Source organism: Myripristis murdjan, chromosome 14, assembly GCF_902150065.1.
Source record: "Myripristis murdjan chromosome 14, fMyrMur1.1, whole genome shotgun sequence".
NCBI lineage: Eukaryota > Metazoa > Chordata > Actinopteri > Holocentriformes > Holocentridae > Myripristis > Myripristis murdjan.
This window is the reverse complement of record NC_043993.1, coordinates 11135232-11206195: the sequence shown is the minus strand read 5'-3', so window position 1 is coordinate 11206195 and position 70964 is coordinate 11135232. Positions and strand designations below refer to the sequence as shown.

The 70964-nt window shown below is 40.2% G+C and overlaps 5 protein-coding genes across 13 annotated transcripts in view; 2 read left to right on the top strand and 3 right to left on the bottom strand.

Moving 5' to 3' along the window:
• Nucleotides 1-7937, bottom strand: part of slc7a3a (solute carrier family 7 member 3a) — a 19582-nt gene extending 11645 nt beyond the window's left edge. The window contains exon 1 of one of the 3 annotated variants that reach the window (XM_030069580.1): nt 7835-7937. The gene's annotated coding sequence lies outside the window, so the exon portion shown is untranslated. Of the gene's footprint in view, nt 1-6466; nt 6577-7642; nt 7706-7834 lie in introns of those variants that run through there. The other 2 variants (XM_030069582.1, XM_030069583.1) reach the window with 2 other exon arrangements.
• A 6850-nt stretch (nt 7938-14787) lies between these two features.
• snx12 (sorting nexin 12) lies at nt 14788-22898 on the bottom strand. Of its 4 annotated transcripts, none has more exons than XM_030069588.1 (6): nt 22498-22898; nt 20465-20560; nt 19808-19932; nt 18819-18909; nt 18243-18253; nt 14788-17092 (listed from the first exon to the last, which is right to left on the bottom strand). In XM_030069588.1, the coding sequence occupies exons 1-5, from the start codon at nt 22660-22662 to the stop codon at nt 18248-18250; spliced, it is 483 nt and encodes a 160-aa protein (XP_029925448.1). In that variant the 5' UTR covers nt 22663-22898; the 3' UTR covers nt 14788-17092; nt 18243-18247. The 4 variants fall into 4 exon arrangements, with proteins under 4 accessions (XP_029925448.1, XP_029925449.1, XP_029925447.1 ...); XM_030069589.1 differs by having other exon boundaries at nt 14788-15673; XM_030069587.1 differs by having other exon boundaries at nt 14788-15668.
• A 187-nt stretch (nt 22899-23085) lies between these two features.
• Nucleotides 23086-30785, bottom strand: LOC115371943 (cytokine receptor common subunit gamma-like). Its single transcript, XM_030069585.1, has 8 exons — nt 30626-30785; nt 29799-29889; nt 29452-29627; nt 28424-28560; nt 28043-28211; nt 27232-27331; nt 26875-26950; nt 23086-24899 (listed from the first exon to the last, which is right to left on the bottom strand). The coding sequence occupies exons 1-8, from the start codon at nt 30684-30686 to the stop codon at nt 24642-24644; spliced, it is 1068 nt and encodes a 355-aa protein (XP_029925445.1). The 5' UTR covers nt 30687-30785; the 3' UTR covers nt 23086-24641.
• A 7250-nt stretch (nt 30786-38035) lies between these two features.
• LOC115371128 (sodium/hydrogen exchanger 6-like) lies at nt 38036-51686 on the top strand. Of its 2 annotated transcripts, XM_030068289.1 has the most exons (17): nt 38036-38429; nt 38855-39054; nt 39589-39666; nt 39985-40061; nt 40312-40424; nt 40787-40892; nt 41582-41722; nt 42764-42905; nt 43208-43313; nt 43482-43570; nt 43759-43872; nt 44919-45030; nt 45940-46093; nt 46229-46259; nt 46368-46453; nt 47255-47360; nt 47950-51686. In XM_030068289.1, exons 1-17 carry the CDS (start codon nt 38153-38155, stop codon nt 48271-48273), a joined length of 2256 nt encoding a protein of 751 aa, XP_029924149.1. In that variant the 5' UTR covers nt 38036-38152; the 3' UTR covers nt 48274-51686. The 2 variants fall into 2 exon arrangements, with proteins under 2 accessions (XP_029924149.1, XP_029924150.1); XM_030068290.1 differs by lacking the exon at nt 41582-41722 and having other exon boundaries at nt 38153-38429; nt 47950-48273.
• A 1913-nt stretch (nt 51687-53599) lies between these two features.
• LOC115371130 (four and a half LIM domains protein 1-like) lies at nt 53600-68493 on the top strand. 3 transcript variants are annotated; one of them, XM_030068292.1, is made up of 6 exons: nt 53600-53669; nt 64418-64596; nt 64931-65105; nt 65310-65479; nt 66043-66229; nt 67063-68493. In XM_030068292.1, exons 2-6 carry the CDS (start codon nt 64441-64443, stop codon nt 67215-67217), a joined length of 843 nt encoding a protein of 280 aa, XP_029924152.1. In that variant the 5' UTR covers nt 53600-53669; nt 64418-64440; the 3' UTR covers nt 67218-68493. The 3 variants fall into 3 exon arrangements, with proteins under 3 accessions (XP_029924152.1, XP_029924153.1, XP_029924151.1); XM_030068293.1 differs by lacking the exon at nt 53600-53669 and adding an exon at nt 55968-55990; XM_030068291.1 differs by lacking the exon at nt 53600-53669 and adding an exon at nt 59019-59145.
• The last annotated feature ends 2471 nt before the right edge of the window (nt 68494-70964 follow it).

Genomic DNA, 70964 nt, shown 5'->3' with positions numbered 1-70964 from the left:
AGAGAAGCCTGGGAAAGCCAGAGGGTGCAAAGGGATGATATGACTGTAGCCAGCTTGCTAATGTCAACAAGGAGGAGGAGGGAAGCGATAGCCACCAGGTTGATAAGGTGAACCAGCCACACTGGGAGAATGCATCTGCTACACACACAAAAAAAGATAAAATGACTAATGAAAAGATACTCCTGCACTACAATCTTTCACAGCTCATCCAATGACCTCGAAATTATCATCCATGAAGGCCAAGGGTGGGTGCACATGATTCTGTGAACCACACAGACAACATGAGTGGCATTAAATCAGCACCAGCAAATCCTCTATCTGGATGCACAGAAAAGCTCTGATACAGTCAATTAGGGATGAATAATTCATCAAAATATTAATTATTAAATTGAAATACTGAAATCACAGGACCTGCTTTTCTTTTGGGATAAAGTCAAAAACGTGAGAAAATACCATACCATCAAAGTAATAGTGTGCTATAGGAATGACCTGGCCTATAAATCATATCCTTCAGATGTTAGACAGCATGTTTATTTTGGCAAGTATCAGATCATTGTGAATCATACCACAATTGAAATAAAATTAATGCAAAATGATTTGTTTGCCATATCAACCAGGCTTATAAAAATGAATATTTTCTTATATGACAATATTAGCTCTTCTGCTGATGCTGAGTTTTGACAGAAGGGGTGAAATTTGTTGATGCAAGTTACTGTGGTGACATATCTGATAGTCAGAAACATCCTCAGGTTAAGATTCAACACAAACTGTACACACTGCAACCAATCTCCACTCCACTTATTATGGGCTTTATTTTCTTAACTCAGATGTTGCAACACTCTTATTACATGCACTTGAAACTGAAATAAACTTAAACTCATGAAGGAAGGATTCACATTTACAACACAATGGCACTCTTACAGTTGATTAATATGAACCTTCCAAATCTGTGATGAGTGAATTTATTCACAAAGACGTGAAAAATATTTCGTTAGAAGTGTTACAGTAGCAGAAGAAGAGCCATCTCCAAGGACAGCAGTAACAATATCTACGTCAGTGGCAATCTGTCGGTCAAGTCCCGGACAGATGAACGATAACGATGACACTATGTTCAGTGAAACAGACACAAACACACGCATGGAAGGACATGTTCTACAACAAGAGTCACAAGGACACATGCCTCGCTCTAGTGTGTTGATGGTCAGATTCCTAAATGGATGGACGCACGCACACACAGGCCTGACGTCAATTACCAAAAGTGCACAGTGTCATATAGCTGTAGTAAATTCAGGTGCGGTGATATGAGCATGCACAATGTCAAACAAATGTTGCAAGAGGTCAGGAGCACCTTGCCCCAGGTCGATGATCTCTCTGGTATGCTGCAGTCACCTAATGTGTGCACACAAACAGGTATGTGCTGTTTAACATTTAAGTTGTGCAAAAACAGCGACACAGCAGTATTGCGATATTATCAATCAAGTCTCTCTCCCATAGATATATGTTGTTTGTACACTTCATTTTCATGTTATGATGCAACATTTTACTATGCTGTGTTGAATAAATGCATTGTGCCAATTCTATTATGATAAACTGGAACCAGAATTTTCAATTAAATGGTTTTGAGTCACTTTGTTACCCTCTAAACAGCGCAATATGTTGTATAGATTATTCTACCCAGGTGTTATACAGTAGGTTGAATTGTAAACTCTATACATTTTCATTCAAATCTGTAGAGAACTGCATGGTACTGTACATTACAGTACCATGCCAGCACCCAACCCTCTTTTAAATGATTTATAATTACTTAATTTTACATAGATCAATTTTCCCATTCTACCAGACCACAAGCTGTGAGGAAAGAAAGTAAGCCTGATTCCTGAACAGGTTGGGCTGGTGGGTTGAACCAACGAGCCTAACTTATACTAACTTATTTTGCATGTCAATAACTATGCCACATTAGACAACAAAAAAATCCCTTTCCTTCCTTTGATTTCATTTGCGCTGTGATTTTTGGAGATGTAGACTAGAGACAGGCTCTTTTTGAAATTTTACTGGTATGGGGCCACACAAGGTTTAAGGTCAGGATTAGGGGGTGGAACAACCGGTCAAAGGTCAAAGGCAACAAGGCCCCATGATGCGTATCTGAAGCTGTTGCTGCAGCGACACTTGAGCCCCGGTGTGCCGGCTGAGGACATTTCAGACCTATCAGTCACGACGCTGGCCAGGCAGCAGAGAGAACAACTGAAAGACTGACCTGACAGGCCGAGCCAACTGTGCCGCCGTGTCTGGGCCTGCGTGCATGTCAGAAATGAACAAAAATACCATTTAAAATTCACTAAATACCTGTGACCTTGAGGATGAGCGTGCAAAAACTACCTCCTGCAATTAGAAATATCCTTTTTATGTTTTACCCTGTCTCCCTGTTCATGTTTTTCTGTTGAGTTGTTACATATGCACAAGTGAATGTGACTATTGTTCCCTCGGGACACTAGGCGATTGGTGGGAGCCAAAGTAATCTTTCAAGTGTGTTCTCGGTGAAAAAATGTAACCGATTTGTTTTTTCAAAGCCAGAAAACAAACAAGTACACAGCCTGAAGCAAGTGAAAATGCAACATGTAGCCAGAGTAGACAAAAGTATTTGGAGCCACTAGTGGAGATTTTTTTCACAAAGCACAGAATAGAACTGTGTGGCCATTTCTCCTTTATCCGTTTATTAGTAACAGTAAAGAAAGGTAGGAGAGGCGGGGAAGAGAGGAAATGACATGAGCAAATGGACTGGGCTTGGATTTGAACCCAGGCCACTGCAGTAAGGACTCAGCCTGGACAAGTGGTATGCACTTTACCATGTGAGTTACCAGGGCGCCCATAAAACGTAATAGTGACAAATGATGATCACAATTTCCCACAACACAAGGTGAAGTTGTCAAATGTCTTGTTCTCTAGTTCTCGTAAAGAACTAGAGAAACAAGAAATGACTCACATTTGTGAAGCTGGAATTGGAGAATTTGGAAATTTTCTTATTAAAAATGACTAAAAATTAATCGTTTATCAGACAAGTCGGATTATTTAGGCTAATAGTTGGCAAGTAATCAATTGTTCGACTAGTCGCTGCAGCTTTAGCACAGAATACACTGACTCGTGTTGTCATAAGATTTCAGTACAATGACAGCATTCTATTAATACCATTAAAACAATATATCCTGCACTATCAAAGTCCCTCTCGTTTCCCATTTTCAAAAGAGAATATCCTGCCAAGTACAGTTAAGTGTTGCGAGAAAAAACAAACACTGTCAAACAATGAAATTAAAAAAAGCAACAGAGAGAAACCGACAACTGCAATAATAAACATTCGGTCCTCTGAAGAGTGATGGGAAACGGGTACAGAGTGGATATGCCGCTGCTCCCTACTTGGTGTGACATTCCAGCGGTATTTATCACTCGCATACCAGGAACTGAGATCTGAGGGTGTAAATGTTGTGTCAATAAACATTCACTACCACACTACTGTGCCCAGCCAACTCTGATCTCCTCAGGGGTTGGCCTGACATCGTACATACCTTAAGGTAAGTGGGACAAAAGGGTTTAATTCAAACCAGGCAACATTAGACTGTACAACACCTATAGCTGCAGAAAGACCAGACTGATTCATTCGGGGACGTTTCCTTTCACAGTAAAAGTAAGCATTTTTTTCTGGTGTCTCCGGTGCACGTTGTGGTGCAGTGTCTACCTCAAGGTCACACAGAAGTGGACACATAAGTGGTGTCTGACCTAACTTTAGGGTGGTCTCATTAAATGCGATGCTACAGCCTCATTAAACCCATCTGATTGCCCATTGTAGTAGAACCTGCGTCACCTCCGCCGCCAGCAAACAGGCTAATCTTTTCCTTGTGGTTTTCACGAGGCAGCCTGTGTCTAAGTGGGGCAGCTTTACGCCAAGTTGCAAAAGGAGGCGTCAATGTGGTTAAAGTGTAATACTCAGTTTGCCGTCTGCAAACTCTAACCTCACCGGCGTACACACCCACCAAGAGTAGAACAGCCTGCTGGCCTCCTCGTCCAGACCCTGTCACTTTCCATTCCACGTTGCGAATACACAGATGACATTCATTCATGACTCTAACTATCAACAATGCAAAAAATGTTTCCAGTGAGTCCCCATTTTTCCTTAATCCATCATCAATTTGTTCTAGTGAGTGATTCTAGTGTGTAAGCTCCCAAGCTGCAAGACAGGTTTTAACTATGCTTCCAGGCAAAAGCACTGTATATTCAAATTCCCAAAAAAGGGACAAAGCCAGAAGACACTTAAAATTTACCTCAGGGTTTCTAAGGGGGGAAAATCCACACCACACCTACCTCATTTGGAGGCCTGTGACCAGCGGCACTTTACGCTGGGCCAACAGTGCTTTGGTTACAACAGGTTGCAGGGCTAATGGTCCTGTTACTTGACTCAGGATTGCTGGTGCCGCCGCAGACTTTAAGCGGATTAGAACTAAGAAACCTGCTAACCTCATTATAGCCTGTTGCTGCTGCTGCTCCACGCTCTATCCATCTAAACAACGCACGGCTTTGTTTTGACTGGCACTGTCAACAACAACAACAACATGGCCCTCTGTTCACATGACTGCTTTACTTTTGTTTTATTGAACAAGAAATGTTAAATAATACAAAACAGATACACAACTCCTTCATCAACTCCCAAGCCAAGCTAGTAGGTGAACACAATCAAAAAAATTAAAAAAGGGTATTTTCTCTAATTATTCAAAGAATTCGAAGCAAACATCGAAATCTGACTCTAGTATGGACCGGTCTAGTCTTGTGTTTTGTGATGCATCATTCTTTAATATTACCTAACATGGCTATAAACCTGTGAGGCATTTTGGAAGAAGAATGTAGTATGTCATGCAGTCTGTGACTAAGGAGGATTTAAAAATTCTTGGACTTGGAAACGTGGACTTTTCCCAGGCTCCTCGCCTCACAGGCTTAATGCGAAAAGTTTCAGGGGCGTCCACAGAAACCTCAGTGTAGCACCAAGGCTTATGAACACAATACGACCAGCTAGTCCACTTAAACGGGACATATAAAACCTCAGCAGGAAGCAGTACGACAAGGTATACCCTAAGCTCTGGAGTTTTGAGAAGAGGGGCCCCTCTGACCTAAATGCCCATCCAGCATTAACACCGAAATGAAAACAGAAAGTCGAAGCCAGAGAGAAAAACTTGCAACAAAAAAATGCCACGCAAACATAATTGTATGATACTAAAAATAAAAACTTAAAGCTTTTTCTCTGTACAACAAACAGGTGTGTGAGAAGGAATGAGTGTGCATGTATGTGTAGGAAGGGAGTGGGGGGGTGGAGGGTGGGGGCATCATGGACATCATGTACAGTCCCCTGCAGGGCTAATCCAAGTTTAAAAAAAGAGAGAGAGCAAACGTGGACTCGCATAACCCAGAAGGCACACATGATGGCAAGCTGTACGGAGCCAGTGAGCTATACTCAACACGTCACAAACAATGGCTTTCCAGCTGTTTGAAGTTAGGGAACAGTGTGTCTTTTGAGCCTAAAATGTACTGAAGACTGTGTGTGTGTACACTGTATGTGCATATGGAAGTGGTGTGCTTTTGTTAACCTGTGTGGGTGAGTACATGTGGACAGACTGACCGCTGGGATTGAACTGAGCGACCCTTTAAGTCAACTGGCCGGGAGCCACTGTGACCACCACAAACTGCCCTCCCTGTTCAATGGAATGTGACAAACTAATAATTCAGTCACTCTGCCATAAGCAATACTAGCACTATTAATTTAGCCACTCATCAGCACCAAATCTTTGACACAAAATACTCACCCAAATTTGCTTTAGGTTTGAGACTCTTTGCTATGTTAATGGGATATTAACATGATTTAATTGCGGCTGATTCCAAAACTTGATCATGATCAGCTGCATGTACTGATGACACTGAACCCTGCAGATCCATCCTATTTTGAAACACACTGTGTTAGGGTTAACTTCTCTTCTTTTGACCAAACATAGTGTCTATTACACTATGATATTTGCTCAACAGGTTAAAAAAAAAAAAAAAAAAAAAACATTAGGCCCTCTCATCTAGTTGCTCTACCTCCCTCTCAAAGGACCAAAATGTTCTAGAAACAACTGTCAAGGGATGGGATGATGACATTTAAGTATGTTAACTTTGTTTCATAACACACCTGGAAACATGCCTCCACACAGCTGCTTTAGACATCAGTTAGTACCTTAGGCATTTTGAAGTTGCTCTTTTGGTAGAACCTAATAAGACCTACATGTCTTGAAGCGGTTAGGGCTTTGGCCTGGGCAGCACTGAAATGCCAGTCTAGTTTAGGAAGTGACCAGAGCAGATACAAGGACCCCTGGGGGATCTTGGGTGGCATCGTTTGGGACGTGACATGTGGCATTTGAGTGAGCAGTGACTCCATCTAATGTAATGCCGATACCTGGCAAGCCGGACAGTCTGGGATCGTGTTACACATCCCGGCGGTGGCCTTCTCTCACTTGTGTCCTCACAATAATTTTACTCCATGCTTGATCACATCGTACGGAGTGGCTGTCATTGCTGGCTGATGCAACACATGCAAAGGGGGACATAATTAAAGCAGATAGCATGCTACACAATCCCGAGCTAATGTTTCGAAACAATGACTCACTTTGATGCCTCTCGCCGGAGCAGATGTGGTAAAGCCGGGCTATCACACAAAAATATTACCTATTTATCGACACGTTTGCTGGCCATCAAGCACTGGAAGATGCAACCACCCAACTGGCAGAAGTCGGCGTCCCTCTGCCAGTAAATTGCTCATCAGCTAGCTACGTGGCTCAGGCGGCTCCTGCGTGGTGCGGCTGCTGCCTTCAAGATCTTACGGAATTGCCATGACAGGGCGGTAAATAGGGAAAGTGGTCACTTTCTGCCACACAACATGCAAAGATGGGACACTTGAAGGGCGAAGACAACTTGTGAACCGTTTTACAACTATAAGGATAAAATATATATGTAAATATGTATATATGCTATAATATTAGTGTTTGACGTTCAGTTTGTTTAATAAAACAAATAGGTGCATACACTTTCAACTCGTCAGCAGCTGCGGCAACAACTAGCTCCATCCCGCTTGATTTATATAATAAAACTACCAAACTAACTGCTTTTGTCTCGAGTCTGCTGGGTTAATAACTCACAAACGCACGGAGTAACGCTTGAATAATGGTAAATCCGACTTTAGGCGGAGCCCTGAAGAACTCAGATCATCCCAAGCCTCGATAGCAACATGACGCTACTAGCGGGTGTGCTTATGCTAGCCGACCAGCACCAAAACAATGAATGGAAAAGTCGAACATGAGCCACGGAAACGTGGTGACTTGTGCGATTAAAATTACATGACACCTTAGTCGCTATTTTCTTTCGCTACTTTCCTCAAGTGTGGCACATTTCCACTATCATTTGTGCCCTTTTTTCCGAATACATTACGGATGTATCAGCTAATTACGCGCTCAAATGTCAATTAAGCCGCCATGTGAGACCTTAAGTGTTTCAAGCCGCATAATTGTACAACGCTTTATCAGAAAGGCGCCACTTTTTTAAAAAAGTAATTCCACTTCAAAAATCAGTAACTTACATTTTCCGAAATTGCGTGTCTTTATATCTGACAACACACGACGGAAGATTGCGTCAGTCCGCCTCGGCAAGGTGAGTACTACTAGTACTACACTACCGGAAGCCGGGTTCATCTCTTAAAAATACGTTCCCATTTACAACAAGACAGGGGTGACCACGGCTCCCAGTCCTGGTGAAACACTAAGCCCGTTACCTGTTATGTCGTCTTCAAGTTGTGTTCAATGGTCCGGCGACGAAAAGAGACAACCGCTGATTCCGCAGTAGATGATGAAATATCCCGCTCGGGTGTGAGTGTGTGGTTTTGATCGCACTGAACGGGAGGGGCGGAGTGTATAAACAAACCATGACGGGGCTTCAGGGGTGGAGCTCGTCATTCATGAATGGAGGCGTTTGAATGCACAGGACGGGCTTTTCCTGCTCCGCCCTTCTCTTCTGTGAAGCATATCTATTTAATAAGTTTCAAGCAAACAGAGGGGAAAGGTGGAGGAAGATGTCAGGGAGTAAATGTGAACGAGCGTAATTATGTACGTGCTCGTGTGTGTGTGTGTGTGTGTGTGTGTGTGTGTGTGTGTGTGTGTGTGTGTGTGTGTGTGTGTGTGTGTGATCATGCCCATATTTGGACACATGCAGCGTCAGTCTCCTCCCCTCCTCAACTATCTATAGGCCCTGGCTCTATTGGCTCCCCATTATATCCGTTGCTACTTTGTTAAACGGATCCAACGAAAAAAAAAATCTTTTAAACATGCATCTACATGCTGGAGTTCCCTGGGAAGAAGCCACTATGGATGGTGAAAGGGAGATCAAATTACCCAGAGTAGAAAGTTTAGTAACATTTCCCTTAGACCCTTTTAAATCAGCTGGACAGCCTTTAAAGATAATGGTTGTATTGGAAGAGCAACAAACCGCTTGGCAAATTTACTGAAATACCTCTACAACACATTCTATAGATAAATAAACAAACAAACAAACAAGCAACTAAATGAGGCACCAGCAGCCTGAAAAAAGGAGATGGATGCATCCAGACCACTGAACCTGTTAATGTATCAGTGAAATGAAAAACGTGACTTTTCAAGGTTAAAATAAACTTCATTATCCCCAAAGAGGAAGTTCATGCAGTCAAGTGCTTTTACAACAAGACACTTTAACATGAGGGAAAAAATAAACAAGACAGCACACATATAAAACATTATACACTCTATAAAAGTGCAATATTGACTTATAATAGCATAAACACCCCGTGGTTGCTTCTAGCTATTCTTGCCATTTATGAGCTACTGTGAAGATAAATGACCTGCTAAACCTTGTAGCTCTGAGCTTATACTGCACAGCTCGCTTTTCCCTGCACAACAGTTTTCCCTGTTATCATAGACAATTTCCCAATTATTTACACACACACACACACACACACACACACACACACACACACACACACACACACATACACACATATATACATAGACAATTCATTTTTAGTGGTGACACCATCATGTACCAAGAGGCATAAATAAAAATTCCAGCTAATAATACAGCACTTTTTTTTTTTTTTTTTTTAACAACCCTGCCCCTCTGATCTTGCTGTCCAATAAAACTGCCTTTCCTTCCCTAACTGATAGCTCATTGGTTTGCACCAATATCCTCTTCTAACAGGAAATATATCAAATTAAAGATGCAAAAGATTCTCTGAAAATGCTGTTTCATGATGAGATGTTTTGAAGACACTAAATATGAGAATATAAGTTCATGCCAATATCATGTAAAAGTCAGAGTTCATAACTTCTTGTCTTTGTATATACATAGGTAATGTATAAAATATTAAAACAAAAAAACAAATGCATGTATTTTGAATGCTAGTTGTTGATGCTCCCTTTAAGATAGTGAATGACGTGTGCAGTTGAGTCGGCCGGAGAGCTGCGTTAGGCACACGTATAGTATTTCCACCGTGTGTCAGAATGTATTTTCAACCTTTTTTTCAGTAAAGATTTTAAAACCGGATTGCATCTCCTGTCATTCGCATCAGACTGAAGTCGGTTTGTGTCTTTTTGGTACTCGGCGTGCCACTACAGACACCATAAAGGTCATCACTGTGAACTGCTGGCTCCTGTGCAGTTTGCATGCAGGAGGAATGAGAGCATGGAAGATCATAAACGGCTATACTCTATCTAACTATATCTGTAACCGTGTGGAGGAGGATAGTGGTCATGTAGGCCCACAGATTTTGTTAATTTCCAATCAGCATTCAGTGTCACACAGCCTCAGGTATTGGGTGAGGATTTGGTTATGTGGCTATTGGACTTTCTTTTCAGCATTGCACTGCTCTCCTCAAAGCTGCATTTTCTCACTATTACTCTTTATTTTGTATACTTGTGGTTGCAGAAGTGTACAGTCCAACCTTGTGATATATGAAGATTAGAATTAGAATTTGATTCATGATTCACTGATTAGTGATGCTATTCAATTCGATTTTTCTTTTTCGGAACAATTCAGTTTGAGTTTAGGTTGGTAAACTGATTTGAGATTATTTGATTCTATAGTCTTAGCAAAAATGTATCCATTAAGCAACATGTGCAGTAACACTGTTGTTTTTCTTCTGAAATGACAAAAAAAAAAAAAAAAAAAAAATCCTTTTTTTTTTTTTTTTTCTTGCAGGGGAGTTTTCTTGTTTTTTGTTTGTGTAAAGCAGTCTAACGGCTGGGGGTGCTGCGTGGGCCAGGCCATGTAGGACAGGTAGTGTTACAGTTTCTCCTGTTATTGTGTGTCATGTGTTTGCTTCCGTTCTCTCGTGTCTTTGTTTTGTCACCTCACTCTGATTCATTGTTGACCAGCCAGATCTACGTAGGCTCATTTTCTTTGTAAAATCCCTTGAGACATGTGTGTGACCAAGGACTATGAAAATAAATCAACTTTAACATCATGTTTTGTTTTGTTTTGTTTTTTAGGATCACTGTAGTAGAGACTAAGCATATGTTGACTGATTTCAGAAGAAATCACAGGGTTTTTCTCAGGCTGTCATTGATGGTTCCAAAACCTTTTGAGCATATTTTGGGACAGTTATTGGCAGTAGCTTGAAATGGGATAAAACACTTAAGTTTGTTTATTTATAACCTTTAATCAGTTTTTACAGTCTCAAAGGGCTTTACAGGCTCACCACAGTTAAAAAAAAAAAAAAAATGACAACACACTGATTTGTAAGAAGACTCAATAGAGACTTTTCTTGCTTAGGAAACTTAGCTGATTCAGTGCTGACAAAACTGTGCTGTGTTCTGTTTTCACTTTTACCAGTGTGCTGATTTGGCAACACAGCTGTGAAGAGCAAAGGATGTGTGTACACTTGTGTGCCATGGTGTAAAAAGTCCCTGTGATAGAGGATGGCATCTGCTCTCTTAGATAATCACTCATCACACTTTTCTCAATTTTGACTTCAGCACCTTAGGAAGAAAGTACAGAGCTCTTATGTTTAGGCCAATCATAGCAGTGAATTTGATCAAGATACAGATTTGGAGTCACTTTGAACTGCTGTGTTTTTGTACTTATGTTTTGAATCAAATATTATTATGCAGTATTTTGAATTGACTGTGTATAATGCACTTTTGTTTTCATGAGTCATGTTATTTGATGTCTTTTGCTGCTGTTCATTATGGAAAATACTAATGAAATGTCATGTCTGTTTTTATGAACTGGCTGTTGCACATCAGATGCCTTTTAGGCCACCAGACTTTAACTGCTCTAAAATGAAATGAGTCTCCCCAGCAAAACTTTATTTGGCAATAGGTAGAGTTCAGAAGTTGAGTGACCCCTTGTAACTAGAACAACACCTATCTATAGTATTCACCTTAAAAGTTGTGAATAAACTTACATGCTCAAAATACAGAAAAAACTCAGTTGTCACATTTGTTTGGTCTTTGTTCTGAGAGCCCTGGCAATCGATTGGGAAAAAAAAATCTTTAGTGCATTAAAACCCAAAGCTAGCAGTGGGGCAACGCTGTTTCAACAGTGGTGCTTTAAAGCGATTAGGGATTGGGGCTTTGACAAAAAAAAAAGCTTCACACATTAATACGATAACGTGATTACAGAATTGGTAAAAAATCACTTGTCAACATTGTATGGCATTATGTCTGCAAACACAACAAATGTACTATTTATTTATTTTATTTATTTGCCTATAAAGCCATTACTTTATTTATTTATAAAGCCACTGCTAAAACCAGTGAGCATCGCCAATAGCAGTGAGGCATTTAGGTTTTCCTGCTTAAACTGAACCTTATATAAGTGTAATATGAAGTCTATGGTTTGTAGGTGTATGTGTCTAGTAACAGCTAACTCTGTTGATGCTGAGTAGATAAAACTGGAAAGAGAAATTCATGGAGGGAGGACACTGATTGACATTGAGATCTGTTTAAATCATTGATAGATACAGATGTTTTCATTAATTGAGGATCAAAAATAACCACTGCACTGAAATAACTTTATTAGGAGCAAAACTGTGGATGCAACACCAAAACTCATTGTGCACTCCTAATAAAGTTACAGGAAAGTTATTTCAGTGCACATTGGTTAATTTTGACCTTCAATTAATTTGTCGACCAGCACCTGATTGCAAATGCTGGCTGTGCACAGGGAGATCTGTTCAGTGTCTTTGTTAATGTTTCCCCTCAAAACAGACTCTGCAAGGTAGAGGGCATAAGCATTAAGAGAATGTACAGAATGCAGACGTGGCAATAAAACCGTCTGCAACACATTACATAATGCCAACAGGAAAGTATGTCACTGAAAATGTTGAAGAGCAGTCAGTTCAAAACATACATGGGTACAGATCAAGTATCAAAAACAATACAAAGGGGAGGGTTCACAGACACCAGAGGGCTGTTATAAGTGGGAACTCTCGCATTATGCTTTTTTTTATTATTTTGGACTGATTGTTTTTCATATGCCATGATCTATATTCACAAAAAGGAATTTTTAATTTGAATACTCTCTGTTGCTCTCCCTCTCCCACCCCCTCAGTTCAACAGTACTATAGTAGCCACTCGTCTCACTTTTTGTCCTTGCCCAGCCACAATGCTTTGGGTTGCTCTTTCAATTTACTTCCACTTTATCAAGCTAACCCAACTGGGTGTCTCTGCAAATACAACAAGCATCATGGCTGCACACTGGGCTCCAGTGTTGGAACTGCTAACAAAACAGAAGCTAATCTCTGCCTTGGCCCACTGTGCCCATCCAGTCTGCGTGCTTTCATTACTCCGGACAAGGCCAGCACATCAAAGCTCACTGCTTTTGTGGGTCAGACAACCTTCATTGACAAGGCAAGTCAATGTGGTTTCATCAGCGGACGTGTTTTCCATTTAAAAATTCATAACCTTTTATCCACCTTTTTTATGGATCTGAAGATAAATATAATAGCAGGTGGGCAGAAAGACTGTCAGCTGGGAAATATTCTCTAGCTGAAGATTAATCTTCATAACAGCATTATGACTATATGGTATATTGATATTAAATTGTTTGCTAATATGTGTAAGGGTATTGCAAGCATACAACTGTTTTTTCTCCCTACTCTGCAGACTCTCCTTTTCAAGATAATAAAATGATCAAATTCCCTTTTTCCTATATTTATGTGTTTCCTCCCTGGGAACACTGTAGTTCAGTGCCTCAGAGGGCTTTTTGTGTATATACCCGCACCAATGTAATTCCTATAATTGCCTCATGTGTAAGCCACAATTGTGTCCAATTACAGTCATGTCTGCTTTGGGTCTCCTGCAGGTCAAGATCTGCATCACGGGATGACTATTCTGGGACATCTTTAATCCACCTGCGGCCATCATTCCCCTTTCCCTGCTAATCCCTACACTTCCTAGAGAGGATAGACATCAAGAAAAAGATTAGAAGACTTCCTAATTCACGTTTTATGAAATCAAAGGAGTGAGTGTTGCCATTTAGGTGCCGGATCTTGCATTTTCTAAGAACTCCCTGGCTGTCATGTTGGCAGAATTTTATGTCTTACTGTATTCTGAGGTTGACAACAGTCTCGTATGTAATGTTTAAAATGAAACTAGGGGCTTAACAGAGCACAAATAGTGCTGTTAACAAGCACTGCTCACGCTGATATAATTATTTTTGCCCTGGTACACTGTTGTATGTTGTTTCATGTTTGTCAGAGATGCTGTGTTCTTGGCTATGTCCTTTTACAAAAAAAAAAAAAAGAAAAAGTGTTATAACTCAGCAGCTCATTTGAGATGCTCACCAGGAGTGGAGACTAAACAGGAAAGATGAAAGCATAGCGTTGCATCCAGTGCAAGGCCCATGCAGGAACAATAATATATGAAAAATATTTACTTTTTTGTTAACCAGATATGCTGAGGCAACAAGTCACACACATGGCTCTTATGTTGTAAGACCAACATGCAGGTTTAATATATTACAAATTATAAATCTTGTAATAAAACTGTAAGGTTTATGCACATGAACTGTAATATTCTTCAAAACTACACTGCCAGAAAAAAAAATCATAAGCTTTGACTGTTGTAAGACAAGCTATGAGAAAATGTAACATTCCATTTTAAATCTTATTTCTGAGGGTTTTTTTTTTTTTTTTTAATTTTCCATTTCACTTAAATTAGGTCATCTGTCAGTCTGAGTAAATTCTTTGAACTCCCGTGACTCTATTAGATCCCTCTCAAAGGAAACTTCTGGCACGATACCCCTTAAAACACAGCAAGGCCTACCTGTGACCCCCCATCACGGGCTGTGGATTTTGTGCTCAAAGCATCACTTTGCCTTTTAAGGCTTTTAATGTTTCCATTGATTAACTTTATAATAAAAGCAAAAATGAGAAAACATCCAGAAACAGATATAGTTTTGGATACAAGAAACATGTTTTAAATCATGTCATTACTTTCCCTTGGGGAGCGGGCAGGTCCCAACCCCAACTGAGAACCACTGTTTTATAGAATCTTAACTTGATTCCATTTTGTATTATAGATCTTTTTTTTTTTTCTTTTTAAAAACTGTAAATCTTATTCAAAGCGGTGCATATAGAATTCCCTCAGATTTATAGCCAGTCACCAGCAAGAGCGTGAAGTGCCGCCTGAGTTACAGAGGCTTTTGCCTTGGTTCCTCCTTCTTTGTGAGCTGAAAAGAGACCAGTACACACGATACAGCAGGCAGCAGGGAGTTTAATTGGTCAATACAAACAACAAGGAAGTTCCTCTTCAGCCACAGTGAAACTGCAATGATAACATGTATTAATGTGCTTCACAATAATATTGATAGAAGCAACAAAAACAGCTGAAAAGAAGAGAACAAGCCATATTTCAGATCAATAAAGTAGATGCTGATTACTTTTTGAAACAATGAAATATTGTTCATAATGAACCTCTTGTCACAGTGCTTAGATATGGTTATTTACCTGACTCAACATTCCCAATAGCTGATTTGACAACACACAGCCAGAACTTAGGCATTATGACCCAACTAAGACGGCGAGGTTAAAACAACAAGTGATCGTTAAACAACTGGATAAGAGCATGTCAAGAATGCAAAACTCCTTTTCCTTTTCATGGGAAAATGCTCAGACAAATGGAATGCCATTTTACTGCATGTTTTGGGGGGGATAATGCTACATGTGGCTCAATTTTGGGAGGATATCATGGATATTGGATCTCCACGAGCAAAAGAAAACATTGAAAGCAAGGAATGACACTTTTGAATTTGAACATTCAAACAATTAAGAAGACATAGCAAAGTCATAACAATATAATGTTCAGTGTACAAAAAAAATCTAGCTCTGATAAAATGACAAAGGGTATATGGTACAGGTTTCTTTTCATTGATTAATAAATTCAAATTATGCATGTGGAATGACTAAATAAAGATATACCAAACAATTTATACATTTGATCTCTAATTATGTTTTGCCCAGGTGCAATAATTCTTCTATATCATTGATACTCTTTAGTTCTGACATTTCCACCATCTTTAATATGACATGAAGTAGAAATAAATGTACATGGGGCGGCTCCAGCAGTCTGTATTGTCTTTCCAACAACAGGGAAAGAGGAAGCGAGGTCAAAAAAGAAGAGAGAAAAACAGAGAGGAAGCATGATTAACAGTATTGTATCCCACAATGACTCTGTACTGAACAGCCATCAGAAAAGTCTCAACTAACAGTTCATTTTGTTTCATCTGCAAGATCTTAACATGCTGACTATATCTGATTATTAGAGTTCAATATGCTGCATGTTTATTTTGACTGGGGAATAAATCACTCTGTAGCTGAAGGGGATTATTTACAAACAAACAAAAAAAAAACATGTGAAACCATATGAAATTAAAATAGGTTCTGTTACATAAAATATGTAATAATATACGTATATTGACTGTAGCCTATAACAGTTTTCCGCATTTTTCTCCAGCTTTTCTACCAATAATAAAACTTTAAGACCAATAGCAAATATCAAATTCATTTCTTTGCTTTACAGTTTCCAGATGTGTGTAGGAGCACTGTTTACTTCAGTGCTGCATTCACTCATCTTGTGTCTATGCGCAGGCAGTTACTTGGGCATTAGAGTAAATTTACAGCACAAGACAAGACAAGACGGGGGACCGGGCTGCACGGCTGTGGTCGCACTACCGAAAATCTGTGTGCTCTTGTTTTCCACAGAGAAAAACAAATCAGCATTTGACCTGCAGACGAACTGAAGAGTTGCACTCCAAATACGACAAATCCATTTTTAGAAAACAGTCATCTTTAATTCATCATTCAATACCTCTAACATTTAGCATAGTCTCCAATTTGGAAAAAAAAGATATTTGGGCTTACGTTAAAGTCTCTGAAAAAGTGCTATAATTTGAAATAATAATAATAATGTTAATCGTTTAATATCTTTAACATACAGCATAGATCCCGATTTGACAGAGGCATTTGGGCTTAAGTACTGACTATTGCTGAAACAGTACTATAGTTTATTTTAATTTAATTTCTTTTCAAATGGATATTTTGTTTTGGAATGGCACTCCAGTTTGTTGCTGACACAATCTGGGAGTTCAGATCCAGCTCTCCAGGTTAGTTAGGGTCAATTCCATTTTTAATTTAGATGAGTCAGGAAGTGGAATTTTAATTATTTCCAAAGATGTCAAAACATCCTCTCTTCTACAAATCTTTACAGACACTTGAAGCCAGATGTTCTGCTTTTACTGTGAGGGTACAACAGACTCACTGTCCTGAAATGGAATTGACCCCCATTCTGATAGGCAGGCAGCTAACTCAAATTGTGATGACGGCTAAGTACGACACAGCGCACGGGTCGGTGTGCAGCTTTCATTTTAACATAGTAACACAAATGAACAGGTTTAACCTGAACTGACGGGTGGCCATGCATCATGCTTCACCAGCATCAAGCAAGAGGTGTTTTCTGCCTTTCACCCTGAGCCGTGGCAGTGTCTGGTGGTTTTTTATCACCTGAGATGTTGAAAAAAGCTTAAGTCTTGTTGATAAGATATGCCATGCTGCCACTCATTTTCCATTACTTGCATGTGACTAAAGGAATGCACCTGCTATTTATTTTTATGTGTATGGAAATTTAATTTAACTCCTCACCATGAATCCAATGAAGTGTTTCATGTCAAAATGAGAATTTATCAAGGTTTTGAGGGAAAACAGTAGATCCCCATATATAATGTTGAATATTTATGGTCAGGAGCAAGAGACAATGGCTATGTTTAGCTACAGTATATATCCTAACTTGTTTCATGGCAGAATTTGCTTCACACTGTTTTTCAAAGACTTAGAATTGTCTGTTTTGGCCCAAAATGTCCTTTTCATGAGTGCCATACCTAGCCCACACCTTGAAAAAGCATTTGCAAGAAGTGATTTCAAGGGGAAAAGATCTGAATCAACAGTATCGACGACACAGATGAAGAAGATCAGAGGCACGAGAAATAGTTAACTTTTGTAAGCAAAACTAACAGATGTTACAAAGAAGCGTGCAAGCTTGTCATGCAGCCAATGATTAGTATGATTGATAAGAAGGTATGAATTAGTTTTGACACAAATATTTTAAGGAGTTCTAATCATCGATGATGCATTAATTTGCTGTTAAACAATAGTTCACATAGCTACACTGTAGTAATTGTCTTTCCACTGGTTTGGTATTAGTGTGCTGAAAAACTTCTGCAAGCCACATTTTTTAGAGTGTTGTCTTTATAATCACTTGTACACTATATTACTTCAAGAACTCAAAATGCTTGTGTGTGTGTTAGAAGTGGATGTTGCGTAACTGTCTTGCAGAATATTCCTCTTTTCAATGTCACCATCATATGCAAAATCATTGCAACATAGCCTCTTAATTTTGAAACATTTTGTTCTGTGAAATAACTTGTTAACATATCTGAAAATCAACCAACAAATAGAGTTTTGTCAAATTTTCTGTGTGTAACGGTGGACTGTAATCAGGTCTATGTAATGCATTTCTTCCACACATCTGTACTGATTCACATTTACATTTAGTATCTGTGAACTATCGCCTTTGGTTTTAACAGTGCCCATGCAACCACCTGTGATTTCCATAAAAGCTTATAGAGACAAGATGTCAATAATAAAACAAACTTACTTCATTCATACCTAAAAAAAAAAGAAAAAGAGAATAAACAGGATCAGAGACATTCATTTACTGTATCTCTATAGTACACATTAGTGCCAACACACACATTTAGACATTATTCTACTTTATTCACATTATATTACAATCATGAATATATGACACTCATGGGAGAAAGACCGAATGTATCGTACATTTTTTGTTTTCCTGCAAGTAGTGATTAGAGAGCCAAATCTTCACGATACAATCACAACTACAGAGGGGTGCTTTCCTTATTTTACAGTTATAAAACAAATGCACAAGAGAGGAAGAGTCACAGAGTTGTTTGAAACATTATCAACATGTCCTGATGTATAGAAGAACGTATCCTAACTCCAAGATAAAGTGAATATGACTTTACAATGGTATACACAGAGTGAGAGAGAAAAAGAGAGAGAGAGAAAGAGAAAGAGAGAGGCAGACATGAGAGAGAGACTGGGAGAGGTAAAGACAAGAAGTGAGGGAAGAGAAAGGCAGAAATCAGTCCATTCTACATCCCAGAGTTTAACCCCCACCTCCCCATCTCTCTCAGTAACCCTAGTGTCGTACTTTTCCAGGAATGTAGTTACGGTCAATGCTTTCCTCTTGCAGAAACATGTGAAGACAGCGCTCATTCTGGGCCAAGGGGTGACCTGCAATTCTACAGAGAGACACAACACAGACAGGGAAAAGGAAAATTCACTCTATGTGCATTTTAGAAAGATTTTAACTGCTGCTGCTGTTGCTTTTCATGGATAGTGGCTGAAGAAATGCAATTGTGGATTAGTTAGCCAACTTGGGGCTACTTATCCAGACACAGATTATATTAAGCCTCATCTAGGGATAGACATTTTTGGCAATGTCTAACACTGTTGACTATTTGAAATTACATTTAGGCTGAAGCGTTTTATGTATAGAAACCTTGCAAAGAACATAGTAACAGCTTTAATTTGTCTGAAAATCGTCTGAATTTAACATAAAAGGCCATCCTGAGTTGGCAGCTTCCAACAGTAGATTTAATTTCAATTTTCAATTCAAGCTTTTTTAAAAACATAAATGGCAAGCAAGCCATAATAATGTTAGATTACACTGTGCAAAGTTAAACATTTTTGTGTGGGACAACAGGGCTGGGCGAAACAGACAAAATAAAAAAATATTACGACATTTTTAGCCCCAGTACCTCAATATCAATATTGTGATGATAATGTACACGACTACTTTCACAGAACGTTTACACAATGTAGACTTGCAATAATCAGTCATTAGTGATGCAGATATCATGACCAGGCAGGCAGAGGCAAAAAAACAGAACACCTACAACAGTCTAATAAGTTCAGACAACAGCATCCCTTTACTGTACTACAGCCTTTAAAACCAAGAAAAGACAAAGCTTACCATGACACGATATTACAATATGCAAAATCACAGATGATAACTAGGCTTATATCACAATATTGATATAGTATCGATATATTGCCCAACCCTATGTGAAAAGTTGTTTTACATGGCTTATTTTTACAAAATGTCTATGTCATGACACAGGTATTGAACTGGCAGACCTATTGATGAACTGCTCCAGGCCCACTCGCCGCTCCTCAATGAATGACTCCTCAAAGATACCCTCGTCTCCTCGGAATGGCAGCTGTCTCTTCAGGGCCTTGCCTGGCAGAGGCGGTACTACAATCTGCAGGCATCACGGGTCAAGACAAAAAAGGACATAAAGAAAGGTGATGTCCACAGTGCAAACTCTGTATGTTATTAGATTAGATTGTTTATCGGCCACACAACCAAAGCCAGTGGAATGTCTTGTCAGTGCAGTCTATTCAACTAGCTCTGGTATGCTACATAAATACAACAGCAAACATTCAACATCAAAATTTAACATACAGACATTTCAGTCAAAAACATGTCGGTTAAACATCATGAAACCAGAAATAAAGAGAAATCTCTGACCTAATTTAAGTTTATTTCAACTTATCTTGATTGTTCACTGAGCAGGAGGTCACCAGCAAGACTCAGATTTTCATTTGCTATGTTAGAGAAAGACCACATGATCCTAACAGGCTACTTGCTTTTGGGGAGGGACTCTGTTGGGAATTAAATTTGCAGCTGTGACAATGACATCATCACTTATCATGATCACTGTTAACTACCAGCTTGCACCGACCTGCCTGCAGAAATTATTACCCTGAGACATGGCATTATCTCTCACTTACCTTACTGTCTCTTTCCAGCTCATTCTTTAACCACTCAAAGTCGCTGTATCTTCTTCTCACACAAGAATCCTTCAGCTTGAAAATAGGAAGGTTTGTCTACATGGACAAGGCACAGAAACAACACAGAATATGACATACAGTAAATTAATTTGTTTACACATGGCCTCCGTTGAAAAATATTAGGACCGTCTCACACTACTTTCACCTTAAGCAGACACACTGTCTAGAAAAGAGATCCAGATTTTGTAGAAGTTATTGCTCACTGTGCTACTGATGGATCCCTTGGCTGAGTTTTTACAAGCAATAAAAGAAGAAACATGCCATAACACATTATAAATTTCCTGCTAAACAGGAAATGTAACTTTTTTTTTTTTTTTTTTACAGTGTCTGATAGCTGTTGCTACAGTATCATGGTATGTTGGTTAGAGCTGAAACCAGGGCAAGGAAGGTGAGAGTTTATGTGAGGTAGGCTACCACTAATGAGAGCTCAAATGATAGTCTTGCTGTATTCATCATTCAAGGGACTCTCTACCTGATGACTAGTTGACATGTATGTTTATCAATGGCACAAGAAAAGTGATGATTCAATTCTTCTGTTGTGTGGCCCGCTAAAGTTGTACTTAGCCAGATATAATTACAAGTGATATATCTTCAGTGCAAACTCAAACGAGGGAAAGTTCAACAATCTGTAAATAAAACATATCAGTGCAAAGAAGTCCATTCTTTTACCCACAATATGCATGCATTCACATAACTTACAATATCTTGGGAATTACCACAATACTGTTAACACTCAAGTCATAGTGAAGACTGTAACATAAGCTATGAATTCTAATTTTGTGTATTCAACATTAAGCACCTAACTAATCCTTTCTTCAATTATACATCCATATATTCACTTGTTTGTCTCTTTTTTAACTTAAGAGAGACAGAGAGTGCTTTTCCCATGACTCTCCAATGATTCACTTGTGTGTAATGTGTAGCCAGTCAATGCAGTTGTACTACATTGCATGCCAGTGATAGGAAAACACTTTCAATTCTTCTTTCTTCAAAGGCTCTTTGGTTTGACTCTAGCTGGTTGTGAAACAGCCTGGTATCACCAGACCTAAGACCCTGGATGTGTGAGTCGGACAATTAACAAGCTAGTTTAGCTATACTGACATACTAACAATGAATGATGTACTATATAAACAGCATTCAGCTTGGGCCAAAAATAACTTACAAATGGAAAAGTACTAATTACTGTTGTGCACATCATCCAGCTACAGATCCCAGAGACTGCGGATGTATTTTTGTCATGACAGGTTTACTCTAATAGTTAATTACTAAATGAAAGTATCTGCATTATCTTCCTGTCTCGGGCTGTCTCTAGAGCTAGCTGTCAGTAATTTTCCTTCACCACGCTTTTCAAGAGTAACTTTATAATATGGATTTCAATTCTTCCGTTTCCGCAAAATCGCTAACATTGTTAGCATTTCAAATTTTAACAAAGAGGGGCAGTTACGAGGTGCAAAGTACAGCGCCTGTTATGCATTAACGTTGTATTACTAAAAGTAATGTCATGTTACCGACAGTTCCAAGTTAGAGACAGCGACTTCTGATTTGTTGAAGGTTAAGGTTAAAGCTAACGTGTACATAGCTTAGCTATCAAGGCTAAAAGTTCATTTGAATTGAATTTATATGCAGGCATATAGCTTCAAATGGAAAATTCCGGGTATTTTGACCACTTCACGTTGGTAGATATGGGTATTTAAAGGGAGCTCTAGATGCCAGCCTTGCCAATGACACATAAGAGGCATTAACGTTAGCAAAATACAAGCTAGGTCGCTGAAAACCCCGGCCCTCGATTTTTTATTGACACGCCATCTTGGTGCCCTCCAACCGGCTACCGTCAACGTCACAAGCCCCGTGTGTTAACTTCAGCCAGGATGCTAGCTAGCACACCTAGCAAAACACTGAAATTAACAGCTAGCCTAGCCATGAAAGCTAACGCTGCTAACCAAGTCTTGTGGTGTGCCCCCTGGAAAACCTACCCGCATACGAACTTCATAAGTTGTGTAACGGTTTCGTCCAACTCCGACGGTTTGTGGATCGTAAACGTCAATTTCCAGAAAATTGCTGGGGGGGCCGTAAGCATCCATCAGGTCCTGGGGCTTGGAATTCAACCGGCGAGTGTCGGCCACCGCAGGTTCTGACATTTTGTCGTTTTCTGGACGACCAAGGGCGAAACACCGTCAAACCGACTAAACGTACTAAAAAAGCTTATATCTCATCCGAAGACATCAATTGGTTGCGATAGCTGATCGGTTCAGCTAGCCAAGTATCTGACTTGTAGCTCCGCAAACAGCTATTCTTGCGGGGGCCAGCCGCCGTGCGCCCTACCCTGCTTCTTCTGAAAAATGCGTTGACTCAGTTCCGTAACGTTACAGTGGGACAACTCTTCACTCCCTCTAATGGACAAGCAGCTCACTGGGATGGGGCACACTGAACCAACACATGCACCCACTGAGCCTCTGCAGGTAACATGCCATGTTAGTAAATGTTATCAGTTGCCAGTGACACTGATGGAAATGGACAGTCGTGTTTACTCATCGATATACACTCCAAGTCAGTCTTAGTTGTCAGATGTATTTTTTTTTATTTGGTGTATATCTGAATATAGATTAAAATATGCAAATACAAGTACAACACATCCCACTGAATGAAACACTAAATTCTAAAATAAGAAATGCTGAAAAATCATGTCAATTCTTAAAAAAGAAAAATGAAAAAAGAAAGACTGTCTGCATTACTACTTGCTGCAGGTAGTTTAGCCTATACACATGCTCAAAAAGAAAAAACAAAAACATTCTGAGTTCAACCCTCAGTTGCTAAAATGAATTTCATAGCTTTTCCTCCAAAATGCATAGGCTTACTCCATACAAAACTGGAATGAATCTTCAGTCATCCCACCAAACACTGATTTCTTGCCCTGAAACAAGTGATCAGTGACAGAAGTCATGTGAAATGGTGTATGATTGAACCCCTGAACAGACAAACAATGTGGTATTATTACTGTACTATTATTACTACTAAACACTGTGAATGGTTGTGGTCCTTTGGAAAAAAATTTACAGGTCGGTTTACCTAATTACCATGTAATGATACGGACATTACGACAACCACACACACACACACACACACACACACACACACACACACACACACACATATATACATATACACACACACACACACACAGATAGATAGATCTGTATCAACTTTGGCATACCTGGTCTTGCGATCAATATGTGCCATTTTATTTTATTTTTAATTCAAGGACTGACATACCCTGCTGAAGTGAAGCCAGACTCTGAATTCACTAATTTTAAAAGGCTCTTACAGTGCATTTGCTCTTTATATGCACTTAATACAGTCAAACTTTGTTATACATTATGCCTCATGTTATGCAATACAACACTGCACTGCAAGATATTAGATCCACCATAAATTTCATAAAGTGATGAGGTGCAGTGGTGTGAAATGTTTCTCTCAGATGTTTTACTGCATCACGTATGCCTGCAGTAAATTCAGTGATGAATTCTGACATCTTTAAACACACCCCTAAAACAATTAGTTGCTGAGGGTAGTGATCTTTTGAAAAGTTTGCCAAAACTGTAAGAATTTTAAACAATTGGAATGCTGTCTAGTTATTTTTCTGCGTCCAGAGTCGATTGCTGCTAAATAAACAGAGACTTAAATCAGTAAAATTGCGTGTTACGGAAAAAGAGGGAAACAAAGGATTTAAAGTAAATGAGCTTTGTGTGACAGACATGGTCATATTTGAGGTGAGCTTGAAATAAATAGACGTGTCTCAAAATGAAAACTTTAAAATGCTCAATAAGTACTTGTTACATTCATAGGCTGGACAATGTGCCCTAAGATAACTTTTTGACACAATAATCTGACATTTTAAGGAGACTTTGGATTGCCATGGGTTACCCATGTTTTTTTTTTTTTCTTCCTTAGGTCTTTCATAGTTTGCCCCTTGTAAAGCAATTGACTTAGATTCTCCCAGGGCTACAATGTATCTCAAATACAAATTTGATTTGTTCTTATGAAGGTAACTTACTATAAATCAAGTAGATATTTTGTAATATTTTCTGCTGTGAGATACTGTAGGACAATCAGACCCCTCTTAAACAGCAATCTGCTCTTGGTCAGACAAGACAGGAAGAGTGGAGGTGGAGGAGCAGGATGTAGACAGATCCTCTGATTCGCTTGCTGAGATGGAGCCAGCGAAGTCGGTTTCATCGGTGGTGGTGGAAAAGGTGGAGCTGTCAGAGCTCTCGCTGGCGGACTGAGGAACACGGCTGTACTCGCGGACAGGGCAGGGGCGCTCGTTGAAATTAGCTTTGAAACTCTCTTTCAGGTCTTTGGAAATATGAAGCCAGTCCTGTAAAGAAGAAAAAAAGAGTTAGATGGCTTATTTTGTAGTAACCTCACAGGATCCTACATTGCTATCATGGAATCATGGCTACCACAAGATGTTGTTTGCGACTGATTGAAACCATCCTGATCAATTTTGCACCTTTGCAGCAACACTGGCTATCTGGGCAGGGAGATGGAGTGGCAGTAGTAATGTAATCTTATGAGATTACATTTAAATGTTTCATTTTATGTGATGGCAGTTTCACTTCATCTGAATCTCTCATCTCTCAGTTTCATTTGGAGTTCCCTTTACTGTGTGTCTAAATGTATCAATTGACCACCCCAAGTCTGAAGGATTAATTGCTGAATTTTCTAAATAAATGGGCCTAGACATTGCAAAATCCCAAGGCACAATGCAACCCCATATTCTCCTGCAGTTTTAAAATATTTGTACTCTAAAGGGAATATACAGAGGGGCAGAGAGAGAATTGAATGCCTCTTAACTCCAGCTTCACTATGATCTCTTAAAAGATTGGCTGACCAGATTTAATTTGAAGAAGAATGAAAGACCCAATTTCTTCTCTGTACTAATTGCAATGACCTCTCACAACTGGTGTTAGTATATCACAGCTGACTTAGTGTTTCTGCAAAGCTGGCTGTTGGACATAGCTGAATGTCAAATGATTGTTGAACACAGACAAGTCTGAAGATTTTGCCACTGGCCCTGAGTTTGTCAGGACCCAGATTACTGCATATCCTGGCCCCCCTCAGGACATGTATTAACTTAGGGACTTAGGAGCCATATTTGATTAACCAGAATTGAGATTTAGATTCTATTAGTCACCTTTAAAGTTGTATATGGTCTTGCCCCCAGCTATATCTATCCTGAATATTTTAACATTGGGAATAAATCAATGTAAATCAATAAATGAAATCAAATTCTTAAAAAATTGGGTCGCTCTGCAATCAAATAGGCTTTTGATCAGTTGTGCATAAACATCATAGCTGTTAATATACAGAAGTTCCTATTACAGAGGTCCATATCTCAAATGATGATAATATTCATAATCTGTGTTCTAAGTGATATATGTTCTACCTCCAATATCTAAAATGGTTTCATAATGCTTTTGGCCAATCTGTCCACTGTTGATGGCTGCCACACAAGGCAACTGTGATTTTACTATTCCATATGTGTTTTATGCTTAATTCACTAACACATGTAGCATTAGTATCACTTAAAATAATTGCATGCTATGTGTCTTGTCTTACTCACTGAACTTGGTACATGTTGGTATGCTTAGGAAAGTCTCTGTGCATCTCATTTCTCCCACACAAACCCAAAAGAAACCAAAGACTCAGCACCCTAGCAGAGACTAGTAAATATGAAACCTAGCATATATTCAGGTTTGACAATTGTATATTTGCTTATATTTATCATTACAATCATGTGCCAACTTTTAGTCTATATTCATGCATATTCCATCCTCCATTCTGTGCTAATTCTATGTTCATATGTTTTGTAAGAATTTCTAGACTGAAGAACCAAAACTACATCACACTGTCCTTGTTGCATTTTGCTTGGTCTCAACTGTGATTAAGTGTTGAGTCGTGCTTCTGAAACACATGACCAAGAGACTCAGGTTCATGTGTTCATGACTGTCAAAGTTGTGTGTGTGAGACATTGTTGAAAGGTTCTCAACCAACTGTATTTGTCATTTGTGACCTAATAGGGATTTTGTTTCTGTTCAGCAATAGTTTCAATCGTTCAGAATGTAACCAGGAGGTATGAGTAGTGAATATTTTCTTTGTCTCACTGAATCAGCCTGCACCAAGCAACTTTGACTCTGACTTTTGACACTGGCTTAAAGCTCCTTCCACATCACAAACAGACACTCCTTTATTACTTTAACTGTTCTCTCCACCACACAAGATTAACTCTGAATTCAAGTTTTTTTTTTTTTTTTTCAATCTCATGTGTGTCTTTTGCAAAGGCCTCTCACCTCTACATTGGGATGGATCAAGATGTCATCCAGATTGCCTGGTTTGGGAACAACGGGGATGAGGATGATTCTGAGCCTGTGTGGGAGATAGAAACATGCTCCATATTATATTTGGCCTAGGAATGCCTTGGATAAGTAACAGTGTGAATATCAAGCAGTTTCTCTTATGTTCTTTACCACTTAATTTTTGGGAAATGAAGAACTTTGAAGGATACTAACACTGCTGATGTCAAAGTTATGACATAATCATACTTTTATGATGCTCTGTGGCCATCCATCCCACTATAACAATCACTCGATTGCCAACTCCCAGAATATAACCAAGAATAATGAAACATTTTTCATGAGCCAACCCACCTTTCATGCTGCACCAACAACATGACCAGTATAATTAGGACGAGGACACCCACCACACAGATCACTGGAGCCCACACAGGCAATATTGGTGGATTAATGTCTGTGAGAGAGAGAGAGAGATGTGGATTGACAGTTTCATGGGCCGACAAATAATCTGTGTGCTTCTGCTACATTGTGTAAATGTGTTAGACATATCTATGGTCAAGCTTTAATTTTTTTGAGCAGTGGCTTAATTCAATGTTTTTTGAAAGCGGACAGTGCAATGCCACTAGAGGGTGACAAACTGATGATGATAAACATTTTGTGTCTGAAAACCAGAAAAAGTTCTTTGTTAGGTTTTGTAGGGAGAGGGTCAAGCATGCAGGGCAAATTTTAGACTGCTAACTATTGAAGAGGAAACAAGAGGGTACACAAACAGCCTTGTGAGCTATCGAAGGAGGGGGACAACACCCTGATTGGAAAGTATACCGGTGATCTTGTCTTTATTTAGAGCAATCACACAACTGATTTATGTTTTTCATTAAATCATTTTTCATTGTGATATATTACTTTTTGGTCAGACATAAGAATTGTCTCTCTGCTCTAATAAGCTAGCTTCCTCTATTATAAGTGACTTTGTGGTATCTGTCAATTTCAGGTTACCACAGCTCACGGAGGCTAGAGAGGTGAGAGGGGTGAGGCCTGTGCCAGAGACATGCGAAGGAGGAGACTTCCTGGAAATTTCCACCAATGCTAGCAGAACTTCAACTGGACCCAATACTGTCAGGTAAAACAACAAACTTCTGTTGTGGCCATTTATTTCAGTCTTTACCAGTGCTGTTGGATATGGACCCCCAAAACACAGGCTGACTCCATTCACTCCAGAAATCAGACTCGCCACAGAGATCGGCTATATGGCTCCTCACTTGCAGCTCATAGAGGTTGCTGCTGGAGGGCAAGTTGATGGGGTAATTCTTCTTCCCAGGGCTGAGTTTATAACACTGTGGAGATAATAAATATAAGAAGATGGAGTAGAGAAAAGACAGTGATGTGAAAGTAAAAGCAAAAGAAAAAAGAAAAAAAAAACACATTATAATGCAGTTCATACAGAAAGAAAGAGAGGAGGACAGATTATGTCAAATAAATGACCAGAATTGTGTCTTCGCTCATGGGAAAATTGGACATGCTAGGCTTTCTGCGACTACTTGCCCACCTCCCAGTTCTTGTTGTTGCGTCTGAAGCGAACCTCACTCTCCACACAGCCTCCACCAGCAGTGATGTTCCAGTAGAACCACAGGTTGGAGTCTGTTGCATTCTTGACAGTCAGGTTGGTTGGTGGATTTAGCTTGACTGGAAATCATTCAGGACATTGAATTTTGATGAATACATCGCTGTCATTGCATAACAAGGCAGAAGACCAAGTCACAACTAGGGTTATTATTTTGAAGCCTCAGGATCCAGAGGGACAATAATAATTTTTAATTGCGACTGTAGTTGACAGCTATCAGATATATTTGAAAAACCTCCCTCAATATATCCATTCCAAACATTCATGTTGGTTCAATGTTTGTATGATTCCTTTAGAATGAATGTGAATGCAGCGCTGTTTATCAGCCAGCTTGGGAGTCCTCGACCTTCCCACCAGCATAAGAATTTATGTTGGACTAGATTTATTACATGAGTAGATTGCAACATGTACACCACTTGCTTTGTCTCTTGTGCGGTGAAGGGAATCAAAGTCCCCAAAGATCCATTCCCAAAGAAAGTAGTCAGTTCCCACACACACATCTGCATTGATTTATTTCAAGAAGCTAGTTGAAGTTTCAGTTTCTAAGAGCTTTTCTCAAGACACACCAGCTACCAAGTCACACAGTACATTCCATAACTACATAACACGCCACGGCTGTGTTGCAATTATGTCCATGATAAAAGATATGGGCCAAGTCTATAATCATGTACCACTAACAAGAAATTGATGCATTTGGTAGCATCAAAGATACTTTTTTGAATGTGTATGATGTGGATGTTGTGGTTTGTTTCTTTTTCTTTGTCCAGTTGATGGGCGCACACACACACACACACACACACACACACACACACACACACACACACACACAGAGTCATCTCCACATTATCTCAATGACTATCTAAAAATGTCTAATGCCTTTTGCACTGTGCTCATCATGATGGTCTTTCAAGATTATGACATTCATTTATAAATTAGTAAACAAATAAGCATACCTTTTGATTTGACATTATGACTCTGCTCAAAAGTGTAGTTGCCATACACCAACGATGTCTGAAAAGTAGAGAACCTGAGTCTTAATAGGTCTTGGTAAGCCTTGTTACATCCAACGACAGCGCTGCTCTCCGAGATATAGTTGGGGCACTCACTGAACCCTTTGTCATTGTAGAACCTGAATAGACAAGATATCACAGGTCAGTCATTCGCACACGAAACAACAAAGGCAATCATTTCAATTGTTGATTTAATTGCGCTTTACTTTTAATATGATAAACATGAGTAATCTGCAGCTTCAGCATTGGCATTAGGAGGTCTGGGTTAACACTGTCACCAAGACACTGACTTGCTGTAGAAGGTATAGTTGACGTCTGGAGTCCCTTGCCCGTTCCAGGTACACTGCACATATTCCAGATTCACCAAAATACACCTCACATCTGCCAGAGACACAGCACAGTTCAGACCTACATGCTTTTAGCAGGAAAATACACACAAAACATATATGTTTACAGTACTTTTTACTGTTTTCAGCTTTACTCAACTTTAAAACTAGTTTATGGCAGCCTACTACTTAAACCATGTCAGACTCATAAAAGACACATAAAAAAGTGAGTGATGAGACGATCCACGGCCTACACATAATAGATAATAGATAAGTCAGATCACGGACGCAATGAGGAAATGGTAGCGCTTGTTGACGTCAAAGGGAATTTACGAGCGTTAAAAACAAAAATGGAGATTTTCAAGTAGCCTAATTAAACAAATACGTAGTGTTATAATCTTACAATTTAATCCAGGCTGACTACACAAGTAATGGATTGATTGATAGCCCCACACTGATAGAACCATCAAATTTCAATTTCAAAATCAAAGTTGATAGCCTATTTTGACACTGAAAATGCCCCAAAATGTGAGAGCGCACCCCTCGAGATATTTAACAGTGGCTTATTACAGCACACCTATAACTAACAACTAAGTATAACTATAAATTAATATACAAAAAAAAAAAAAAAAAAAAAAATGATGGCGACGCTTCCCGACAGCCGGGGAAGCCCCAACAAGCTGAGTAGCCTACCTTTGATCTGACATTTGTACAACAAAATGTCTAAATGTTGGCCTTATAATATAACATGTGTAACTTAAAAAGAGGAGCTGCCGACTGGCTTCTCTTACCTGGAGGTTTTCTGGCAAACGCCGCTCCAGTGAGGCAGAGGAGGAACAGTCCCGCCAGCATCGTGGCACACCAGAGATGCGAGGCTTTCACAGTCAACGCGCGGCTGCTGAAGCGTTAGATCACATGTGATGCGTCTGCCTCCTTCTCTGTCTTCTTCTCTCGCTGCTCCTAACTCGGGTTTTGTGGGTTATGTTTCCTGTCAGCGGAAACTGTTCAGCGACTACATAGGGGGAGGTAGGCCACTTGTTTAGCTGGAACTTATTGCGTAATAATAACCCACAGACAAATTGTTAAATTACTGCATTTAACATGCTATAAGTCACACTGACTACCTTGAGTTTAGCCACACTTATATACCTATACTATACCTGTTTGAGTTACTGATTAAGTCAGTATTTAGTGTCTTATACTTCCAGTCTTAAGTGAGGCCAAAGTGAAGTGAAGCCAGTACCTGTGCTGCTGGGTCATCGTTCAAATAATGCGAAACTGAAACAGCTTTTGAGAGCCATTCTTTATTTGACTCCATGTAATGACCATGTTTTAGCCCCTTTGGATAATGTATTGGTCTATTTCAGATTTACCTGAAGTGAATGGATGGCTAACTAAACAAATAAATAAACAAAATACAGTGCATACAGGAATACAATATATTTACCTCAAATGACACAGCATTGACTTTTGGACAGTTATCATGTTTTTACAGTCATTAAAAGTAGGAGGCTAACAAGTTTAACAATTTTGTTGCACTCCCCAACCCCTTCTTTTGTAACTTTTTTTTCCTCTTATAATTTAAACTCTGACCTCAGTGGACAGTTGCTTCATCCCAGGTCTTTCCAGTAAACTGATGCCCTTTGGTGTTTATCATGCAAGAAAAGGTCAGCTCAGCAAGCTGTTCAGTGTTGAGGAGTGGGTTACTGGAATCAAGTGAACAGCTGCTCCTCTTCCCACTGGTTGGCTTTGCAGGGAAGCTTTAAGCATGAAACATTTAGACTTGGCAGACAAATGTGTGGTAAATGCACATAATTTATGATTTTTGGAGTCTACGTGGTTCTCCCACAGGGCAGGATTCATGTGGTTAGTCCACATTTTGGTAGTTGAGTATAAAAGGTCCTTGTTTATTGTTAACAGAGGGACAAAACTGGAAAATATCAACATTAGATGTTAAAAGCACTGAAGCATCAAAGGTAAGATTATGCCCCATGTTTCAGTGCCTCTAGTTGATAGTCGGTCAAAATACAGTCACTCTGGAGTGTTTTTCATCCTGAGTTGATCAGGCATTGGTCAAAAAAATCACAGGAGCAAACTCCCAAGAGAAAATAGACTCTGAGGGAAGTCGAAGACATCCAAAAAGACTGCCAGACTGACACACTCCTGCTGTCAGCTCTGGATATAAACAAAATACATTTACTGCCATTGCTGTGACCAAGAGGCATTTTATGTGAGCTTGTACTTCCTCAGAGAGCAGGTTGGTGGATTACTGGTTTAATTTCTGGTTTTATTGACAGACTTTTACACAGACTACTCAGTGTACTCAGCTCCCCACAAGCATCAGAAACTGTAGTAAATGAGCTATATCTTACTTCAGGTCATACAAATTTTAAGGGTGTTTTAATGGATGTCTCTTGTGTTCCCCCTTAAAAATAAAGAAAAAAAGGGGTTTTTGTGCATTCACTCAACTTCATGATTTGATATAGCTCAACAAAATAAAATGTGAATTTTCTGAAGGGCTCAATCAGACGCACTTGGGCATTTGCTTCCTGTCAGTCTACAACAGAACTGTCATGAGCTGATAGTGACAGAGAGATAATAATGATGCGTGTTTCTCTGCATCATTGTGTGTGTATGTGTGTGTGTGGGTGTAGTTTTAGGGTGGTGAGATACATGGAAAATACATTTAATCAAATGGATCTTTTGGTGATTGAAAATTGTACATATATGTAAAGTCAAAAACCTTTGAAATCAGCCCTCTACCCAAAGTGGAGAAGGTTTAGGTTTGGACTTTCTTATGATTTCTGATTTTCTTATGTTTTATGAACTCAGAAATGTTTCAGTTGTTTCATTGTGCTGTTTTCATAAAGAATAGTTGAAATAACTACACATTTAGTGTTTTACATGACAGAAAAAAAGAAAACTCAGAAACTTCTCAGCGTGTACCACTAAATTGTACTTTGTCCTAAGCTATGTTTTCGGAAGGGGTTGCAAAAAATGTAAGAATTTAAACAGTCGGAATGTAGTCTTGCAGTGGAGGAAGGAGATGATAACGGGCCAGGGTGCAAGAACTGATCACGAGCCCTAGTCTGTAGTGATTAAGGCTAATTAAGCAATTAAGGCTAGTTAATGCAAAACACTGGGGCCCTGTTACCTGCTGGCAGGGGTGCAACAGCACCACCTGTAACCCCAGGATTTCCACCACTGACACCTTGTCTTAAAATGATAATGCTATCTTATTTTTTTATGCATGCAAGTAGTTACCACTTGTTATATGCATACCCTGATGAACGTGCTCTGGAATAACTTTTTGACATAATAGTCTAGCATTTTATGGTAAATGACTATAAATCATGCAAACATTTTGTAATATTTTCTGCTGTGAGGTACTGTATATCAATAGGACAATCAGACGCTTCCTAAACAGCAATCTGCCCTTGCTCAGATGAGACAGGAAGGGTGGAGGTGAAAGAGGAGCACGACGTAGACAGATCCTCTGATTCTCTTGCTGAGATGGAGCCAATGAAGTTGGTTTCATCGGTGGTGGTGGAAGCAGAGGAGCTGCCAGAGCTCTCACCAGCGGACTGAGGACCAGGGCTGTACTCGTGGACAGGGCAGGGGTGCTCACTGAAGTTAGCTTTTTATACCCTCTCTCTGGCCACTAGAAATGTGAGGCCACTCCTTTAAGAGGAAAGTAAAATAAAATTAGAAAGAAATTACAGGAAAACTGAGTAACCTCAAAGGACACTGCCTTGCCATCACTCACTGCTCCATCAAATGCATGGGCGTTTGATCAGTTGTGCACGAACATCACAGTTATTAATATATGGAAACAACTGTACTATATCTCAGATGATCACATCGCCTTGTGTTTTAAGTTGCATTTCTGAGATCTCAAATTGTTTGAGAATGGTTTTGGCTACACTTGGGCTCTGAATGTTACTAACCTCTATGTTGTCGTGTTTCAAGATTTCAGCCAGATTCTTGCCTGGGTTGGGAACAGCAGGGATGAGGATGGTTCTGATCCTATATGGGAGACAGAAACATGTTCTACAGGTGATCACAGACACAACAGCTAAGCCACAATTCCTTGGTTCTCTGCAGCTTTGTAGCACTGTGGTGGAGTGGGTAAAGTCGTGTCATCTACCTGGGTCTTTTAGCACATGCCATTAGTACCAGAATAGCTGGGCCATATGGTTGAAATCAATACTCCGATACTTATGATGATTTTTTATATCAATATACAGTAGCTACCACCAACCAGTGGTCAGCGGCTAGAATACAACTTCCATTTGTGGCAAAATCTTGAGTGGGCAAACCCACCTTTTATGCTGCCCCAAAATCATGACCAGTAGATTTAGGGTGAGGGTACCCACCACATACAGCACTGGTGTCCACACAGACGTAATCGGTGGATTAATGTCTGAAAAAGAGAGAGACAGAGAGAGAGAGATGCACAAGGCAATGCTGCAAATCTCTCTCTCTCGTAACATTGTATATCATTTGCAAAGTATATTTTTGATGTAATTTCTATCTGTCTATGTATCTAGACAGATATTGTTTATGAGTTGTTATGTTTGCATCATTGTCCATTGTGATAAAACTATTGTGATAAGGCTATTCATGCACCTAACACAATTGGTATGACAGGTGCTGTAAGGGACCAAGCAGTAAGGCAATGAGGAAACAGGAGATGTTTCCTTATTTTGACAGCAGCCCTCAGACGAGCTTAAGGTTCGTCTGAAAGCAGCCTGGGCCTCCATAACACCTCAGCAGTGCCACAGGCTGATGGCCTTCATGCCACACTGCACTGATGCAGCCATTTGTGCAAGAGGAGCGTCTGTAGCAAACTTCACTCTCCGCACAACCTTTACCAGCAGTGAGGTTCCAGTAGAATCACAGGTTGGAGTCTGCTGCATTCTTGACAATCAGGTTGGTTGGTGGATTTAGCTTGACTGAATTTCATACCGGACATTAAATTATAGTGAATACAATGCTCTAATAAAGTTACAGGGCAGAATTATTGGGGTAACACCATGAATGCTGTCATTTGTCTCACAACAAGCAGCTAAAAGAAGACTGTTATGACAGTTTGATGAAGAACCTCTTGTGGTTGTGATAATTCAAAACCTATGGAAAACATTTCTCTGTTCTCACTACCTCTGCTCCCTATCTTCATTTACTGTCTAGCTCACTCAACCACCATTTGTCACTCTCTCACTTTGCATACTACTGGGTCACTTTATGCCGCTCTCACATTATTCACTGTCTCTCGACCACTGCTGTTCCCTTCTCTCTCTCCTCTAATATTTTTTTATTGGCTCACGAGTGATAAACTTGGCCTATAGGGGCAGAGACAGAAAAATGTGTGTACTGATAGACAAAGTGGTGTGTGTTTTTGTGTGTGTGTGTGCATGTGAGAGAGAGACCTTTAGTAGTAATTTTGAGTTTAACTATGTACTGTTACTAATGTTTAACTAATTTGTACTGTTTTTGAAACACGGTTTATGTCGAAAGCCAAGTGACGTCTGGCAAAGAGCCAGAAATGTCTCGGGAGCCATAGATTCCACTGGTGGACTACTGATATAACGTGTGTAATAAAGTGACAACAGAGAGAACAAGAAAAAAAACTAAATTTGAGACGCTTTGAGAGTTTGTGGTATATTTTCTTTCCTGTACTGTATTATATTTGAGTCATACAATAATTTAATTTGGAATTTGAAAAGCATTGGACAAAACAGTTCTCTGATGAGTCCCCTCTGTTTAAAGAAATGAAATCAAGTTTTTTCTGTCTCCCTTCTTCATGACATCATGCCCTTGGCTCGCTGCTGGCTGCATTCTGCCTGGCACATATTTGCTGGCATATATTTTCAGGAAAAAAAATGTCTCATGAAACTCACTCAACTGTTCCAAAACAGGCAGAAATTATTATATCTTCAACAATGTTTAAATACTGGTATATAATCTATCTATCTAGATAGATAGATAGATTCTGTGTCAGACTCACAGATCCTCTTCAGACCGACGTCATGAAAATCAATTAAAAATCCACATTTACTCATGGGTGATTCAACCATATTAAACATTTAAGTTCTCCTAATCCAGGCTATGGCAATATTTTCAGATAGCTGAGTGAGGTCTATGCGAGGAAATGGCAGCAGAGAATTTACAAACGTTGATAACAAAATATGGAGATTAAAGTAAATAATGCAATTTGTGCTAACTTCATCTAATAACTGAAATCAGTTTGGTTGCACAAGTGATTGATTACTGATTGCACTGATAAGGCTAGATCAAATTTCAGATATTGTGAAAATCTCCAGAACAAACTTAAAGGAGTGTAGTAAAGTCCCTTGGTTATTGTTTCCTCGAGACATCTCACAGTGTGAGATGATTATGTATTAAAACTGAAATACCTCTTGCCTGTAAATAGAAATTAAACAGCAGCAGAGTTAGAATTAAGATACACACTGGCAGCCAAGACAACCTCTCAACAAGTTGAATTTTGGTCTGAATATCACCACAAAATGTTTATAACAATAATAATTATAACTTAAAAAAGAAGCTGCCAAGAGGTTTTTCTTGTCTGGAGGTCTTCTGGCAAATACTTGTCCAGTAAAGCAGAGAAAGAGATACAATCCAGCTGCCATCTTGGCACACTATGCTTTCACATCAGGCATACCTCAACATTTTAAAACCTCATAGCATTTGTTTCACTGAATGTTTGCTGCTCCTAACTTGAGTATGTGGGTTTTGTTTCCTGTCAGTGGAAACTGTTCAGCATCCATAGGTGTCAAAGGTGTGACTGTGAACAGCACTTTTGATGGTCGCTCTTTTGCTCACCCTACCTTTTTTCCCTCAAGACACGCAATATCACACACATAAAATGTCTGATGGTCTGAAAACCACCTTGAAATAGCCTCTGCAAGGATTTGACGCTATACAAATAAGACTGAACTGAACCGATCTGAATCAAACCAATCGCAATCATCTTGGGTGGCATTATCTTGATAGACTTGCTGAAGGGTTACATTATGTATGTAATTTCTGTCATTTCTGACATTCAGGTGTTTTCTATTCCTGATTTCAGCTAGTTGACTTCAGAACACAATCAAAGAAAGAAAGAAGAAAAATGCATATACTTGAATGAAATGTTTGAAAAAAGTAGGACTGGAGGCAAAATTACAGGTACCTTGATAGAGTCAGCATATTAAAAGTTTGGAAAATATTGATATCGGATGTTAAAAGTTCCCAATTATCAAAAGTAATAGAACATAGAAAGTAGTAATATAGAAAAAGCAGTAATATTTAGTATAGTAATATCGAATTTTAACTTAAGGAAAGATGTATTTACAAAAAACCATCTTAGGAATTTTCTCACATTTTTTGTTCATTAAGTATAAATGTAAGAGGAGATCAAATAAAATGTCAACCTTAAATTCTCCTTACCTTTACAAATAATTGATGATCTTAGGAATTCTTTGCTTTAAACACTGAAGGTAACCTTAAGGGGTGTACTGCAGACTAAATGTTGTGATTTATTTCTATAGGCTGCTATGTGGGATCACATGTAGGTAGACTCAGCTGACTTATCTCCATAGGATGTTTTATGTTTTTCTCTAGTATGGTTTGTCTGACAAAATGTTGTTTTATGGTTTTAAGTGTGTGGCTGTATGTGTCTGTTGACAGTGTCTCACCAAGAAAGGACACCGAACCAGGTCCTTCACTGACTTAAGTTCGAGATTGTGATTGTGTTCAACATCTTATAATTTCCTTCTATGATTGTGGTAAGAACATAAAATAATTCCATCTTAAGTGACCTGTGAGCCTAACGATGTAATTCTTACTCATGTTTATTTAGTTACGGGGCGCAACAACATCTTAATGTCCTAACTCGGAGTTTATTACCCGTTTTCATTTCATACACTCCCAAATCAGTCCACAAGCCCCCATTTGGGAAGATTTTTATTTATTTATTTATTTTGCTGTGCAGTATATTTAGCAGTAAGTTGCACAACGCTGGGAGATAGAGAAGTTAGATCTGCATTTGAAACCTCTAATCTGTCTGAGATCATTTCTAGTGAATCGGCTTCTCTTATGAACACATGTTGTATCACGAGTGGCTGTTACCATAGATAGTATAGATATCTATGGCTGTTACTGTGAAAGACCGGAAGTGCCAATGTTTTGATGCGGCCATAACGGCTACGGAAGAAGCTTCCGTTCGCTTCGTCAGCCGCGATTTGTCGAGGATTAGCTTGTCGTCTACACTGTCAACAAATTCCCCATCCAATGTGATCGTTTGACAGACAGCCACTATGGGATTTACATCAAGACACTTTGGTGGTGTTAAACCGTCGAAGGCGCTGCTGTTCTTGCCTTGTCTGTTTACATTCTTCCTTGTGGGCAGCCAAGGCGAGAGCACTGCCATGGACAATGTTGCAACCGAGCGGCTGGCTGAGGAGAGCCACCGACAAGACAGTGCCAATCTGCTTATATTCATAATGCTCCTGACACTCACCATTTTAACAATATGGCTTTTCAAACACCGACGGTTCAGGTTTCTACACGAAACAGGACTTGCCATGATATATGGTACGGTGACCAAATGTAGCTCCACTGACGATAGCGTTTAGTTGATGCTAGTAAGCTAAGATGCTGCTAGCTTCTCGTTAACGGCTAACTAAACAGTTTACACTCGAGCGTTTTTAGACATGGACAGGCCTTTGAGTCAAAAACAAGCAACCGGTGACCTTTAAGTAGCTAGAAAAAACAGCAACTGAAATACTGTATGTTGTTTAGCTTGAATAGAGCTTGTGTTGTCATAGTAATGCCCCGCCTCCCCGTTTGGGACCTCAGCTAATAAGAGTACCTCAGTGGCAGGTGTTCTGCCCAAACCGTGACCCGATTTTGTTATAAAAACCAGGTCTTGATACAAGGTTGCTTTAGTTGATGCTAACTGTTTTGCCTTCATTATCTCTATCCCTTTTTCTCCCCCCCCTCCTCCACACTCTCTGAAGGTCTCTTGGTGGGTGTGATCCTGCGCTTCGGGGTCCATGTACCCCAGAACATGAGTAATGTGGTCCTGAGCTGTGCTGTCAATGCCAGTCCAGCCACTCTGCTGGTCAACATCAGTGGGAGATACTTTGAGTACACTCTGAAGGGGGAAGTCAGCCGGGGCAAGGGCCACCAAGTGCAGGATGATGAGATGCTGAGAAAGGCAAGCGAATGAATGAATGGGTGGATGGAGGAATGAGTGCAGGGAGCAAATGTTTTCGGCCTGCCTGTAATCGCTTAAGCAGAAACCCCCTACCCTGGACACTAAATCATCACTTGGCAAGGGCCACCTGCTATTTAAAAACCTGCCTTTTGCAAATAAATCAGTAACAGCCACCCTGCTTATCGGCTCAAAATCAATACTCTTGAATACAGTCTTTCACCTTTGCATGTTGTTTTACTTTACTCCTGCTGACCACTAAGTTTGTTTGTTTTTTACCCACCAGTATCCAACAGGCTCCTGTTTGGCTGCCTGTCACCTCTGCAAACTTTGGCACATTTCTTTAAAAAAAAAAAAAAAAAAAAGCATTTTACTACAATTTGGACACTGATTCAAGCTCTCAAATCACACACGTGCCGTAAAAGAAGGTGTGAAATGGGTTTGAGGTTTAAGGTGTTAGGAAGAACTGGACAGTTTAGTACATCCAGATTAGAGTCTGTAACTCTGGTTAACTTACTTATCCTTACTTATCCTCAGGTGACCTTTGACCCAGAGGTATTTTTCAATATTTTGCTGCCGCCCATCATCTTCCATGCTGGCTACAGTTTGAAAAGGGTAAGATAATCAAATAGACATAAGCTAAATGGGTAAAACTGGGTCAGACACAGAGGCATAGGATATATGGCAAATAAACGCCATCAAAAGATAAATAACCATTTAAAAATGTGTGGGCAATTAGAAAAGATACCATACAGTATGTCAAATGAATTAAGTACAAAGAGCTTAAGAGTATATTTTGTATGTTAGCAGATATGTATGAATATCAAAATAATTTGGTTATTGTTACATTAATTTTGCCCAGCCAAACTCGTGTTACTATATAGTCTTATTATAATCACCCAGTAACTACATTTCTCTCCTTATCTGTCTCAGAGACATTTCTTCAGAAACATTGGCTCCATCTTGACTTATGCTTTCATGGGAACAGTTATATCATGCTTTGTTATCGGGTAAGTCAATTTTGCTTGGAACATATGCAAATGATGTAGATGTTTTGGTTTCTTTTGAGTGTGAGCATGTTTGTGTGTGTGTGTGTGTGTGTGTGTGTGTGTGTGTGTGTGTGTGTGTGTGTGTGTGTGTGTGGGTGTGTGGGTGGGGTGGGGTGGTGGGTTAGTGATTGCAGCATTTTCCTCAGTTCTTCATTCAGTTGCACAGAATGACCAAGCAGTGTTAATATTTTAAGTATCTTTCTCCTTCCAGGTTGACCATGTATTGCTTTGTGTCCTTCATGAAGGTTGTGGGTCAGCTAGGGGGAGATTTTTACTTCACTGACTGTCTGTTTTTTGGGGCCATTGTTTCAGCAACAGATCCAGGTAGGCACTCCAGGTAGCCTCTAGTATCCCTTTTTAAACTCACCAGAAGAAGCAATGCAATGTGATATAAGGAGATGATTTCAGCTCATAAAGGCAGAGTTAGTTTAGTTAGAGTTAATAGTTAGAATGTAATCCCACCTGGGCTACCCATACTAAAAAAAGTATGCTTTCATCGTCTGAAAAATCAGGTTCTTTAGGATATGTAACTTCTCTGTATGTAAAAATGTATCTTTGCACCCTACATTTCAGTTCCGTTGATCATTATATCTATGAGTCAGTATGGTATCTTACAGTATGTGTGTGTCATGTGGTCTTCAGCTTCATTGACTGCTGACAGTGAGCAATTCTTCCCTCCCTCTCAGTTACAGTGCTGGCCATCTTCAATGAGCTGAAGGTAGACGTGGACCTTTATGCATTGCTGTTTGGAGAGAGTGTCCTCAACGATGCGGTGGCCATCGTCCTCTCTTCGTAAGCATGCCTGCTAGTGCCCATAACCATGCCCATGTTCTCACAGACACATAAACATTTTCACAGTCGACTTAGCTATTTCCACTCATTTCATTTCAGTAAAACAACAACAGTCGGCGTTCTTAGGGTCCTTGAAAATCCTTGAGACCTTTTGCGAAAAATCAAATCAGGCCACATATTTATTTATTGATTTATTCTAAAATAAATAGATAGCCTTGAAAATATTTGATTTTAAATTTAAATATAAAACCCAAATTCATCAGCATGCTTCAGCACGGCTCTAGCATCCTGGGGAAAACTTTGATGGATATTTCCACTGATGTAATAGCTATATATTTATGTTAAATGAATTGTTTCACCATGATTTCTTCACCCGGAGAGACAAAAAAAATTGAAGCCTCCATGACCTAATGTTTACCTCCAAAACATGCCAGTTTTGAGTCTTTGAATGTCAACAGACTTGAGTGAGTGTGGGAACCATGAATAGTTCAAGACCATGCCTTGTTTGATGTTGCTGAACTGTACTGTGGAACGAGACTAATTGTGACAAATTGAGATATTTGTTTGCACACTGTGTGTATTGACTATTAACAGACATTAATCTTACTAATACCCGTCCCTCTCATTTCACTACTTGCCTCCTCCACCCATCCATGTCATGCATCACCTACCTGTACGTACGTATGCAGTGTTCTCCTGCGGCTGGAGAAGCAGGGCAGGCAGGGGGCTGGAGCTGGACCTGGAGCTGTGCTATCTCCAGAGGACGAAGCTCCAGCCTGGCCTCAGGGAGAGCAGGAGTGGCTAGGAGAGAACCAGACAATGACCCCCCGGTGTGTGGTAGGGTGGGGGGTTTGTATGGTTGTGGTGGCAGAGTTATAGTTAGGTCCTGATAATCTCATTTCATTCCCTGTGAAGTAGATCTTTGAGGTTTATTTGGAATGCAGCCTTGGACCGCCATCCATCATGGGATGATCACTGCCCTTTCCTACACTACCTGCCTTTGCATCCCTTTCACATCCATCCCATTTAACAGTCTGCAGTATTCATTATGTACTGTAGCTCCTGCAAATGACCAGCAAACGCAACCTGAGATGAAAAGTTTGTTGATCTTGGTGTGTAACAGATTCCGAGCTCAAACCAATACTATGCAATTTCAGAAGTCCATATTCTGAGTCAAAATGACAACCTGATAAAAACGTGGCAAAACACACCATGGTTGATTTAGCTTAGATACAGGCAGTGATTGAGAGAGGAAAGGTTTTGTGAAGAGTTAGCATGCAAAGTGGTTACTGCTCTTGATGCCATCTCATGGGATCTCAGATAAAATTTTTGCAGTGCATGTTTAACAGAAGTGCTGGTGATTTGCTTTCGCTGTCTATAGTTTGTGCTACTCTGTGGATGTTGAATTGGATTTGGATGCTGGCTGTATCAACCATGTGGAGTTGAAAGATCCACAATCCAATTTTAATGTGGCATGGCTACCTTCCTCCTTTTTAATGACTGTAAAACCCAACTCCAGACCATACTTTGTGTGTTGAGTCTTTTATTTTTTTATTTTTATTTTTTTTACATAGTTAACCAGTATCTTATACACTCATATGGGATCAAAATGATGACCTCTGATATCAGTTTCAGTGGATTTGGGTTGTTGCAGGTTGGATTTGATGCCTGACTGAATTTTCTTCTCAAGGAAATCAGTTCTTTTGCGTCATCATATAGGCATGTGTTTACTGTTTGGGCTATCTTCCCCCCTATTGATTCTTTCTAATTGTCCGTATCTTTCATGTGTGTTTGTACATGTTTGTGTGTGTGTGTCTGTGTTTTTGTCTGTCGGTATTGCTGTCTGTCTGCCTTCCTGTCTGGCCCACCAGCTCCATCGTGGCCTACCAGCCAGCAGGAGACAACAGCCACAGCTTTGAGGCCATGGCCATGCTGAAATCCTTTGGTGTGTTCCTGGGGGTTTTCAGTGGATCATTTGCTCTTGGAGTGGCTACTGGTGTTATGACTGCTTTCATATCCTGACCTTGTAACATAATAAAATGAAGTAATATAAGGTTTGAAATTATTTTTTGAAGGACATATGCTAAAAAAATATATAACTTAAGAAAATATGCTGGCTATTGGAATGTGATTGCAGCTCTGTGTAACATACAGCAGGGCTTGGAGTATGATATATCACTGATTTTAACTAGGCAGTTTGTTTCATGCCTTATCCACATCACATACCTGTTTTCTGCTATGGCTAATGTGGACCACAGGTTGATTATGCATGTTCCAGTTTTTGTTTTGCACCTTGACTTCCTGTTTTCGTTCACGTGACCAAGTTCACCAAGCTGAGAGACTTCCCCTTGTTGGAAACCGCTCTCTTCTTCCTCATGTCCTGGAGCACCTTCCTGCTGGCCGAGGCCTGCGGGTTCACTGGTACATTGGCACAGGCTTCAAAATTATTTATTTGGATCGTCTATGTAGTTTCAACATGTTTCAGTATTGTTTTTGTTGATGGTTGTCGGTCTTGAGTGTGCTTATTACAGTGCATTATGTTGTGTGAGGCTGCAGTGAGGTGTATTTGTGTCTTATTTGCTCCATCAGGTGTGGTGGCTGTGCTGTTCTGTGGGATCACTCAGGCTCACTACACCTACAACAATCTGTCCCCTGAATCCCAGGACAGGACCAAACAGGTGATATATTTTTCAGTGGGAAGTCCGTGAAATGTTAAATTACTGGTATGCAACATTAGGACAAAGGGATTGGTTCACAACCCATCCATGATGCAAGTTCAAAGTGGCCCCTGTCACATTAAGGTCTCTGAATTTTCATTCAGTTTAAAGACATTGTATGTGTATTTGTTTTCCTCTTCCCTCGTCAGTTGTTTGAGCTGCTGAACTTCCTGGCGGAGAACTTCATCTTCTCCTACATGGGTCTGACTCTCTTCTCCTTTCAGTCACATGTGTTCAACCCTTTGTTCATCGTAGGAGCCTTTGTATCCTTTATTCTGTGTGGTATTAGTCCCTACACAATCAAATCAAGGCTTTCCAGCATGTCTCTGAGATATTCAGTAGTTATCTGTCAAACAGTTTTTTTCCATCTTCCACTTGTCCAGTTGGGAACAGGCTGTTGTAGGCTCTCAGACAAACAATTAATAGTTTAGTGTAGTGGTATATTAAACACAGGAGGTTGCCTCTTGCTCTTGTTGCTATAGCTACTAGACTGTTAACCAGTCAGCATAACATGCCTTAGTTTGTGGCTACATCAGTTTACTGGTGACCTTTTGAGTGTCAACCTCATATTCATTTATCACCTTCCTGCTCATAAATATGCACTAGCACCCAGAATAGTCTAAATTATTAATGTGAAACCCTGAACAACTCCATTGTATTAAGTACAGTTTTCATGTTGGTAATGGTAACACTAGTACTGAATAGCAGTAGTGATAATATTACTACTACATATATACACATATAGACACAACATGGCTTTACAAGTAGATTTCTTGAAAGCCAAACACGGGCATGCAGTCAAAACAATGCAGAAAAAAGGAGATTAAAAAAATCAGAAACACATATGAAAGACAGGTGGTTTAGAAGAAAAATTAGAACATGAGAAACGAGAAGAGAGAAAAAAGATAAGAGAAGCACAGCTATCTTTGGAAATAAACTCACACATACTTTCTAATAAAGTATGTGTGAGAATAGAGGGCAACTGAGAAACAAAGATCTGAAACATCATCTCCTCTGACTGCCTTGGGTGTTGAGCACCTGCTACCAAATGTAAGATCACCCTTGAAAAACAAAAGGGGGTTTCAGGCTGTTACCTATGATTCAAAGAGAAAGGACAAACAATAATGACAGTCATAACAAGTGAGCAAGTGGCCTTCACAAAAAAATGCAAATTATACTGACTGGGAACTGGTGTGTGTGTGTGTGTGTGTGTGTGTGTGTGCGTGCGTGTGTGTGTTTTTCAGTCTAACTAACGGGTGCTTTATTTCTGCTTAGTATGTTGTTTCCTTGACCTTACTGCAACGTGTAGGTGGCAGTTTTCCTGGGCAGGGCAGCGAACATCTACCCTCTGTCCTTCCTGCTTAATCTGGGCCGCAAGAACAAGATTGGGTCCAACTTCCAGCATGTCATGATGTTTGCAGGTACTGAGCCGGCTCGCTTGTCAGCCAAGTGCTCTCTGTTGTCACATCAGGCTAATGTGTTATCACTTTTGTTTCCTTATGCATTTCATAGTCCAGATAAGGAGTCCTTAAAATATCTCAGTCCAGATCCAGTTTGGATAAAATCACTCTGACCGCAGGACCTTGCCTTATTGAAATATAAAGCCATCTGTGTCACATGAGGTCTTCTCAGAAACAGGCCTCTCGTTGAAAAAACACTGGCCTAGATAAGCGCAGTAAGCCACTCTGCTTTAGACCAGCACTCCTACACAGATATTGTGACAGATAGCAACTGACATTTACTGTTGAAACAGGATTAAGAATACAGCTCATCTAAATGCCTCAGCACATAATCTTTTTTTGTTCTATATGAATATACTAAAGTCAGATAGTGGAGTCAGATTCTCTCTGAAAACCTCGTACTATGTAGTGATTTTGAGCTGCTTTTGTTTTTTTGTGACTTTTTTGTTTTTTTAAGATTTCCTGAATGTGGTCAAACCAACTTAAAAACATCAGCACTGTTGCATCATGTGCAGATAAAGAGTGCTGTGGAGATTGATGCCTTTACTGCCCCCTTCTGGAAGATTTTATGCCATGCTAAAAGTACCTTTAATAGCATGCGGAGTAAGCGAACCATAGCAATTAATTGCAGGCTAAGCTTACAGAATTAAGGTGAAATACAGTCTGACTTAAAATCTGATCCTGTACTATACCATCCATGTCTCATTGTTTTGTAAACTGCACTTGAAGCTTGATGTTGAGGTGATGTGAGATTTTTCTTGAGTCTAGCCTACATGGTAATCATCCCTCACTCTCTGTCACCCTCCCCCACACTTTCTCATTCTCTCTTTCTCATTCTCCCACGTCTCCTTTCCTCCCTCTCCTCTTCAGGTCTGCGTGGAGCCATGACCTTTGCCCTTTCTATCCGAGATACAGCAACTTATGCACGTCAGATGATGTTTTCAACCACCCTCCTGATTGTCTTCTTCACTGTCTGGATCTGTGGAGGTGGCACCATGCCCATGCTGTCCTTCATGAGCATATCGTAAGGCTGTGAATCTTAGTGTGTGTGTGTGTGTGTGTGTGTGTGTGTGTGTGTGTGTGTGTGAGTGTGTGTCTTTCAACATGTGAGGGACCACTTCTGTTTTCAAAATAACACTTGCTTCCTTTTCTCCTCCAGCGTGGGTGTGGACTCTGATCAAGAAAGCTCTGTAAGTCAGTCACTGAGGATTCCCTTGTCTTTATTTCCTAAAAAATATGTAAAATTCATGAACTAGAACATGGCAAATGTAAATTGATCGTTCTGTGTTACAAAACAGGTGACAATGGTGGATGGGTCGCAGCGCAGGAACACCAAACGTGAGAGCGCCTGGCCCTTCAGGATCTGGTACAACTTTGATCACAAGTATCCTTTGTACTGTGCAAGGCATTTTCTAAGATGACATCTCCATCCAGCCCTGTCGGAGTGAAAACGCTGTGTTTACTCCTGTAGTAGTACCTGTGTATTTGCGCTGACTGCAGTCAGGTTCGGAAGAGTATGGAAAGTGTATCTGCCTGGTTTTAACACCAGAGGGCTCTCTTTACAAAATATACAGAAGATGCAGAGATATCAACATTATTCTTTATCACTATTTCAGGGTACACATACATGTGTGCTCCATTTGACAATAAAAGTGTTTTTTGATTCCAGCCATTTCAGGTTGTTCTGAAATAATCTCTTTGGTTACAAACAAATAAACCAAGAGTTTTTGTGTCTTTGTTTAGCTTCAGTTCTCAGTGTTTTATAACCAGTGTGATGCTGTGGTTTAGACTGTTGGTGATAAGCATTTTCTGCTATATGCAAGCATTAAAAATTCCAGATGTTTTAGATTTGTAGTAGGCTGTATGTTTGTTTATGCAAAGTGCTGGTAAAATGTTTATTTTTCAGAAACAAAAACAGCATTTTAGGTGCTATGGAAGACTGCAGGGTGGCTTTCATGCAGCTCATACAGCTTTGAATTGCTTCAGCATGCACTGTCTGAAATAAAACAGGTGAAAGGAACAAAGATTGCTCACCAGTTGCCTGGCTAACACAAGAGTATGCATGGCAGTCAAACCCTTTTAAGTTTTCTTAGTCAGAGTTGGAACTGATCTTCGACCAATGGGACTGCTTGATTGATATGTTGTTTAAAATGTAATGAGTCCTTAACAGATGCTTGTTCTCCAGCTACTTGAAGCCTCTCTTGACCCACAGTGGCCCACCTCTCACTGCAACTCTGCCTGCTTGTTGTGGACTGCTGGCACGATGCCTCACCAGCCCACAGGCGTATGAGGTATGGGCATACAGTATACTCCTCAAAGGAACAGTGCACCCAAATTAGAAAAAAAACATATTTCCCACTTAGCCCTAGTGCAGTTTACCCATCCAGATAGTTTTTCTGTGATTTGGCAAGGTTTCCAGTCTCCTGTATCCCAGCACCTGGGCCGATAGATATAGTTTGCTAATGTTCTTCGGCATGAAATTGCCAACAATGGCACTTTTCATTCCCCAAGGCTTTGACTTATGCCAGGGGTCTGTGCCATTGTTTAAAAAGCTTTTGATGTTGAGATTTTGTCATGTAAATTTTTGACATTTTGACAAATACCCTTCCACTCCATGTATTGGGGTGATTGTGGCAGACTGGAAACCTTGTCAAACCACACAGAAAGTATGTGAATAGATAGGTTGCACATGGAGTAAGTTGAAAAATATACTTCTTTGTATTTTGAGTGAACTATTCCTTTAAATGAAAAAGCCCATCAGTTAACATTTCACTCTTTATAGGAGCTTTTCCATTGTAACGCTATCTCTCTTTATGTCTCACATGCGCTCCCTTTCCCCCTTTTCCTTTTTTTCTCTCTTTTCCTGCCTCCCTCCACCAGAATGAAGGTCAGCTACATGATGATGACTCTGACTTCATCCTGAACGATGCTAACGTGAGCTCGATGTATGCTGACGTCACTGTCAGCACGGATGCATCCGGTTCCCGCACCATCAACCGCAAGCGCTCCTCCACTGGTGGCACCGGGGGCGGCCCACCTGATGACGGTCTGGATCAGGAGCTCACTCTGGGTGAACATGAACTGGTGATCAGGGGCACTCGACTGGTTCTGCCCATGGATGACCCGGTGGAACCCCCAACTACCGTCACCCTGCCCCCGCCACCCTCCCCACCACACTCTGATCCGCACAGACACAGATTGTAGGGAGGCTCGCACTGTCAGAGGGCAATTTCTCATTTCAACCTCAAAAATTACAAGTCATTGAATTTACCTGCACTGGATATTACCAAGTAAAACTGAAACTGTCAGATGACCTGGCTACTTTAACTCGGCCCTCAAGTTGAAATGATGAACTGCTTACACAGTGTAAGTCATGTGGAACCCAGACTGATGATACTGCCTCGCTGGGTAACACGAATTAGAAATGGTCTCAAATATGTGATGAACGTGAGGTGCACTTGATTAAACTCATCTGACAGGTGGATAGTTTTATGTTTAAATGTGAATACACGAAATATAAAGTAAGGTACCCTATATCAAGTGCGCCTCAAGTTTGCGTGTCATTTGAAATCATCTGAAATGCGTCTTTTGCTCCTATTTAAGGAGGCTAAGGAGGGCCTGTAGGGTCCGCTCCTAGGTTTGTATTACTGTCATGGTGACTTGTGGCTCTGTGCCAGCGTGTGCTTTTCTCTATGCTCTCAAAAAGCTCACTGCTATGTGAGGCAGGGGCAGTGAAAATTGTTTTTAAATGCAGTTTACCCTTTGCTCTGTGATGGAGTCACTCCTGAAATCAGCTTTAGGACTCATCTGGCCTCCATGAAATATTTGTAAGGTGAACTCATATTGTCTAGCATGTAGTAACAGTTTTCATTGCCTTTTAACATTGCCTTGGTACCATTCAGTGACATTCAGTGTGGTTACGGAGCAGTTTGACCATGATAGTGTCAAATCTGACCGCAGAGCATAGTTGACTTTAGTAGTCTTTCTCTGCATCTTGTCTCATTGCCTCCTTCCCCATGCTCTTTGGTGGCAAAAGGCTCAAAGAGGAGAAACCTTATGAAAGCTTTCATTTTGACTGGGCAACGAAGTGAGGAGGATGGGAGCAACTTGTCCAAGAGAATGACATCTGTGATTCCTCTGGGAACAATACTGAGGGTTTTGAATTTGATGAGAAAAAATTAGATTACCTATATCTGCATTACCAGTGCAGAAAACTGTTTTTACAGCAGTATCCAGGAACCACTTCACCTTTCTAAACTGTATTCATGCCTGCCTCTTCTCTAGTAATTTATTTATTCATTTATTTAAGAAAAATATTTATTTTTGTGTTTATTTATGTTTTCGATTATTTATTTATTCCTTTGTTTATTTTGTTTTGCGGTGTCAGTTTCTTCTGATTATCTTGCCCTATTCAAAAAAGGTGAGGCGGATGATTCAGCCCTCTAGGAAAATAAGTTAATGTGAAAAGATAGATGAAAGATGGAGACTAGAACAAGACTTAACAGTATTTTACATAAAGACCTAGAATAAGTCATGTGCTTACTAGTGAAAGGCTGCACTTTTCGTACGTTCCCTTTCCCTGAAAAAGCACTGAGACCCTTTAGCACAAGGTACGTAATAATGTAGGGAGCTGGATATGTTTAAGGAACAAAAACCATTCCAGGAATTTGTTAAGGATGTGCGCATGTTATAAGATCTCTTTCCCATACTGTAGCAGATGATTTTACTGTATACTTGGAAACTAGCGCTTCCCAGTTTGTGTATTATGTGTGTGCGTGTGTGTGTGTGTGTGTGTGTGTGTGGTCACCACAGTCAGAATCAAATCCTTCACATCTGCTGATTGTGGCTATTAGGGCTAATGTCTCTCTGGGTTTTATGTTGTCACCTTGGTTTAATCTTTCTAACAAAGCAACTGCCGTGTCTTTGAGAAGTGATGATGTCACATCATCAAAGACTACTTTGAGGGCTGTCCAAACTGTTTTGAATTAAAGTGCCTGTTCGGAAATTCAATTATACTTTATGTAGATTTGTACATATTTTATTTGCTAATGTGCAGTAAGGTGATTGTTTTTGATTTTTATATGACCATAAACCCTCTGGTTGATGTTTACCGTTGGGCTCCTGGGCTGATCAGGCCATTAGGTGGCTGTGCAAACTGTTTCCGAAATGGTACTATTGATTTGTTTTTGATGCATTCAGAAGTAGACGTGTGTTATGTGCTGGGAGTCCAGAGGAAGTGCAAACTATATGAGTGCACTTGTAATGACGGCAAATATGAAGTCACACTGTGCCGCAGAAGAGGCATTGTTTCCTTTCAAAACGCACCTACACCTTTTGATACCTCATTTGAAAAATAGTTCTGGCATGATCATAATGCTTATAATAGAATACTATTTAAATTACCAGACATTTTAAGACATTTGCTTACAAAACACAACCATTGTGCAGGATGGAATCATCTTTTTTTGGCTTTAAAATATTGGGTAATACACCTCTCATTTTTTTTTTAATTGCAAAAATGACATACAGCATTTTAAAATGAAACATGTTCTCTTGCCTCACAGTTAGTGGCTTCAATCAGACTTAAACAACATGGCACCATCTTTTTGACCTATTATTTGCTAGTAAGGCCAAGGGAAAGTTACAAATACAGGGTTTTAAAACTGTCCCCTCTCAGGTGCCGTCTACTTTTTGCAGTTTGCGCTCCAGGTTAATCTCAATTTGGAGCTTTTGAAGTTTACGGTATTGTTTTAAATCCCTACCAACTTTTTACTGATGCAATATTTCACCCCTTTCACCCTCTGGCATCCACTTTCCTGAAGTGAGAGGTATTTTGCACCAGGCATCCTGATCCCCAGGCATCTCAGCCCCTGTCTTTGTCCTGTGTACTGCACTACAGGCTCAATAGGCGCAATAGAGTATAATACAGTAGGGGTGATTTGTTTGATTGAGATGGAAATGCATTCCTGGTCTAAGTTACGATTCTAAATGGTAGTCTGCATTAAATGTCTTAGTACATTCTCTCTTTGTGCATGCTCAAGGAATCCTGTCTTGGTATTAGCTGCTTGGCAACAGGTGTTTATTTTATTTTTACTTATTATTTTGGCTCTCATTTTTCCTACACCTATATGAGGCTTGAGGTTATTCATTACCATGTGGGGATATTATCATGAGTGGACATGCCGCAATCTCTTGTGCAAGGCGCCTGTGAAATTTCAGTTGACATTCATATGCATTCACCACATAAACAGACTTTGTTTATACTGGGAATTTGGAGGCTGATTTTGGTCAGGAAACAGCTGTAATGTCACAGTGGCAGCATCACATGAAACTAAAACTCTAAAAAGACCTGTATGTTTCTACTGTTTGTGGATGTATAACAGTTAATGGAACGTTTTAATTGTGAAATGTTCATCTGCAATATAGCCTATGTGAATGTCTTTATGTGAACTCAGAAGAGCTACTGAAATTCACCTTTCGAGGTTAAAAGGGAAAATTATCTGAGATTTATTTATTTGATTTTCCCTGCCTAGGTATGAGTTTGTTAGCAGTGTCTCCTCAGTTCAGACTTCTTGGGAGTGTACTAAAGAATAATAAAATCAGTTTCTTGAAATTGATGCATCTTCTGTCTTTCTAACCTGCGGGCTTAACTTTACTCTCCTTAAAATTTGTATTTTTTAATTCATATATGAATTACCTCCATTTGGCAGCAACCAGTATGTAATGGTGACAAACTGGGGGTGTTCTTTAAATGACATGTGCAGCTCCTGGAGAGTTTTAAAATGTTTAAATAATATCTATACTCATGGCTTTTAAGAGTATTGAATTTTGTAAAATACAACTTTTAAGTATTAGATTCAGTCTTCGAGCTCTGTAGATATTACAGTTGCTCGGTACTCTGCTTTCCTTTGAGCTGTCAGCACAGTTGTAAAGGCTCTCACTGGTCTATTTTTTTCATTTTCACGTTTATTTTGAAACTGCAAAAAAAAAAAAAAAAAGAATCTTCATTTTCATCTGCAAAATGAATCTTCTCTCGACTTGATGAAGCTGGCAGGACCCCTTCCTCATTTTGTGTACAGTATAGAAGTTAGCTAACTATACTAGTGTCAAGTCAGACAGCATAATAAAGGTACTTCCGGTACAGACTTTCAAAATAAAGCTCTTAATGATGAACTTGATGTCACTTTTTATCACCCTACATTTGCAGTCCTACTGTGGTGTAGTTGAGGGTGAACGCGGGCATACCCACCTCTTTTCCTATCAATTTACAGTATGCCCACGTATTAGCCAAAAATCCACTAAATGTATAGTATACCCACTTACTCCTTGGTGATCTACCCATCTGTAGTATACAACCTTATCAACTACACCACATCCCTGCTAGGGACCATCTAGTAACATCACAGCAACTGCTGGTTATCATCTATCAACCAGATAGTAGCTCCCCAACAGCCACAGAAATCCACCAGTAACCACATCACAACCTATCAATCGTTTCCTATCACCATGGAACCACATAATAACACCACTAAAACCACTAGTAGTCTTTTAACAACCACCTAGTAAAACCCTAACAACCACTAATAGTAATTTAGCCAACACCTAGTAACATCCTAACAAACAGTACTAGCCACTTAACAACCACGTGGTAACACCCTAACAACAGCTAGTAGCCACTCAACAACCATGTAGTAACACCCTAACAACAGTTAGTAGCCACTCAACAACCATGTAGTAACACCCTAACAACAGCTAGTAGCCACTTAAAGACCACATTGTAACACCCTAACCACCACTAGTAACCACTTACTATGTGCTAACACCCTAACAGCAGCTAGTAGTCACTCAACAACCATGCAGTAACACCCTAACAACAGCTAGTAGCCACTTAAGGACCACGTTGTAACACCCTAATCACCAATAGTAACCACTTACCATGTTGTAACACCCTAACAACCACTAGTAGTCACTTAGCAACCATCTAGTAACACCCCAACAACCACCAGTAGTCACTTGTCAATTCATTACAACAACTACTAGTAGTGATAACAACCACCTAATAACACCATTACAACCACTAATGATCACCTAGGGACCAAGTAGTCACAGCTACAATCACTAGTAATTACCTAGTAACCATTAAGTACCCTAGCAACTACTAGTAATCATCTAGTGCAGCCATACTAACACCTTAGCAACCACCTGGAAACAAAACCACCAGTATGCCTTATCACCTAGAAACCAAATGTTAACACTCCAACAACCATTTGTAATTGTCCAAGGACCTCGTAAATACCCCAACAATCGTCACCATTAGCAGCCACTAGAAAATAAGCTACATAAAGTACCACCTATAGTAACACCCTGACAACAGAGAAATGTCAAGCGACCAGTTAATGAAAAAACGTTGGCGCTGTTTGTGCGAAAGTCCTACGCCTTTATTTTGAAGGTAAAGTCACTGAAGTTCCGGTGTAGTTATGACTGTTTATCCGCAGCTTGGCGCAGAAACAGATGGCTCAGCTCTGCCGTCAGGAAACTTGGACAGCAGAGCTCCGCTGCCTTTAAACAGCACAGACAAGCGCTCATCCAACGCATACAAGGTAAGCTGCATGAAGGAGGTCGGCATTAAGATTTGTACTGATCATTCAAACTTAGTTTCCTGTGCAAAACTTCGTTGAGACTATATCAAAACTGCGCAGTCAGGATGGAGCTATTTTACAGAGTAGGAAAACTAATTAGAGCATGCAGTGTGTGCCATTATAATGCAGCGTACACAGTCTGCAGCAACCTCCTCTGCCTTCACCCTCCGACTTTTATCTGTGATTTAGCCAGCTTTAGAGTGTGACAGGCTGGGAAGTGAACTAGAATTGGTTTTGACAAGACTGCTCTGATCAAGTCAGTCCCTCTTCAGACAGATGACACTGTAATCCGGCCTGTCTGGGTTTGTTTTAAGTGTCATGCCTGTGTGGGTCAGTGTGATGCCACAGTGTCCACTCTGTAGTCCTGCTGCTCACCCACACAGGCTCATACTCTGTGATTGCCTACTGTGTGCACTGTGTAGCTCAAGCACAATGAGACCTCTTCACTCGCTAAGCATCTGATTTCCTGAGAGGAAACAGCCTTAAAATTGTCTGGGGCGTTGTCTGTCTGTCTGTCTGCCTGCCTGCTCGCCTGTCCGTCTGTCTCTCTCTCTCACTCTCTCTCTGTCTGTCTGTGTGTCTGAGCTTCAGTTACATGCTGACTTCTGAAAGCCTATCCTGCTCCTGAAATCTGGTTCCAGTTAGGAGTTTTTTCACTCCCGGATGGAACCACTGAGGCTAAAAAATGCATCACCAAGATCAATTAAAATTCCTGTTCAGTTATTTTTCATTCTCTCTCTCTCTCTCTCTCTCTCTCTCTCTCTCTCTCTCTCTCTCTCTCTCTCTCTCTCTCTCTGTGTGTGTGTGTGTGTGTGTGTGTGTGTGTATGTGTCTTTCTTTATAAGTGGTTGCATGGGTTCAGTGTTGCTTCAACCAGCTATCATTATTCTGAGGGGAGCTATGAAGTAAACCAAGGGCCCATGATGTGTAGCTGACCTCTTTCTCTCTTTTATGCACACACACACACACACACACACACACACACATGCACTTGTAACCTGGGGTGTTACAGATCACATAACAGGATGTAATGGTAACTGCACCTCCAGGTTATTGGAAGAAAAAACCTGAACAGGTCATTGATGTGTTAAAAAAAAAACAAAAAAAACAGGTGATTTTCCGTCACATTAGTCAGGAACTTGTCTGAAACAGAGGGAGACTTTTTTTTTTTTTTTACTGTAAGATTATGTGAGCAAACATCATATTATACATTTGGAAGTAATGCCTCATAGCTTTTGTCAGATGATGATAGCAACAAGTTGCAGTCTGCAAACTGGAAAAAGTTGTCAGGCAAACCTCAAATTCAAAGTTTTCTGAAAGTTAGCCGACAGCATTTTTGACTTTAAGTATAATTATGCGGAATTGCCATGTCTAAATAGAGTAATGAGTGATTTGTAACAGTGCACTTGCACACACACACACACACACACACACACACACACACACACACACACAGAGAGAGAGAGAGAGAGAGAGAGATAGAGCATGTAAACCAAGCTCCATATGTGTGTCTGACCTTTGGTGACCGGACACACTCCAGTAGGCTGGAGGGAGTTTTTGTTTTAGTCCACACAGCCTCCTGCATGCTAAAGAAATTACCATGAGCTCAGCCCAATAAAATACATCATAGGCTCGTAAAACTTTATGCCGTTTGTCTGCCTTCATGTCATGGTAACTGGGTTATGTTTTGCCTGTTGTGATTTTAATATGGCAGCATGTAAATGTAATACAGACATGTTGTTATTTATTTATTTATTTATTTTTATTTTAACATTGATCCCTTATAGGAAACTTGTGCCAGTAGTTTTACGGCTCAGTCCAGTAGTTTTACTGCTCAGACATGAAATCAGGCTTGACTGGCAAACATGGCAATGCATTATCAGTTGATAGATAGATAGATAGATAGATAGATGAAAATGTACTGATTTTGATTTATTGTAATGATGGAAATGGGTGCACATCTTTCAGTTTAACATTGTCTTATAAAATGAGGGCTGTACCTCCGAAATGGGGAAACAGAGGGTTTCACACACATACACACAGAAATGGTCCTTTGACTTGGAACCTGGTCATCCATTGCTGCTCTTTGCCTCTGAGAATAGAGTGTGTGTGTGGGGAGAGAGAGAGAGAGAGAGAGAGAGAGAGAGAGAGAGAGAGAGAGAGAGAGAGAGAGAGAGAAGGAGCAGTGGATGGGGCAAGAGCAGGGAAAGAAAAAACTGAGTGCTTGATTGGGAGTGTGTCTTAGATAAAGAAAGCACCAACAAGGCAAGGTAAATTAAAGGGTAAGTGCAGTTAACCGACTAACAAGCGGCGCTTCACGTTGCTTCTGGCTCTGCGAGCGTCTGCTAAAGCGATCATGTCTGTTGATTCGAGCAGATGCCATTCAGATCCTGTCCTACTGCAGAATGCTTTCGCTGCTTTGGCATAAATCTGTGTTGTATCTGCTGTCTTCTTTCTGCAAGGCTCTTGTCTGGAATGTGGCTCGCTCTCGCCAAATAAAACAATTATCTGACTTTGTTCGCCAGTGTGGAGTGCAAATGTTTAGCTCAGCTCACCACTCAGTTTTCCACTGCTGTATATTTACCTTTGAGATACTATGATCGGTATTAGGGTGGGAATCGCCAGAAAGTTCCCACTGTTATATTGTTAGAATAATTAGATCATGATATGGCAGTACTCCAATACTATGATCTTTGATTTTTTTTTTTTTAATACTGAAATTTTCTACTGCATTATGTTATGATTGGCCGTTTCTTTCGTTTGACTGCAGTAAAACTCTTGAAGAGGAAAATCCGCCCTCAGCCACAATCATATCATGAATCTTTCATGTTCAATCCTGGCCAGTTATTTGGAATTAGAGTTATCCTGTGAAATGTTTTTTTGGGTGCACACATTTTCCCTCATCCTCCCTTGTCCATCTTTACTTCAGTTTGTAATTTCTTACATTTCCCAGAATGCTTTTTTAAACTCCCTACAGAAGGCCAATGAATTAGTTGCTTTCATTCAAAGGTGGGCATATGGATGTTTACTGCTGGTGTTTTAGATGGCTTTTCTTTCCATCGTAATCAGTAAAGGTGCACAATGCAAAATTGCCATGGCGAGGCAAGCAAGGGTCATTTAGACTCACCTGACAAAAACACAGCCAAAAATCGTGGAATAAGCACTGCCCAAATGACTGCAGTTCGCAACATTATCTTGATAATCAGGAAATCAGTGTAGGACTGTGGCTCAGCAAGCTGCAGCAAGTTGACAACGGTCAGCTTTTCGTTCGTGTTTCTGCGGGTAAGTTTTGCACAATGCCCCTTTAAAGTCATTCTAGCTGCACGGAAGATATCTTGAAACAGTGTCGCATGTACATTTGGTTGGTTTTCAGATGGAACAAGAAAAACAAAGCACCAAATGAAAACAACAGACCCAGAAATGCAAAGTGCACTGCTATAGTCTATGATAAAAAAAAAAAATGTGTTTAAGTGTATTAGGCTGCAGTTTTCCTTTGAATATCAGCCCTTAGGCTACAATGCTTCAAAAAGAAATCAAGCAAAATCCATTGATCAGTCACACCTACTTATCTTCAGGACCTTCAAGATCATTTCTTTCATATCCATATTTTTTGAACATCATTATGCGATCCTACATGAGGAGCTTTGAGAATCAAACGAAAATATGGAGACTTGGCAGTGGCCTATCAACGTGATATTGTGGGGGAAAGTATTGTGAGATTTTTTTTTTCCACCTCTCGTCTTGTGAGGCTGCCATGATTCAAGGGTTTGAGACTTTGCAAAGACAAGCGTGCATGGAAATGGCGGTCCTGGGCATGAATCACCTGTAACACACTCTGAATGCAATGTGAGTTTACCCTGTGTGTGTGTGTGTGTGTGTGTGTGTGTGTGTGTGTGTAGTGCTAATGCAAATTCCCAGACATTAGTGCAATATTTAGGTCAGGTTTAGCAGTGGAGGACAATAAATAGAGGCACAAGTGTTTTGAGAATTCATTTGTACTAAATTCAGGTTGTGTTTATGTTGTGTCTACGCTGAGTTTTGGTGTGTGTGTGTGTGTGTGAGAGAGAGAGAGGCTGGATTGTGCCAGCTTCACTGTTCTGATGGAGGCTTCCTGTTTCTCAGCTTTCCACTACATTCTTCAGTGATAAGCTCATGCCAACATACTCACACGTACATGCACAGATGGTGGGTGTGCGCGCGCACACACACACACACACACACACACACACAGGCGATGTTTCCTCAGCTGGATGAGTGCGCTGTAGACTTTCTACATTCTAGGCTATATCCCCCTAATTTCTCTCTCTATGGCTTTGCTGTATTTGTTTGTCCTGCCACACTGCCTCTCTTTCTCTCTTTTTTTTTTTTTTTTGCATTTTTGTCTCTGACTGTCTTTCCATGAGTGTAAAATGTGTGTGATTTTCTTGTCATCCACATTACATGATGTCACCTTTCCTTGCTCTATTTTTATACTGTCAGTCTTCCACTGCCGTGTGGCTGCTTTGGGTTTCGGGTTTAGATGACGATCAGCATCCGATCTGTAATTATAATTGTCAGGTGGAAAAAAAAAACCTAAACTGATGTGCTAAAGTAGAGAGGGAGAGGGAGGGAGAGGGAGAGGGAGAGGGAGAGCAGAGCTACAGTAGTTCATATTGGATACTTCTGAATCTAGTGGTTGCAAACTACGTGACTCTACACACATACGCAAGCACAAACAATTGCCTGCATGCACACCTGCATGAGCAAATACACCCACCCACACACACGCACACACACACACACACAGACACACACACATTTAGCTTTCCACCCTGGCTCCAGTTTCGTCCTTTTGACTCAGCTTAGAAACAAGACTTCATTTCCTCTACAAGACCATACCTAATGTTTCCATAGTGATTAAACAAGGGGTTTGTATTGGCGGTTTGGATGAAATATGATGTAGAAATGTTGTCATGCGAGCCAGGGGTATGACAGAATGAGGAAATTTACTGCACAACAACAAAGCACAACATGCAGCAACAGTGGCCTCAGAGCTCTGTGACGTCTGGGAACACTGCTTTATCTCTGCCCAGCTGTATGGATACTGGCTCACTTCCTGTCAGCCATTGTTTCACAGCCACGGCAGTCAGATAACATTTTAACAACGTTGACAGCCATGTTGAATATGAAAGTCATTCTGTGCTATGGCACAAGAAGCAAACAGTATAATCATGCTGCAGGCTTGTGCTGTTTCTTGCACCTCTACCAGATAGCCTACTCTCCGGTAAAAAAAAAAATTCACCTGAGCAAGAACAGAAGGCAGGGGAATTCATTTTCTTAATTACTCCAATGAGAGGCAGGAGGCAAAACAACAAGAGAAAGATAAAAATGGATAGAAAACTCAGTTCAGCCTAGACCAAGAGCGATTGCGGCATCTCTGTTGAGCGGAGGATGACAGGTAAATACCAGATGAAAAATGTGTTGCCTTTGGCTGGCTGTACTCGCTGTCTTTGAGTGGAGATAGATGGATTGGCCTCAACCGGTCAACAAACACAGCAGCTCGTGGTTCATCCATGAGTAAGTGCAGTGGTGGAAAGAGTATAACAAATTGCTGCTCAAGTGGAAATACTGCTACTTTGCTGATATTTTAATCAAGTAGAAGCGGGAGTACTGCTGTAAAAACCTAGTTGAAGTTAAAAATGAGCTCATTTGAAATGTTTTTGAGGGAAAAGTTACTTTATCAAAACAGTAGCTGTGTTAGGCCTGATCTCTTCCATGCAGCTGTGAGAGGATGAGAGCACTCGGTTCAGACTACATGAGTAAGCGATGGGTTAGCTGGATGCTGAGGGAGAAGGTATGCACTTTGCAGAACATGCATCCACACATAGTTGTTCTGTTTTCACCCCTGCGGCTTTGTGGTCTCTTTGAGGCTGTGAACAGCTTTTATCCCTCCTCGTCGTTGCAGGCTGCGCTGGCTGAACCGGTCGTGCTGACTGCTGATCACACCTCCCCACCTTAAACCTTACTCGGATGATTTACTCATTAACCATGGGAGGGTTAAAGGAAAGTGGCACGCCTAAACCATCTTTCATTCAGAAAACAGTAACAAAGTGTCTCTGTTTATGTGTCCTTATGACAAGACTTAGATAAGGGCCGGGCAATAAAACAATGGCAATAATTACCAGAATAAATTTCCCCTCAATATAAATACACAGGAACGTAGCACCTAGGACAATAGGATAATGCCAAACATGAGTATTCTGGATTGTTCAGATTTCACACGGAACCAAAAAGAAGTTTTTAAAAGTGACATAATAATTATTTAATGTATATTGAAATGGTGGCATGGTGGCATTTCTGGCCATGTCACTCAGCCTTTGCTTGGACTGATAACTTGGAATGATACTGACCTTTTAATGAATATCTGGCATTCATTCCAGTCATGTTGTACAGCCCACAGTGTAGCTTTATGTTCTTTCCACATTTTATCTCTTCATTTGTTTGATGTGTCCTGCACATTCTTCACGTGAGTCACCGTGTCAGGGTCCTCACCCTCAGCAAGTTTGCAGATTGCAGCATCAGCCTAAGTGTCCCACGCTGGTCAAAATGCTTTTTTTCAGAGGCCTCTCCACTCTGAGAACATTTAAAATCTGAGGGAAATACTGAATATTAAAATGGTCACTTGAAAGACATCAAGGTTCTCACATCTACAGTCTTTGGCTTGAACTTGGTGAAGTTTTTTGAAGAGTTGAGACTGTGAATAGGTCCAAGTGGACTCAAGTATGCACACAGTGAACGGCAGTGCAGACAGGTTGTGGTGGTAAGGCATTTCAGTAGAGTTCAAACTAAAATGGGGAAATTACAACACTGGCGCAGTGCATTTTGGGGTTGACCACAGAATTATTTTGTTTTGCCATAAAAATCTGTCTTGTTTCATCAACTGATGAAATCTCCTCAAGTTCCTCTTCTTTGCCGGAGCTTATCTCCAGCAGCGTTTAACAATTTCTTGTCACATTGTGTACGTGAATGCATGCCTTAGAGTGGAACCGTACATTTCTGTGAATGTCTTACCAGCTCTGTGGAGCCCACTCAAGCAGAATCATTAACATCAGACCCCAGTTTCCAGCTATGACAGATGAAAGTGTAAACAGCAGAACATTAAACTGCAAACCCACTGAGATTTCAAACTACATTTTCATCTATAGGCTATTTTTGGCAGTCCACATGCTGCATCCACCCAGTGCTGCCACCTACCGTTCAAAATATAAAAAGTTTCACTTTGCAATTATAACAGTGTGAATCAAATCTTGATTCACACTGTGTATGAGTTGTATGAGTTTAAGTGGATTCTGTTATGGACAATTTCAAAACCATATATGTGACAACACCCTTAGTCAACACACAATGTCAGCCACTAAGGAATGACTCACGTCTAAAAATATCGTATTGGTGTCAGCCTTCAAAAACCACTATCTGATGAACTTTACAAATCCTTGACCCACCTTCGACTTTTGTGTAGGAACATCACAAGGAAATGGAGGATGTGAAACTTTACAGCCTGAGCCAAAAGCGGATCACACTGGGTGAACTTCCTCATGGCTCTGTCCTGACATGGTGCCTCAGTGAGGGAAACAGTGTAGTTGGTGGTTTTTTTGGCTTTCAAGGGAGTGGTCCATGTCAGAAGTGGGACTGTGTGTGCATGTACGTGTGTGTGTGTGTGTGTGTGTGTGTGTGTGTCTGTGTTGAGGTTCCGTCAAAGAGCTGTCAACATTCCAGATCTCACCACATTGGTCATACCAGGCATTCCTGTATGTGTTCACCTCACTGCACGCATGTACACACACTCACACACGCGCGCGCTTCTCACAGTAGTTTAGGAGAATTCCACATGCTCAGCCAGCGTGAACTTCATGTGGGACATAACTGAGTAAATAGACTTTACCCATCTCCTCCTCTACGTCTCAGTGTTTGTGTGTGTGTGTGTGTGTGTGTGTGTGTATGAGTGTGTGAATAGCTCCCTCTTCTCGTTTTGTCATTATGTTGTGTGTTTACCATCTGAAATCCTGACCCTGTAATCACAGATCCGTGTCTGAGACTTATGGTGATGCACATGGTGATTTAAATTCTATGTTTAGGAAGGTTGTGTGGTGGCATTTCAGGGAGAGTGATTATCTGGCTCCCTGTGGTGTGAGAAATGGGTTGCTTAGCTTCCTTCTAACGACACAGACATCAGTGCACTTGGACTAGGAGGTGCTCTCCTCTGTCCAGAGAAGTAACACTCTGGTCCAACTGTTGATGACCTGTGACTCGACCTAGACTTGAATATTTATGACTCGGACTTGTGTTGAGGACTTGAACTTGGGAATTACCTTAGCTATAGGCTACAGATATTCTCATTTTACTGTACATTTACATCTCATCTGGTTTGTTAACAGTGGAGGGCTGCAAATAAATATAGGCCATGCTCAAACTGTCACACAGTTAAGACACTGATTAATTATAGTTTCATATTTTGGTTGTCATATTTATTTGCTTATTGCAATTTATTTGCTTATTCAAAAATACCAACTGATAAACAAATGAAATTACTCAAATCCAGAATTTCGAGTCATCAGTGTAACTAATAAACTACTGTAGCTTTTACTGCAACAGATCTGAATGTGTATGTTTTTTTTTTTTTTGTTTGTTTTTTGTTTTTTTTACTATTACCTCTGAAATCTGATTTTCCCTTAAATTTGCTGGAAGAAAAAAATTAGCTGGAAGAAAAACTTTTTGCTATGTTGTACAACAGTGTGCAAGATGGCATCTCAATATGTATGCATTTCAATATACATCTCAATATGTATCAGTCCCGATATATATCTCAGTGTGCATCTCAGTATGTAAATGTACAGTATGTATCTCCTGCTTCCAGAGGTTCCCTAAAGCAACATCACACTTGAACACACATATTGTTTGAAATATTCAAAGACAAGAGGCCATCGTTTTATTGTTTGCACCATTGCATCAAATACAAAATGTCTCGATATTTGGTGAATCGTTCTATACACATCTCCCTGTAAATCAGCAGGACATATCTGGGATCTTTGGACTCAGCAAAAGCCACAAAGCCACTGTCAGGAGCAGCAGAGCTGATGAGGTTAATGCGTTGCAGCGTGATTACTTGAACTCATAATAGGATTCATACCTCAGAGGCTCACCTCCGACTTGACCTTGTTGACTCTGACGTGAGCTCAGATTCCACTAAACCTTTGACTCGAGGTTTTGTGACAGGTCTGCCGCTCGGCCTCCCTCTAAGGTAACTTACAACGCAGCCAACAAATTCATGTGCGGTACCAAAGCAGCAGAAGCCAAATCTGTGCCTCTGTGTGAGAGACAGATCACGTAGTTATTATCAGCGTTAGATTCAGAAATGTTCTCGATTAGGTCTAGATCAAAAGACATGTCAAGCTTGTATGTCAAGTAATTATATTCCTGGTCTCTTGTCCAGGTTCAAGAGTTTTTTTTTTTTTGTTGTTGTTGTTTGGTCCAGTTTATCAGTTGAATGAGCTGCCCCACCAGGTAGAGATAAGGCCCTTGGATGTAGAGATAACTATCCAGCTGAGACAACTTGCTTGCCGGTGTCACACACAATGTACATATTGAGCACAAATGAAGCACACAGAGACATAGATACACCTGGTTCCCATGTTTTTACAAGGAGCAAATATTTCACTTTTAATGATCTTGTGTCATAAGGGCAATGAAAGATCTTATCAGCAAACCACTGGAGTAAATATCACAGCCTAGTTCCTTAAATCCTTCTCTCTCTCTCTCTCTCTCTCTCTCTCTCTCTCTCTCTCTCTCTCTGTTTCAATCATATTAAGCATATCTATAGTGCCCCCATGTGGTGGTTTGATGTAGTGTTTGTTCTTGCCCTGGAGTTGTTATACTAAACGCCATACCAGGCCATGTTATTTGAATAAACATTTTAATATCTGAAACATTGAAATCTGAAAAAGTTAAGTGCACTTTTAAGACAAGTGCAGCAAATGATCCCTATTGATTTAGCTGACAAAGAGAATTTTTTACCAGTGTTTGACACTTTTCAGGTGCTAATTTTCAGACACCACCAGTCATACAAAAGTACACCACTGCTTAAAGGCCTTTGTCCCTGTGTTCTCCATCTAACAAGCTTCTTTGTCTTCTGTCCAGTCGTCTACTTTTTCTTCACCTGGATGACTTTTGTGTGCTGCCATCCTTTACTCCTAAATGGGCTGTGTCAAAACGTGTCAGTTAAAAGTTTTAGCCTGCCTGTGTTTCATACGTCACCATTGCACAAACTTGCACTGAGAGCCCTCTTCATTGTTATGAGAAAGTTTTGAAATCCAGTCCAGTTCAGTTTTCAGTTTAATCCCAGAGGCCGATTGATGAGCAGTAAAAATAAAACCGCCCATTATAAACCAATAGAACAAGTCAGTAACATTTATACACAGCCATAAAATGATGGAATGTTTCTGATCTGCTTCAGGCTTGATCTCATCTCATTTCCTGCAGTTTTGGCCCAAGCAAGCACATATAGCTCCCATGAAGGAAAACAAACATAAAAACCTCTTTCATATTCATGTTTCCAAAAGCCCAGAATGATTATTTTCTTCGGGATGTCTTAGATCTGTATTTGATTACTTTATGATGAACAGTTTTTCACCTCTCGCTCTTCTCTCTGCTCTTGTTGTCTTTATGTGCTGCAGGTCTGAGGCTCCTTGGTGTGACAATGGCAGACAGCTCTCACTGTTTCTACTGTCGGGAGGACCTCGGCGGGAAGAGGTTTGTCCGCAACGAGGGCAAGCCAGTGTGTGTCCGCTGCCATGCCAAGTTCTGCGCCAACAACTGCGCCGAGTGCCATCGACCCATCGGCGTAGAATCTAAGGTGTGTGTTTGATGGGTCCAGATTTTGTCTTTCTCGTTTGCAAGGGAACTTCCTAGAAGCTTTATTACCATGGAACCTGAAATTATATGGTCATCATTTCCTTGTTAGACTGTCTGAATACATCTAGTGTTTTGGACGACATAGTTTCCTAATGAGGAAAGGTCAAAACTAGAGCCCGAGGTGATAGGAAGCTTCCTTGCCAATGAGACAAACCCACAGGTCAAAAACATCAGGCAGTCCATGATGTGACGTGCCTTTCAGTCTTTTAGCGCTCTCTGTCACTTCATTGCCTCACTCGCTTCATCAGTCCGTCCACGGTCCCTTCCTCCATCAGGAGCTCAGCCACAAGGGTCGGTACTGGCACGAGGACTGTTTCCGCTGTGTGAAATGTTACAAGAACTTGGCCAAGGAGCCCTTCAGCACCAAGGACGACCGCATCATGTGTGGGAAGTGCTGCTCCAGGGAAGACGCCCCGCGGTGCCATGGCTGCTATAAACCTATACTGGCTGGTAAGGCTGATATACTCACCTATTGGACTACGGACCCTGAACCTGTGCTGTATTATCAGAGGAGTACTTTACTGTTGATGGATGCATAGTTTTATGACAAATTCTATAAGGTGTATTTGGCGTCATGGACCTGTGATCGCCATGGTGACTTTCTTTCCTTCCTTTCCTGCCCTTTAACACTGACCCCTCTCTTGCCTCCTGCAGGCATAGAGAGCGTGGAGTACAAAGGCAACTCATGGCACGACGAATGCTTCACCTGCTGCCACTGTAAACGACCAATAGGATCGCAGAGTTTCCTTTCCAAAGGGAATGATATTTACTGCAGCCCCTGCCATGACAGGAAGTTTGCCAAGCACTGTGTCAGCTGCAAACAGGTAATCCCAAGGGAAAAGGCTGACCGGCCTTCCTTCACCTGAGACCTGAACAAAGCAGTGGATTAACACATTTCAGAAAGCAGGACTCATTATCTCATCTTGAAAGAGATTTGATAGCTTTTTGAGGCAGGTAGTATATTTTTCAGCTTTGTAAAGAGGGTATCATATGTTTGATAACTTTGTCAATAATTTTGGACAAAATTTCACCAAGGCCTGCTTCAGTTTCAGTGATGACGGTGTTAATTTTGAGAGACTAGACTAATTCTGGAGGAGGATGGCAACATAACAATTTAACATCTAACTGAACATCTAAAACTGTCCTTTTGCTTCTCTGTGAGAAATTTTGTGACAACCATGTTTAGTAAAAAGTTTGAACAGCGAGAAGAATGTTATAAGAAGAATGTTATTTGATATGGCTCCTACCATCAACAATACATACTGTAGCTCCCCTCTTCTTTTCTCTCCCCTGTCCTCTTCTCATCTTCGGATGCTTTTATTTTCCTCTTTACTCCTTTCCTCTTCTTTCGTTCCTTTCCCTAACATCTACCCTCCTTTCTCTCCAGCCTATAACCTCAGGGGGTGTGAACTACCAGGAGCAGCCGTGGCACAGCCACTGTTTTGTGTGCAGCTCCTGCTCAAAGCCTCTGGCAGGGACCAGCTTCACCAATCATCAGGACCAGGTCTTCTGTGTCGACTGCTACAAAAACTCTGTGGCTAAGAAGTGCAGCGGCTGCCAAAAACCCATCACAGGTTGGGTCAAGTTCAAGCTGAAGATTGCATTGTCACTTATGGGAAATTTGCTTTGCAGTCAAGCATACAGCACATTACATACTCAGAATACATACAAGACACATCATTGTTCAAACACTGCAATTAGACCTGGGCAACATATCGATATTACATCGATATCGTGATATAAGACGAGATATCGTTTGGCATTTTTGATATTGTAATATAATATGGCATGAATGTTGTCTGTTCCTGGTTTTAAACGGTGCATTACAGTAAAGGGAAGCAATTTTCTGAGCTTATTACACTGTTTTAGCTGTTATTTGCTTCTACCTGCAGGGTCATCATATGCACATTGCTAGATTATTTATCAAAAATATCATTGCGTAAATATTTTTTTGAAAATATCAATAGCCATCCCCACATTATCATCACAGCAGCGATGTGTAGGTAATTGAACTTAACAACAAAAGACAACAAGACAGAAAAAAACAATAAAAAATAATGTCAGTTGCTCCAGTATTTTCTTCTATTGAAACAGTTAAGGAGGTGTTAGTGGCTTGTTACCTAATGGTCAGGATTCAGGGATTTTGTAGTTGGATAAAAGCATGAGTGTAGCTAGCCTACCTTCTCCATATGCACCATTTACTTCAGTGCCTCTGCATTATAAACAACAGGGCCAATGTAGAACAGTGTTACCTAAGTATTATTGCTTCCTGGATTTAACAGACAGGAAGACCAGGCAACAGACAAACACTGGCAAACCTCACTCGGAGACTGATTCTCTTCTCCTCTCCTCTCCTCTCCTCTCCTCTCCTCTCCTCTCCTCTCCTCTCCTCTCCTCTCCTCTCCAGGTTTTGGTAAAGGTGTGAATGTTGTGAATTTTGAGGGCAGCTCCTGGCACGAGTACTGCTTCAACTGTAAGAGATGCTCCCTCAGTCTGTCCAACAAGCGCTTTGTGGCCAACGGCAGAGACATCCTCTGCACCGACTGTGGCAACAAGCAGTGAGGGGACGCCTGAGTGGAGGGGCGGCGCCGTGGCATCACTCCCTGTCTTAGACAGCGGGCCTGTAAACAGTATCGAGGCCTGTTCATGTAATCCGTTTTCTTTTCTTTTCTTTTTTTTTTTTAAGGTCACAGTGGTAATTTCAACATTATTGGAAGGTGGTAAGGGGTGGATTTTGTCATTGCCAGTGGTTTTTAAAGTAAAGTCCAATGAGAAAATATTCTAGGCTTTGTACCCAGCCAACCATAACCCCAGTTTCTTTGTCTGCTCCATTTTCCTAGACATGCACATACCTAAAACACCATTCACAAATCAGTGTAAGCATCAAAATGGAACAATAATTGGGTTTCTCCAGAAGTCTTACCCCAGTTGAGGATATTGACTTTCTCATTTACATGGCATTTTAGAAATCAGATAAACGCCTCAATGTGGCAAGTACGCCAATTACCTAAGTGCGTGTAAATACAGTGAAATTATATTTCACTTTTAAAATATATGAATCTCTGTGTCATATAGGATGTTTAAAATACAGTCAGTCTTACTCAGGATAATGCTGGGTTTTTTTGCACAGGTTTCTTTAAATTCATCCTGTGGAGCAGTATTACCATGTTTAAAGACAATATTGAAATTTTAGGCTACTGTAACTGTCAAGTCCAAGTATTCACAGTAAACTTTACAAACACAATCACTGAAAGTCAAATTGACACTGGCAGCTGCTCTGTCTGCTTTAGTTTGAATATTAGTTCAATTACACACAAAAAAGACAAAACAGGAAAATCCCAGAGTTTCATTAGCTTTAAAATGAACATACGACTGAGGATATGTGTGTTTGTGTGTGTGTGTGTGTGTGTGTGTGTGTGTGTGTGTGTGTGTGTGTGCATATACACTCATATATACATACATATTCATATATACACGCACATATGCAAATGAGTAACTCATGATTATTCTTATGGAGCTGTTTTGCTTGGTTGCAAAAACTATTTACTGTGTTTGTGACGTTGGTGTCAACTTATGGAATTTTGCCTTTTGTCATCTTTCTAAAAGGTGATTAAAAAAAATCAAATTTTAAATAATAATCAATAAACAAACATGCAGCCAAACAAGTGCAAACATACATTTAAAGTTCTAGCTATATTTGTAATTGCGTATGCTTGCTATCGGTTATAATTAACTAATCTTTCATGCACTTTTCTAAGCAATTTTATCTTTTACAGTTTGAATTATTTTTATAGCGTGAAAAGAAAATGTCAAATTGGAATATATGAAGCAATCTGCATGCCTCAATTTGTTGTTTTTTCAGTGTTCTGGAAAACTGAAATAAAGATTTTTACAAAGCTAAATATAACCTTTGTGTTCTTGATTTGTTCTGTGTTTGCATCCATGACTGTACATTGCAGAAATACCAGCACATAGAAGTTTTTTTTTTTAGAGCTTTCAAAATTTTCAAGGTTTCTCAATCTTTCATGATCACCATGTCAGAGGTCAGCTGAGACAGAGAGGAGTGCTGTAGAGAGTGAATAGTTGCTATAGTCAAAGCAAAATTTGTTAGTTTTTATCTAGCAGATGATGTACAAATAAGAACTGAATGATTAAAAAAAAATCATCATCATCATCTTTTCATTTAGAGTTTTAAGGATAGAGAGTTGCTTATTAAAGCAAGCCACTGAAAGTCAAACTATTGTTTATTTATTTATTCACTGGTAGATTCATTTCTCCTTAAGGCCCAATCTGTGATTTTATTTTTTATTCTTGTATGTAAATTATTGGAAGTCTATATTTACATAACTGAAACGCTCTAGACAAAAGTTGTTCAAGTAACCTAATAGCCCTGTTTTAGTCTAATATTACAAGCCGTAAAAATGTAAACACAAATTTTACATAAGAAAACATCAAAAATTCAGGTTTAGGTAGAAGTTGGTAAGTTGGGGCTGCATTTCACGCACAAACTGTATCAAAGCTGTATCCAACAACAGGCCTGGCTAAACATTTCTTAGCTCAGCTGGCTGGGAAAACAGTGGGAATGTTGTGTTGGTAATATTTATCTATAATTATGGCGTGTCTCACTCTTGTTTATATAAAGAGAAGCAGTTTGGGGAGTGGGGAGTTTTTTTTTTTTTTTTACAGTTGCAAATGTCATCAGCTGTGTGTTTTAACCCCTGGATCACCTCATGAACCTGAAACATTACTTTATGTGAGAGTCATTTTTTTTTTTTCCTAGTGAGGCTATTCAAACAGAATATTGCATATCCATTTGTTGCTCCCTCTCTCTATCTCTCCCCCCTCCCCATCTCACCCCTCCCTCTCTCTCTCACACTCACACCCAGTCACACAAGTCGACCAATCCCAGGACGAATCCAGCGCTCACCCCTCAGCTGGATGCTGTCAAAGGGCTGAAACCACTTGAGCTTACAGTCTAATAACTTGTTCTGATTTTCCTGCTGTGAGACAGAAATATTGCACCTTGAGGGAATGCAGCAGCAGCCCTTTGCATTATTAGGCATCTCATTCACAATTAGCTTTAATGGTTCATTTCTTGCTGCAAGGATTACTTACCCAGGTAAGTGCTTCTTTGATTCTTTCAAGGCTTTAACTATTTTGATGAAACCTAAAACATAAAAAACATAAAATCTTCCTCAGGCAGTCAAGTGAAAAAAATGTTTTAATGGAGCTCATATGACATATAATCAGAATTCACATATATTTATTGCTTTTTAATGGCATCTATTGTTGAAGGTGCTTTTACTCATTTCATGCCCACAGCTTTTTCTAATTGAGAATTACTGAAAAGGAAATGCACTTATTTTCTTTCAGATTTATGATGAGATGTCTTCCGAAATTTCTCAGTGTGCTTGTCATCCAGTCTCTGCTGAGCAGCTGCTCCTCTGCTGTGGATCCAGGTGGGAAGCAGCGCTCGTGCAAACACATTTCCTTTTTGCGGCAAAAGGATGAATTCAATATGAAATTAAATAAGAAGATGCCTAACACAATATGAAAATATTGCTCTTAAAGTAATATACACATAATACAATTATGTCCATATTACATAAAAGTGTTTTTTTCACTGATTGTGTCATAAAAGCTGACTCACTCTCAACAAAACATCTGAAGAGACTTCTCTGTATGCCATCTTTGTGGTCAAACAACATTATGGCTTCTTAGTCAGCCTGGTAAATATTGACAGTAATACTGTATGTCTCCTATTTGATTACAATACTTTCCTGTTTGCTAGTCTGCAGTGCACCTTGAGTGCCTTTTTTTCCTCGACTTTTATATTTTATCATCATGCATGCTTACAATAACATGCACTGTGTTGCTCCTAAAGTCTAAATGACCTTAACGATTGAATTTTTGAACAGGGCGACAAAACAGATGAAAGCTGCTGTGGTGAGCTGTTGCCACTGTTGGTTTCATCAGCATGGTGACCAAACCCCCCCACTCATTTTACTAAATGCTGAGGAGCAGCTGGACAGATTCATCTCCTTCCAACAGCCATAAACTCCTATGTTCTGCATGTTAATAATTTACTGTATACTGCCTGTCTCTGTTAGTCTATCCTCAGCTTAGTCTGTGGGGGAAGATGGCAGACTTCACCTTCGGATGCAACCACTGGAGGCTGAGGCCGCACGTCTCCATCCCTGCGCTGCGGGAGTTCACTGTCTGCCTGAACCTGCAGCTCATGGTCTCAGCAAACAAACAGCTGATCGCAGGCATTCGAATAGATTCCATTGATTACTCTTTTATTTCCTT

Excerpts from the sequence above, each read along its gene's own strand:
- snx12 (XM_030069586.1), bottom strand. The coding sequence starts at position 22,662 with ATGTCAGAACCTGCGGTGGCCGACACTCGCCGGTTGAATTCCAAGCCC. Across the intron at positions 20,561-22,497 it reads CTTATGAAGTTCGTATGCGG|ACAAACCTTCCTATTTTCAA; the intron begins GTAGGTTTTCCA and ends TTGTCCATGTAG. Across the intron at positions 18,910-19,807 it reads CTGGAGCAGTTCATCAATAG|AATTGCAGGTCACCCCTTGG; the intron begins GTCTGCCAGTTC and ends GTCTCTCTGTAG.
- LOC115371943 (XM_030069585.1), bottom strand. The coding sequence starts at position 30,686 with ATGCTGGCGGGACTGTTCCTCCTCTGCCTCACTGGAGCGGCGTTTGCC. Across the intron at positions 29,628-29,798 it reads AACTATACCTTCTACAGCAA|GTTCTACAATGACAAAGGGT; the intron begins GTCAGTGTCTTG and ends TTGTCTATTCAG. Across the intron at positions 24,900-26,874 it reads TGATCCATCCCAATGTAGAG|GACTGGCTTCATATTTCCAA; the intron begins GTGAGAGGCCTT and ends TCTTCTTTACAG.
- LOC115371128 (XM_030068289.1), top strand. The coding sequence starts at position 38,153 with ATGGGATTTACATCAAGACACTTTGGTGGTGTTAAACCGTCGAAGGCG. Across the intron at positions 42,906-43,207 it reads CTGGTGTTATGACTGCTTTC|GTGACCAAGTTCACCAAGCT; the intron begins ATATCCTGACCT and ends GTTTTCGTTCAC. Across the intron at positions 45,031-45,939 it reads GCATGTCATGATGTTTGCAG|GTCTGCGTGGAGCCATGACC; the intron begins GTACTGAGCCGG and ends TCTCCTCTTCAG.
- LOC115371130 (XM_030068291.1), top strand. Across the intron at positions 65,480-66,042 it reads ACTGTGTCAGCTGCAAACAG|CCTATAACCTCAGGGGGTGT; the intron begins GTAATCCCAAGG and ends CTTTCTCTCCAG. Across the intron at positions 66,230-67,062 it reads CTGCCAAAAACCCATCACAG|GTTTTGGTAAAGGTGTGAAT; the intron begins GTTGGGTCAAGT and ends TCTCCTCTCCAG.